The 60,948-nt window shown below is 43.0% G+C and overlaps 2 protein-coding genes and 2 pseudogenes across 4 annotated transcripts; all 4 read left to right on the top strand.

Annotated features, from left to right (window-relative positions):
* The first annotated feature begins 1,682 nt into the window (after positions 1–1,682).
* On the top strand, positions 1,683–5,155 carry LOC134478986 (major urinary protein-like). 2 transcript variants are annotated; one of them, XM_063261288.1, is made up of 7 exons: positions 1,683–1,880; positions 2,189–2,322; positions 2,550–2,623; positions 3,298–3,408; positions 3,755–3,856; positions 4,027–4,072; positions 4,895–5,155. In XM_063261288.1, the coding sequence occupies exons 1-6, from the start codon at positions 1,698–1,700 to the stop codon at positions 4,050–4,052; spliced, it is 630 nt and encodes a 209-aa protein (XP_063117358.1). In that variant the 5' UTR covers positions 1,683–1,697; the 3' UTR covers positions 4,053–4,072; positions 4,895–5,155. The 2 variants fall into 2 exon arrangements, with proteins under 2 accessions (XP_063117358.1, XP_063117359.1); XM_063261289.1 differs by having other exon boundaries at positions 4,820–5,155.
* Positions 5,156–5,286: 131 nt separating this feature from the next.
* LOC134478988 (zinc finger protein 37-like) lies at positions 5,287–14,430 on the top strand (annotated as a pseudogene).
* Positions 14,431–21,485: 7,055 nt separating this feature from the next.
* Positions 21,486–25,356, top strand: Mup5 (major urinary protein 5). Of its 2 annotated transcripts, none has more exons than XM_039109478.2 (7): positions 21,486–21,821; positions 22,130–22,263; positions 22,493–22,566; positions 23,298–23,408; positions 23,756–23,857; positions 24,025–24,070; positions 24,828–25,356. In XM_039109478.2, the coding sequence occupies exons 1-6, from the start codon at positions 21,594–21,596 to the stop codon at positions 24,048–24,050; spliced, it is 675 nt and encodes a 224-aa protein (XP_038965406.1). In that variant the 5' UTR covers positions 21,486–21,593; the 3' UTR covers positions 24,051–24,070; positions 24,828–25,356. The 2 variants fall into 2 exon arrangements, with proteins under 2 accessions (XP_038965406.1, NP_976070.2); NM_203325.2 differs by having other exon boundaries at positions 21,684–21,821; positions 24,903–25,086.
* Positions 25,357–52,196: 26,840 nt separating this feature from the next.
* LOC134478987 (major urinary protein-like) lies at positions 52,197–59,267 on the top strand (annotated as a pseudogene).
* The last annotated feature ends 1,681 nt before the right edge of the window (positions 59,268–60,948 follow it).

The raw sequence follows: 60,948 nt of genomic DNA, 5'->3' as shown, positions 1-60,948 counted from the left end.
GACTTACTGGCCGGACAGCCTATCTGAAACACACTAAGTCCCAGATTCAGAGGGAGACCCTGTCTGAAGGGGATAAAGTAAAAGGAGACAGAGGGAGACAACTGGCACCCTGTTCTGACTCCTGCGTATACTAGCAAAGGGACAGGCGTGTGCACATGTGTGCACATGTGTGCACACACACCGCAATCAACCAAAAAAAGAAGAGGAGGGGAGAGGAGCAGGAGAAAGAGGAGGAGGAGAAAAGAAAAATGATAGTCCCCTAGTCAAGCATTTACCAAGTGCTTATAGACCAAGAGGGGCCAGTAGTCATGTCTCATTGAATCTCAAGCTACATCCACTCCTCCATATTTTAAAGAAACCCACGTGCAGTTTCAGTCCGATGTGTCTGGAGCTCTACAGTGCTGTTTATTCCTCTTTCTCCTATTTAACCATCCTCCCTTCATGTAAAAACATCCCGACCTGTGTAGTGGAGTTAATAAGAACAAAGGCTCCTGAGTCAGATGGACAGACTTGGGTTTAAATCTAAGTTCTCTCGCTGACTTGCTGTATGGCCTTGTATAGTTACTTGATCTTTCTGAGTCTTAGCTAACACTATGGAAAGATGAAAATAAATAGTACATACTATAGACAGTTGATGCAAAGTGGAAATAAACCCTATCGAGGACTTGCCTCCTTCTTGAATTCTTTATTTCCCCACATCAAACACTATTTTATGTTTCTAGTTCCAGGGTAAATACAATTTATACAGATACAAAATATGTTCCTATTATATCTGTGTTTCTTTGTGAGCAGACTCTTGACATCATTTCTACTTGGACCTCCATCAGCAAATATGACTTTGAAAAATACCTTTGTTTTTCTTTAATGATGAGATTATGTCCAGTCATTTAAAGTCCAACATTCTCTGAGGTAAACAGCTGAAGCAGTTCACCTTACTAAGTTAGCAGTTTGCATTCTGAGGTCAATCTTTTGGGGTGGGTTTGGGGTTGGGGGCTGTCAGCTTAGCTTCGGAAGATCCTTCCTGATAATCTTTTTAAATAACGATTTATTATTTTTATGCATATGTGACTGAATGAGTGAGCTCATATGTACCACATGTGTATAGGAGATCACAAGGACCAAAAGAGGGTCATTTCCTGTGACTGGAGCTAGAGTCAGTTTGAGATGCCATGTGAGTGCTAGGAATTGAACCTGGGTCCTCAGCAAGAAAAGGTTTCAAAGAATCTGACTCCTTCTTTTACATCCTTCTGACTTTCTTGGCCCCAGGTGTGTGCATGGTACACATGCAAAACCAATGCTCATACACATGAAATGTGAATGTTTTCAAAGAAAACCCAAGTAATTCAGCTTCTTCCACACTCCACTCAAGTCTTGAAGCAAAGATTCTCTCCATGCTTGACCTTCCAGTTCAGTACCCGCCCACTCCATTACTGGCTTTCTGATTCCAAGTCAGATCCAAAGTTGCATCTGGTTCCAGGTAGCCCTCTTGAACACCCACTGTTTTTCTTGGGAATATGCTTTGTGAAATGTATTAGTGAAAAAAATCAATCCATAGGAGATGAGATTGCCAAGTTGGAAAGGGCAGGAACAATCCTTGGCTTCACATCAGTACATGAGAAAACATTCCAAAAAGCCTGAGGGAAGGAGGCCCATATGAGAAGGAAAAAAAAACACTCGAACCCAAAGAGAGTATAAAGATGAGCAACGTGCTGGAGGTGGAGTGTGGGCACCATCAGCAAAGAGATTGTCCCGACAGAGAGGCAATTCTATTCCCTACCAACATGAAGCTGTTGCTGCTGCTGCTGAGTCTGGGCCTGACCCTGGTCTGTGGCCATGCAGAAGACGCTAGTTCCACAAGAGGGAACCTCGATGTGGACAAGGTAGGCTCAGCGAATAGTAACTTCTGACTCAGAGAGTGTTTTGGGGAACTCTTGAAGCCAAGCGGGTCCGCTGAGGGGATGGGTACAGTGGCCTGTTCTATTAGACAAATGAATGGCCTCAGACATTGAAATAAGACCAGTTGTATGCTATTCAGATCTAACAAGATTTGGGGACCTCTGCTCTCACTGAGAGGCAGGGGCAGAATGTTAGGTATTGTGACAACTCTATCAAGCCAAATTCAAGAAGAAACACGTCCATGTGATATCCCTGCCCCCTTCTCCCTTAAGCATTTTCTTATCCATTACAGCTCAATGGGGATTGGTTTTCTATTGTCGTGGCCTCTAACAAACGAGAAAAGATTGAAGAGAATGGCAGCATGAGAGTTTTTATGCAGCACATCGATGTCTTGGAGAATTCCTTAGGCTTCAAGTTCCGTATTAAGTAAGTGAGGTGTTTGCCCTTAGCTGAGGAAGAATAAATAAGCGCAAATTCCTGATTACTAAAGTATCAGACAGAAACGAAATAACCTTTAAAAAGCCATTTTGCTAATTTTGCAAAAATATTCAAAAGTAAAATGGAATGAGAAACTGGAGATACCTATAGAGTAGAGGGTGAAGAAGCCAGCCAGATCAAAAATCCCCTAAGCATCAGCTTGCTCTGTTTTACAGGGAAAATGGAGAGTGCAGGGAACTATATTTGGTTGCCTACAAAACGCCAGAGGATGGCGAATATTTTGTTGAGTGTAAGTATATAGAATGTCTATATATCTATCCACAAGTAATTTAGTAAACCCTACTACCATTATCTTGTGTGTGTGTGTGTGTGTGTGTGTGTGTGTGTGTGTGTGTGTGTCTATGTGTTTCTGGGAATTGAACTCAGGAACTTGCACCTCCCAGTCAAACTTTCTACTAGGGAACTCACCACAACCCCTTGTAGAATCTCAAGCACTTCCTGACATGGTTGATTTAGCCAGGGACATGGGGGCCATCTAATAGCTAGCACCCTGTGGCAGGCAAGGGAGATAAGTATGGTGAGGTGGAATGTGATACTGCCCAGTAGCTAGCACCGGTGTACATTGCTCAGGATGTAGCCATGTGAGAAGGCAGACTTATGAAAGGCAGACGTGTCGCTTGAAGGTGCTGAGGGAGGTAGGTGAGCCTCAGAGAGGATGAGAGAGAGTGAGTCACTGCAGTGGCTAAGTGTTCTCTAGTGGGCATGGTCCCAGGGCCCCTTCCTTAGAAGTTACTTCATCAAGTCCAGAAGGCTACAGATGGGAAGCAGCAGACATCTCCGCCCCACATCTCTTCCAGGATATGTATTTTAATGATTTTTATGTTTGGGGTAGTACAGGTAAAGGGTTTACATAATTTCATGCAGACCAGAGAATTTCTGAGCTGTGTCCCATTTCCTCCACAGATGACGGAGGGAATACATTTACTATACTGAAGACAGACTATGACAGATATGTCATGTTTCATCTCATTAATTTCAAGAACGGGGAAACCTTCCAGGCGATGGTGCTCTACGGTAAAGTATTTCCACACGGACACTGATTTGGAGTGGGAAAACAGGAAGGAAACTCGAGCTTTAGTATAGTCTTCCCAGCTTGGTCCTGCCTCTTCCTCACTTCCTGAAGGTCGACGATGTTCACCTGCATCCTGCCTCAAGCACAGTGATGGGCACACTCTGAAATCTCTCCGTGTGCCAGAAGGCCATTCCGTGGGTGCCACATTCAGGATAGATTGGACCCACTCCTGTCAACAATGTCACCAGCCATTTTCTCAACCTTATGGGGCTGCCCCTGTCCCCTCACTTAGTTCTGTGGTCAATGCCTAGGACACAGCTGCTACACTCACTGCTGCTCTTTTCACAGGCAGAACAAAGGATCTGAGTTCAGACATCAAGGAAAAGTTTGCAAAACTATGTGAGGCGCATGGAATCACTAGGGACAATATCATTGATCTAACCAAGACTGGTAAGTCAGGACTCACTTATTTTTCTCGTTCTGAATATCATATCATAGAAGAAATGACCCTGGGGGATTGGCTATCAGCTATTTGTTGAAAGCTGTAGAGGTACCTCATTTTCTCTTCGGGGAATAACGTGGACCTGGTACCTGAACACGTTCTTGCTCTCACCCTGCAGATCGCTGTCTCCAGGCCCGAGGATGAAGAAAGGCCTGAGCCTCCAGGTGGGCAATCTCCAGTGAGAGCAAGGGGTGGGTGGGCATGGACCAGGCCTTCCAAAAGCATTAGTATTGTGCCCCCAAATTATTATAAGAATAATTTGATAAGGAGTCTTTGAGGAGAGTTTGAAAAATGACTGAATTATGTGGATTTGTGACTATCTGGTCCTATTTTGAGCTCTAATGTAAAGTGAACGAAGCACTTAGGCAAGAAAACAAGGGAGTGAGTTTTCCATAGTTGCTGCACAGTTGTGTAAAAATGGCTCAGCGATGTGTTAAGTGTCATTAAGAGTTAAAGTTTGAAACAGAGAGTAGCAGGATGTGAGTATGACTGGTCTTCAGAGTCTGTGGTCCTAATCCATCCCACTCTGGAGAATAAGATCTTCATCTGTACTCCATACAACCTTGGCTTCTTACCTGGAAGTGGAGTTGCATGATCTCCACTTCTCTTCCAGTCTGGCGAGCAGACTCCTTTGACCCCTCTTTCCCACTTCCCAAGACTTCACTCAGATAATGTAGGAAAGTCTTTACAAGTGGCCAAGGCTTTCACCATTATTCCTCAAGGCAATGACCATTCTTCAGAGCCAAAGGTTGTGGAACCAAGCCTCAGACCTTTCATTACTTCATTTTTCATAGGCCATCCATAAGGAAAGTGTAATTTATTCTATGTCTTTAATCCCTGTTTTCTGGCAAATAATGTTGATTAGATTGCAGGGCAAGATCTATTTCTTCATCCTTTGTTCTATACAACAGAGTGCCTCTCTGTCCAGAAGTCAATCCAAGAAGTGCTTAATGGGTTCCTGTATCCTTTCTTCCTTGATTACTCAGTGCTGAGTGGAGACTTCTCACCAGGACTCCAGCATCACCATTTCCTGTCCATGGAGCATCCTGAGACAAATTCTGCGATCTGATTTCCATCCTGTCTCACAGAAAAGTGCAATCCCGGTCTCTCCAGCATCTTCCCTAGTTACCCAGGACAACACATCGAGAATTAAAAGCTTTCTTAAATTTCTCTTTGCCCCACCCATGATCATTCCGCACAAATTTCTTGCTCTTGCAGTTCAATAAATGATTACCCTTGCACTTAAATGTATGTCTATGTGTCCAGAGGGCTAACCCATGAGAGAATGAGGGGACCTCCTTAGTCCTGTACCCAAGATCCTTCCTCATGTCCCAGAATCTAAGCTGAGTCTCAGGATCTCACCACCTCTGGAGCAGTCCCAAGACCTGATGAATGCCCTCTAGGGCTCCTGCCTTAGAGGCTTTATAAGGACCTTAGACACATGAGACTTGCTGCACGATTCTTCCATCCATAGACTATCTTTTCTAACAGATCTAGGAGAGACACATCTTTCTAAGGCTATGGCTGCTCAGCATGGTTCAGGACACGCTAGGGGTCGGGGGAGGTCTGGTCATTAGAGGCCCAATGGATAAAGACAAAAGTTTGCCCAGCACCCCATAGCATCTTCTGGCCCCTAGTTCGAGAGATTAAATTTGGATCAAGCTCAGGATCCTGAATCAAGTTCTTGTTGTGGTTTGGTATATTATGGCAAAAAGCTGTTGAGAGAGCCAACCAATTTTGCTGAAATCTCTCTCTGTCTCTCTGTCTCCCCCCCCCTGCTACGGTCCACATCATTCTCTTACTAAAGCCTCCTCAGTGACTTCAGCCTCATCCATGCACCACCGTGCCTGGCTTTTCACTTTTAGTACTGGCAAAAGTTTAGAGACAAAATAACAAAGTGTTCACAAGCTAAGCTATCCTTGAGAATACTTACAAAATTAGGTAACAGTTCCAGTCCAGGAATCTGTGGAAGATAGAAAATGGTCTGACAATGTTGCCATAAGCCAAGGGACCGCAACCCAGAGAAAGGTCCAAACAAACTCGCTAGTCCCAGGTCAACATGGCGGCTGGAGTTCACCTAAAGCCTTCCCCCTTCGATAACAAATACTTTGTGGAAATGAGATGTGAAATAGGAGAAACATTCAAAGCCAAGGAAGAAATTCTAAACACCAGAGACAGAGCCAATCCCTTTGTAAAGAAGAAGAGGGGGAAGCGGTGAGCGTTGTTGTGGTCGAACTGTCTAATTCTCTGTGGACTGAATAAGAATGATAGGAGTCAGTAACATTCATGGATGTGTCTGTGGCTTTTCCTCAGAAGAATGGGAGCAGCTGGAACCTGGGCAGAGAAATGTGTACAAGGATACAAAGCTAGAGAACTGCAACAATCCAGCCTCAATAGGTAAGAACAGTTCACCTCCACCCAGAATATGTTCCCTGCGGTCCCTTCTTCCTCAAGTCCTTCATTTTTCCCCTTGATGTTTTCTTGTTTTGTTTTGTTTTATTTTGGCAGTGGTGGTGGTGGTGGTGGTGGTGGTGGTGGTGGTCGTGGTGGTTGGTTGGTTGGTCAGGGACTTTTGATCCCTTTTTAGTACTGTTAGGGTTTTTTTATCTCAACCCTTGACTGGACAGAAAATACTAAGACACCATGGTTTCACGTGACGAGGTTTAATGAGAGAAGAGTAGGAGAGAGGACAGGTGGCCCAGTCATGGGCACATGGGGGAGGGGGATGGGACAAGAACAGAGAACAAGAAAGAGCAAGAGGGGAAAGAGAGGGTAAGAGGGAATAAGAGGTGGGGGGGGCAAGCAGCTCCTTTTATTGTGTCAGGTACTATACATGCCATTTGCTAGCCAACTGTGGGGCAGAGCATACCTGGCTGCTGACAAGTAGCTGTGGGGGTGGAGCTTAGACAGAATAGCAACAAGTGCTAGGAATGATGCTTGTGTCATTGCCTCCAAAAGGGAAGGTGTGCTTAGTTGAGGTTCATGGGCATCCTTATTTTGAAACATCAGAAGCCATATATGTTCATTAGCCTTGAAAGACCCTGAAGTAAAAAGTTGGGGCTTGATTTCTGAAGTGGTTGGTCCAACCCTCAGTGTCTACCATTTCTTATGAGTAGGAAATCAAGATCCCAGACAAGTCCCAGTCTCTAAGTTGGATGGAGAAGAGGAGCGGTGTTCTTCAGGAAAGGTGAATAAGGACAGCCCAAGTAGTCTGCACAGACTCAAGAAAACGGGAACCAGTGCAATAAGTCTTTAGTTTCTTGGTGGTAAGCTTGGAATTCTTCAAAGAGTAATTTGAAAACTTTCATTAGGGCTGGGGATACAGCTCAGAATAGAGAGTGATTTCTCACAAGGACCTAGATTTGATCCCCAATATGGAAAAAATATTTTTTTCTTAAAATTCCCGGTTTTTGTCTCTTAACCAGGAACTAGTAGAAAAAACACCAGAATCTCTCAGGAGAAAAGGAATTCACAGTACAGGAATTTTCTTACCTTGGAGATTCTAATATCACCTTCTCCTGTAAACCTGTCCACATGAGCAGCTCGCCACAAGCTTTTATTTCATGGAGAAGAAAAGAATGGGTGAATTGAACCACTTAATTACTCCTTAAATCACTGCTTGGATGTGATAGTTACCCACTGTAGCTCACTTTCAAATGGTAAGAGCTAGCCGCCTGGCTCAGGGGTAGGCATGGATAATCTCTTTATAGAGGAGGTGCAGCAATTCCAAATGCCATGCTATAGGGTAGCCGAGAGGCATGGTCTTCCATAAGGAGTAAGAGTATAGTCAGTCACCATTCTGACAGTGGTAGGGACAAAGCTGAAATCCAGTGCTCAGTAGCCTGAAGTCACCTCCCTCACCTAGCCCCTTCCCTACTGTATACTTATTGCTTAGCCTCCAGAAGACTCTTCAACATTCAATCTCATTCCTCTTCACCATATTTAAAAAAGAATCCTCAATTTTTCCTGTCCCCTCCCTGCACAAAAGTTCCCTAATTGTCATATATTCTCGTAATAAATTTAGACATTCTTAGATCAGTCTCTTTTCTGCATCTCTGGAGATGGTGGACACTCCCAATAATTTTGTTTCCTTCCATTGACTACAAAACTCCTCATACCCCTGCTCTGTAAGTGTCCATTGGTCCTTAATCCCTGGGATGATTTGAATGAGATATTCCCCCATAGTCTCAGGCATTTGAGACATCACCCAGTTGGTGGGTGTTTTCATTAGGGCCGGCCCAGCATGTGTGTGCCACACACAGAGGTATGGCCTGTTTCCTACTTACAGGTCAAGATGTGACTTTCAGCTTCCTGCTCTGTGACGGTCCCTGGCTGCCATGCTTCCCTGTCATGAGTGTAGAGAGGGGCGTATCTCTCTGAAACCATCTGCCCCTTGTTGACACAGTCATGGCATTTTATCACAGCAATATGAAAGTAACTTACACAATCACTCTCTAGTCAACCTTCTTGCCCTCTAGTGCCCTTGTTAATGGCTGTCAACCTTAAGTTCTTGCTGTGCCTTTATTTTTTTTATCTTTATTAACTTGAGTATTTCTTATTTACATTTCGATTGTATTCCCCTTCCAGATTTCCTGGCCAACATCCCCCTAATCCCTCCCCCTCCACTTCTATATGGGCTTCCCCTCACCATCCTCCCCCCATTACCACCCTCCTTCAACAATCACGTTCACTGGGCGTTCAGTCTTGGCAGGACCAAGGGCTTCCCCTTCCACTGGTGCTCTTACTAGGCTATTCATTGCTACCTATGAGGTTGGAGCCCAGGGTCAGCCCATGTATGGTCTTTGGGTAGTGGCTTAGTCTCTGGATTGCTGTGTCTTTAAATGGATGAGTTACCAGCTCTCCTTAGTTTGCTGATGGTTCCTTAATGTCATTTGTCCTGGTGTACTAGTCCTCTATTGCATCTTTCCAAAAGATCTCCCAGTATGCAAATACAAGCTAATTTTTCTAGACTGGCAGCTTATGGGTAGACATCTCCGACGTCTTTTTCATACCTTCTTATTGGAGTGGCTTGTAGGAAATTCAGCTATATAGAATTAGAAAAGAATTAGAATTAGAATAGAATTAGAAATAGAAAGTCTCATTCTTATTAGTCAGAGGCTCCCTTAACCCTCCCTGCGTATGACGTGTGTTTTATGATCCTCTTGTCAAGTCCCATTTGTTGGTTTTTCTTAGTTGTCACTGACACTACACGAATCCGGCTTGTCTTATCTCTAAGTCTAGTACTTAGGAGGGTTTAACGAGTCCACATTCCCTGATTCGCAGTACAGATGTGTCACTCATAAGCATTACCTGCACTTGCAGGTCCCAGTGAGCCAATGCTTCAGTTTCTGAAGTGACATTTGGTTTCTCTTAAAATTCAGGTTCCAGTTGCTGTCTCAAATTAAGAAAATTATTTCCTGAGAAGGGGGATACATACACCTCTGATCTTGTCACTTAGGAGTCATAGGCAGACAGATCTATGTGAGTTTGAGGCCAGCCTGGACTACAGAGTGAGTTCAAGGACTGCCAGGGCTATACAAAGAAACCCTGCCTTGAAAAGCAAGAAAAAAACAAGAAAGGAAGAGAAAATTATTTAACCTTCATCAATTATTAGTGCCCTGGTATGATCTTGTCGCGTAGTAGGACTGTGATTCATAAAACCTTCATAGTGAAGTTGTCTTTTCATACTTTCTGTCTTTTAGGGGAGTGGATACTCATTGTGACAGCTCCATCCATCCCTGTAGGAAGTTGGTTATTGGGCTAGAGAGATGGCTCAGTTTGTAAAGTACTGGCCTCATGAGCATGACCCTGAGTTCAGCTCTTCAACCTCCATGTAAGAAGGTGTGCCTGGAGGTGCACACCTGTAATCTGGCACCAAGGCGGTGGAGACCGGAGCTGGGACTTGTTGGCCAGCGTGTCTAGCCAACTGGTGAGCTGTTTGGTGAGAAACCTTGTTGCAAACCTAAGATGAAGAAAACAGTCCAGGAATGGCTTGATGGGAAACTGGCATGCACATGCACGGGCATGTGGGTATGTGCACAAATCCAGATGAACATGTGTACACACGGGCAAAGATTGTTTTAATCTTACATGTCAAGAGAACAGGTATAATTCTTGATCACGTCCTTTAAGATGGAAATTTGTCCCTGTCTTCCCCCATCATCACTGGGTATCAGAAGATGGAGAGTCCTGCTGCCCGGAGAGTCCTGCTCATTTCTCTATCCCAGGGTACAAGTCTTGAGTTCCTGGGTGAAAGAGTGGCTCCAGTTCAGTTCTGGACTCCCTCTTCTATACTATACAGATTTCCACCAAACATTCTCTCTCTCTCTCTCTCTCTCTCTCTCTCTCTCTCTCTCTCTCTCTCTCTCTCTTTCTCTCTCATAAATTTCTATTGTGTAGCCCTGACTGGTCTGGAACTCTGCCCCATGAATGCAGCCACCATAGTTTACCCCAAACCAGGATCTCCTAAATGCCCTCCATAAAAGTGAGAATTCTAGACATCCATTCAGATGCTCTGGTTTTCTCCATAGAAACTGGAGTGGCTATTCACTCTTACCTATGTTTCTCTCTTTAAATGTTTAAAACTCTTACCTCAGATAATTTCTCCGTTCCATTTCTATACAGAGAGCTGGTAAGGGATTGGGCTGAGAGAAGAAGAGCGTTTCTAAATGTACATTTTTCAATTGGGCAATGTGTAGGAAAAAGAACATGAGCAAGTGTTCAGGCCATGAATCAACTTGAAATTGACCATCACCTGTTGGAATGGTGACAGGATCAAAGGCATGCAATCCACAAGTCACTGGGAAAACAGGTGGACACCCACTGTAAACCCATACAGTAAAGCATCTCCCAAGTGAGTTGCTAGGAATTTCATGACTTTGCAAAAGCATCAGGGAACTTAGAGGAATCATGGAGTTGTTGGTAGTTAGTAAGAATGTCCTTGGTACGTTGCTCATGGAAAAGAAGGGAGGAGCAGTGCCCTTGGTAGCACCCCAGTCATCCGCTGGCTCTTCAGTACTCCTTGGAAGATGTGTTCTGTTTTAGTTTATTTTAGGTAGCCTTAGTAAAATTAGAGGGATTTATTGAATAGGCAAAAGTACACCTCTTACAACCCAAGGGTAGAGACTTTAGCCAGACTTCACCAGGAACAAGAACTGTCAACTTAGAGGTCACAGGGAAGTGAAACTATGTACACTATGTTCTTGAGAACAAGTAGTCCTACATTTCTGCTTCCCTCTGTGTGTGGGTAAGTAGGATAAGAATGGCTTTTATAACACTTACATCATGGCATCCTAAATTTAATCACAGTGGGGAGACTAGTAATGCTTTGCTATGTAGCCCTGGCTGACCTCAAACTTATGAAAAGGTATTTCAACCTCCCGTGTACTGGGAATAATAGGCATGTGCCACCATACCTGGCATAACCACAAATCTGTTTTTTAACTTAATGCATTGTTTGTTCCACATTCCTTGTGTGTATTTCATCATCTACCCTAAGGTTACAAGATCCTGTTTCTAAGCAGCGAACTCTTTCAGTTTTCTTTTCCCTGGTTTACTATAGCTTTCTTTCTATTGGGTCCAAGAGGACAGAGACAGTCCTTTCTGATGCTTATTTTATTATTGGGATGTTAGGGTGGTACATATTTAACCCCACCAAGGATGGCATCTCTTTAGGAAATTTATACAGAAGTTCAGTGGGGGTGTAGAAATCACAAGAATCTCTCATCAATTCTATTCTAGAGGTCCAACAAGATGGTGCACAGACGGAGGGGAAGCAGAAATTCCAAAGGAAACTAACTACAGAAGTGACATTCAGGAAGAAATGTTCAAACAGTAAGAAAAGCAGTGAGTGTACTTTGTTGGAGAAGAAAAATGTCCATTCAAAACACGATCCTTCTGAAAAAAGATTGCATAAATCCAATTTGTATGGGAAGAACTTGAATCAGAAGTTAGACTTGCCCAGTCAGATTAAAAACTCTGCGAAAAAGAAACCTGATACAGCTAACGAACATAGGAAATCACTCAGCCATTGTGCATCCGATGTGAACAGAGATGAGATTTCAACTAGAAAGAAATGTGACAAGTCACCCAACAATAAATTGTTTGGTAAAAGTGACAAAAACCAAACAGGCAAGAAATGTGAGAAAGTATGCCATCATAGCGCGTCCCATAACAAGGAAGACAAAATTCAGACCGAGGAGAAACGGAAATCACCCTGCCATAGTCCATCTAATCTCGACAAGGCTCCGGGTTCTGGGAAACCGTATGAATGTAATCAATGTGGGAAGGTCCTCAGCCATAAACAGGGGCTCCTTCACCATCAAAGAACTCATACCAGGGAGAAACCATATGAATGTAACGAATGCTGGATAGCTTTCAGCCAAAAGTCCCACCTCGTCGTACATCAGAGAACTCACACTGGGGAAAAGCCATACAAGTGTGTCCAGTGTGGCAAAGCCCACGGTCACAATCATGCCCTCACTGACCACCTGAGAATCCATACCAGAGAAAAGCCCTACAAATGTAACAAATGTGGCAAAACCTTTAGGCATAGCTCAAACCTTATGCAACACATAAGATCTCACACGGGCGAGAAGCCGTACAAGTGTAAGGAATGTGGCAAATCCTTCAGATATAATTCATCTCTCACCGAACATGTGAGAACACACACGGGCGAAATACCCTATGAATGTAATGAATGTGGCAAAGCTTTTAAGTATGGCTCATCCCTGACTAAACACATGTGAATTCATACAGGCGAGAAGCCATTTGAATGTACTGAATGTGGGAAGACTTTTAGCAAAAAGTCACACCTAGTTATCCATCAGAGAACTCACATGAAGAAGAAACCTTATAAATGTAAGGAGTGCGGCAGCCTTTGGACATAGCTCATCTCTTACCTACCATCTGAGAACTCCCACCGGGGGTTGCCCCTTTGAATATAATCAATGTGATAAGGCCTTTAAGCAAATTGAGGTTCTTACTCAACACCAGAGAGTTCATACAGGAGAGAAACCCTATGAGTGTGTAGAATATGGAAAAGCCTTTAGTCAGAAGTCACACCTCATTGTACATCAGAGAACTCATACAGGGGAGAAGCCCTTTGAATGTTATGAGTGTGGAAAAGCCTTCAATGCAAAATCACCACTTGTTATTCATCAGAGATCCCACACTGGAGAGAAACCCTATGAGTGTGTTGAATGTGGTAAAGCCTTCAAACAAAATGCTTCTCTTACCAAACATATGAAAATTCACTCGGAAGAGCAATCTCTGGAGGAAGATTAATGTGGGAACTCTGACAGCTGAGTGGTTTGGTATTGTTTAACCTTCAAGATGTATTTAGTTTAAAATAGGAAACCCTTAAAATTGTGAACAAGGAGATGAGGAGATAACGTAATCAGTAAAAGCTTGTTAAGCGGTACAGAGATCTGAATCCCATCCCTAGGACCCACATCAAAATCTAAATGTGCTGCTGTGCTCTTATAACCTCATAATTGGGAAAGTTGAGATTAGAGAATCCCTGAGACTACCTGGCCAACCAGACTTGTTTAATTTACAAGCCATAGGTCAGAGGGAAAAACTTTTAAAGACAGGGTACAGTGCTCCTGAGAAATGGTACTCGTGTTCACACACACACACACACACACACACACACACACACACACACACACTCATTTGTGAAAATGTTAATTAGAGCAAGAAACAGTAAAATACAGTAATTCATGTACTTTTTATGCGTGTGCTTAGTCACCACAATTAGTATTTATTTTGCATTTATGTTTACTGAATACTAGGACCTGTGTAAAATATAGGCGAGGGTATCCTCTGGTATCGCCTAGCTTCCTTTGTTAATGTCTTCGTTAGGTTCCGAACTAATAGAAAACTTTAGGGAGTTCTTTTGTTTTGTTTTGTTTGAGACAGAATCTTACCATATAGTGCTGGCTAGCCAAGAACTTGTTATGTAGACCAGGCTGACCTTGAACTTTTTATGTAGAACGGGCTGGCCTTGAACTCACAGAGATGTACCTGTCTCTGCCTCCCAAGTGCTAGAATTAAAGACTTCAAAGAAAACTTTGAGGGATTTTGTCTAGATATTGTTAATAAGAATTGAATAAAAATGTGGAAAACAGCTGGCAATGTGTTGTAGTGAATGGTACTTGTTATATCGTTTAAGTACAGAAATCAGATTGTTGAACGGTGTATATAGTATGTTCTCACTGTGGACAAAGACTGTGTATGTGTGTCTGTCTTTTTATGCCTCTGTGTACATATATATGCATTCATACGATATATTTGTATATGAATATGTTGTAAAAATATAAAAATAAAAAAGTATGGATGTCTTTTACCCAGCTATGTCTGCACCGCAGTGCTCCAAGATGTCTGCTAGGTATCTTGGCGGAAACACATCCTAGCCGCACACTTTCTTACACTCAAACCCTCACATAAAAGAATACACAACAACAATCTTTGACCCAATTGGTAAGATATAATTGTCCACTTAAACGTACAAAGCCCGGTACCATCCATCCCTTGAGAGCATTAATAACAACCTGTAAATACACAGAGCAGAATCTTAACATCACCTGCCATCTTGTCCTGCCATGGCTTCTCTCCATCTCTCCCTTCTGTCTCTTCCTATCTCCCTCAGTCTCAGCCTCTTCTTTCAAACTTCTCTCCCGCCCATCCTTCCTTCTCCTCCAATGACAGGCCTCCTTCTATCCTGTACCTGCCCCTCACCAGTACTTTACAAATTCAATGCTTTAGCAGAATATCATCTCTCCTGTGTCTGCTTCAGTCAAACATTCCTTCATATTTTGCCTTAGCAAAACACCATCCAACTGTGTTGTTGTAAAATTATAAAAAAAGCTTTCTTTTACCCTGTACTAGATCCGGCACAATAGTGCCCCAAGAAATCTGGTAGATATCTTTATCTCAGTCAGCAAAGCTTCTCACCTGCTCTGCTCCATCCCATACCACACTGCCTATGACTATGCTCTGATCCTGGCAACAATCTCTCTACCCATCCAGTTCTCAAGGCAGGTTGCCACCAGTCCAGAAATATACATCCCAAGTCCGTGGCGGCTTAGGGTCTCCAACTGCCACATAACTCGCTTTAATTTAAATCTCCACATGAAAGAACACACAACACAATAACCTCTGATCCAATTGATAAGATATAATTGCCCACCTAAACATACAAAGCCCTGTCCACATCCATCTCTTAAGAATATTCATAACTTGTAAATGTGCAGAGAGGAATCTTCACATCAGCCTCCATATTCTCTGTGCTGCTTCCTCTGCCTCACTCCAGTCTCCTCCTCTCTCTAAAACTTTTCTCCCCTCATCCCTCCTTCTCATCCAATGGCAGGCCTCATTCTATCTTGTACCTGCCTTCACCTGTGTGACATCCCACACAACAGACTTTCCAAAGAGCCTCTAAGTTTCCACTTCAACCCACAACCTACCATTCTCTGAAAAAGAGTTTAAAACACAAAACCAAAAATCACCCCTGGACTAGATATGGGCAATGACACAAGACAATACAGCCTGTAAAAACCAGATTCTCCCTCTATCCAACACTGAGCGAGCAAACTTTAAGCAATTTTCACTAAGTTCAGATGCTAAAAAGATTCCCTTTGTTACCGACTCATATTTATCCAGAATCTGAGCACATCTTGGTGGCCACGGTGTCTTTATTGATACTCATAAGATCAACGCAGACAGTGTTTGTCTTCTGAGCATCCGTTGATGGTTTAGGACTCATAAGGGTGTCTGTGTGACAGAGTCTGGCCCTCGGGGTCATGGATTAATATTGCTTAAAAGCCAACAGTAGAGGCTTTGAAGAAGTCATCCAGGGTTAAGAACTTGGGGTAGTGGGCAGAGTTTATTTGAGCAATACATGGAAATTAAATGAAGCAAATATAGATAACTATCAGTTCAAAGGATAAATTCAAAAGTAAGTTAGAAAATGTTGCAAGACAATGGGATGAGAACAGGACATTACAATTCACTGGGTGAAAAAGCAATGTCAGAGTTTAGAACAGTAGATTCTCCCTGTGTAACTACCTCAAGTGGCAACCAAATTCTACACCTCCAGAAACTACCGAAAAAGGACAAACTCAACTGATAATGATGTAATATAATTTACATTACAGAAGGAGGAAGCAAAGATTAGAGCCCCTCTCTTTCATTCTATAAGTTCTGTCCCTTTGGAGAACTCTGACTAATAAAGATTTTAGTAACAGAAGAGGTTCTAGCACAACAGTAGGTCTGCAAGTGCTGTCCTTGACCTGTCCAGCTCAGCGCTCTGTCCTATCCCCAGCTCTTCTACAAGAGTCCCCGAGCTCGGCCTGATGTTTCACTGTGTGTGTCTGCATCTGTTTCCATTCAGTGCTGGATGAAGCCTCTCAGGGGACAGCTATGCCAGGCTCCTGTCTCCAGGCATAGCAGAGTATCAGTAAGACTGTCAGGGGTTGACTCTCAATTGGAATGGATCTCAAGGTGGGCAGTCATTGGTCGGGCATTCCCTCAAACTCTGTTCCATATTTGTCCCTGAACATCATGGAGGCAGGACAAATTTTGGATTTTAGGTTTTGTAGGTGGATTAATGTCTGCCTCCCTCCACTGGAAGTACTGCCTGGCTGTAGGAGATGGCCACTTCAATCTCCATATTCCCTGCTAGTAGGAGTCTAAGGTAGGTCATCCCTATAGCCTCCCCAGAGCATCCCTTATCCTAGATCTCCAGCTAGTTCCAGAATTGCCCCCCACCAGTTTCTGTTCTCACACCCAGACCTCTCCAGCACCCTCTCCCCACACCTGATCCCTGTCACATTCCCCTCCTCACCCCCTCTCCCACCAATCTCCCTTTGATGACTATTTTGTTTCCTTCTGAGTGAGATTCATGAATCCTCCCTTGGGCCCTCCTAATTACCTTTGAGTCTGTGGATTGTAGTATGGTTATCCTGTACTTTATGTCTAATGTCTACTTATAAGTGACTAGATACCATGCGTATCTTTCTGGATCTGAATCACCTCACTCAGGACGATATTTTCTAGTTCCATACATTGGCCCGCAAATTTCACGATGTCTTTGTTTTTAATAGCTGAATAGTATCTCATTGTCTACATGTACCACAATTTCATTTCTCCATTCAGCAGTTGAGGAACATCTGGGCTATTCCCAATTCCTGGCTACTACAAATAAAGCTGCTATGACCACAGCTGAGCGAGTGTCTTTGTGGTAGAGCGGGGTATGTTTGGGGCATATAGCTGAGACTTCAGGTTCATTTCCAATTTTCTGAGAAACTGCCAAATTGATTTCCAAAGTGGTTGTTCAAGTTTGCACTCCCACCAGCAATGGGTGAATATTCCCTTTCCCCACATCTTCACCAGCATGTTCTGTTACCTCAGGTTTTGATTATAGCCATTCTCATTGGTGTATGATGGAATGTCGGAGCCATTTGATTTGCATTTCCTGAGGACTGAGGACTCTCAAAATTCCATTAAGTGCTCTCAGCTATTCCAGATTCCTCTGTTGAGAATTCTCTGTTTAGCTTTGTAGCCCAGAGTTATTGGTGTTCTTTGGGAATTCGTCTCCTGTTCCAATGTGTTCAAGGAAGTTCCCCCACTTTCTCTTCTATTAGGTTCAATATGTCCGGTTTCATGTTGAGGTCCTTGATCGACTTGGACTTGGTTTTGTTCAGGGTGATAGATATGGCTCTATTTGCATTTTTCTACATGCAGACATTCAGTTAAACCAGCACCATTTGATTGAAGAGGCTTCTTTTTTCCATTGTATGATTTCGGCTTCTTTATCAAAACTCAAGTGTTCATAGGTGTGTGTGTGTGTGTGTGTGTGTGTGTGTGTGTGTGTGTGTTTGTGTATGTATGATTTGCAGACCTTTGATTTTATTCCATTCATCAACTTGTCTGTCTCTGTAACAACACGATGTAGTTTTTAGTATTATTGGCTCTGTACTGCAGCTTGAAATCAGGATGGTGATTCCTCCAGACATTCTTTTATTGTTCAGGATTGTTTTGGTTATCCTGGGTTTTTGGTTTTCTATTTGAGGTTGATAACTGCTCTGTAAAGGTCTGTAATGAATTGCGTTGGAATTATGGTGGCTGTTGCCCTGAACTCAGAGATTGCTTCGGGCATTAGGGCCATTTTGGCTGTGTCAATCCTACTGACCCATGAGCATGGGAGTTATTTCGATCATCTGATAACTCCCTTGATTTCTTTATTCAGGGACTTGAAGTTCTTGTCATACAGGTCTTTCACTTGCTTGGTTAGAGTTACACCACCATAGTTTGCATTATTCATGGCTAATGTAAAGGTTGCTGCTTCCCTAATTTCTTTCTCGGCCTGTTTATTGTTGTATAAAGGAGGGCTACTCATTTATTCTGAGTTCATTTTTTCTCTGGCCACTTTGCTGAAGGTGTTTATCAGCTGGTAGAATTTTGGGAGTCACATACGTGTACTATCACATCATCTGTGAATAGTGATACCTTGACTTCTTCCTTTCCAATTTGTTCCCCTTTGATATCCTTTAGTTGTCTTAGTGCTCGAGGTAGAACTTCTTCCAAGCACTATGTTAAATTGATAGAGAGAAAATGGGCAGCCTTGTCTTATCCCTGATTTTAGTGGAACTGCTTTATATTTTTCTTTATTTTTTTTTTGATGTTGGCTTTTGGCTTGCTGTATATTGTTTTTATTTTGTTTAGAAATGCACCTTATATATCGGATCTCTCCAAGACATTTAATATGAAGGAGTGTTGTATTATGTCAAAGACTTTTTCTGCATCTAGTGAATTAATCATGTGATATTTTTCTTTTAGTTTGTATGTACAGTGGATTGCATTGATGGATTTCTGTACATTGAACCATCCCTCTATCCCTGTGGTGAAGTCTACATGATCATGGTGAATAATGTTTTTGATGTGTTCCTGGATTCATTTTGCAAGCATTTTATCGAGAACATTTGCAACAATGTTCATAGTGGAAATTGGTCTGAAGTTCTCTTTATTTATTGAGTCTTTGTGCGGTTTAGGTATCATTGAATTCTAGAAAGTGCTTAATTTATTTCTTTATTTCCAGCGGCTCGACCATGGAACTGAGGGTCCGGGGGAGGGCAGCACGCACTCAGGGCAGTATTTTGTTAAGAATGTGTTTGTACAGATTTTCATGTTTTATTTCTTTGTCATGGAGTATCAGAACGATTAAGAGACTATCAGTGGTTGACATATTTAACTTTTGAGATATCAAAGGAATGTCCCTTGAAGGAACATCATAAAATGTATAATGCGTTTATGCTTGTAAGAGGGATGCTTACTTCACGCTGTGTACAATTATGACTCTGTTAAACACATAACACCTTTGAGGCTGTACATGGGGTAGTTACACAGGCATAGTTATGACCTGGCTATTAATTCCATCTGAAAATGAAGCATGACAAAGAGATGTGATTGTGTGTCACATTGATCAGGGGTGGGCTTGTAATGGTTGTTCTTGGTTGTCAATGACATCCAGAATTAACTAAACCTTAACAGCCAATGCACATGTGAGAGAGTGGTTCAGTCAATTGAAGATGGAAAGACCTACTTTTCATCCAGGTGTTTTTGGGGAGGGAAGGTCCACCTTGAAACTAGGTCACCCCCTCTGCTGACGGCTTACATATAAGATGGGGAAGAAGGAAGATCCCTCCCTAGAACCTCCTCTTACTCTGGCCATCAGGTCCATTCCTTTATGAGTGTTAGGGCCTACTTTGGAATTCTGACATACACTGAAAAACAGCTATGACATCCAACTTTGTGGATTAAACAACTCCTGAATTCTTGGACTTTATGTTAATAGATTACCTGAACTACAGTCTGTAGACCGTTCTCATAAACTAATCACACACACACACACACACACACACACACACACACACACACACACACACACACACATTGTAAGTTTTATTCCTCTAGGGAACCCCACTTAATACAATACCACAAAGACACTTACATTTGATTTGTATTGGGTAAGAAGTAATGAAAGCATTCGCAAAAGGTCGGGAACAGAGAAAAAGTGCTAAGACAAACTCACAAGAAAGGACCAAGAACAGTTTCCTATGGAGAAAGACCTCCGACTATCTAACAAACTCCGGTAAAAGGAATGAACTTTATAAACAGGGGTATAGGCCACTGCTGGTGAATGGTGACTTTGTCACCATGACACCCTCATTCAATCCTCAGCACCCAAAAAACAAAAGAACAGAATGTAACTCAGAGGTTACAAGACCAGTAACCAAGGCTTATAGTTGAAACATTAGCCTGAAACATTTGTAATGAAAGATGAGATTAATATTTTAATGTAGATTAAAAATGGATCCTTTGGAGCTGGAGTTACAGATGGTTGTGAACCACCATGTGGGTGCCATGTACCAAACCTAAGTCCTCTGAAAGAACAGCCCTATGCTTTTAACCGGTGACAAAGCTCTCCAGTCCTGACTTGTCTAGTTAGACGGTTTTTAGTTTTATTTTATGTGTATAAGTATTTTGGCTGCATGTATGTCTATTCACCACATATACAACTCGTGCCTGAAGAGGTCAGAATAAGGTGTCCTATCTATTGAAACTGGAGGTATAGATGGTTGCGAGCTATCCTGTGTATGCCGGAAACTGAACTCAGGTCCCCTGTGAGGGCATCGATCGCTCTTACCCACTGAGCTATCTCTCCAGGATCGACTTTTCTATTTTTAAAAAGGACGATAATGAGTACAAGTTTTGTGCTCCAACTCTCCAGCTACTGGCTGGAAATTATAAGCACAAACCTAAGAGAGACCTAACATGCATAAAGGAAGCCCCAGCAATGAGGCTGTAGGATACAGCGCAACACTGAGGTTGGCCAGTAGGGGGCAACCCTACACATTGCTGCACTGGCTCTGTGAACCCCCTGCATAGATTTCTTGGTGTGGTTAAGATTCCTACTCTTGGGGCTGGGGATTTAGCTCAGTGGTAGAGCGCTTACCTAGGAAGCACAAGGCCCTGGGTTCGGTCCTTCCTGATAATCTTTTTAAATAACGATTTATTATTTTTATGCATATGTGACTGAATGAGTGAGCTCATATGTACCACATGTGTATAGGAGATCACAAGGACCAAAAGAGGGTCATTTCCTGTGACTGGAGCTAGAGTCAGTTTGAGATGCCATGTGAGTGCTAGGAATTGAACCTGGGTCCTCAGCAAGAAAAGGTTTCAAAGAATCTGACTCCTTCTTTTACATCCTTCTGACTTTCTTGGCCCCAGGTGTGTGCATGGTACACATGCAAAACCAATGCTCATACACATGAAATGTGAATGTTTTCAAAGAAAACCCAAGTAATTCAGCTTCTTCCACACTCCACTCACGTCTTGAAGCAAAGATTCTCTCCATGCTTGACCTTCCAGTTCAGTACCCGCCCATTCCATAACTGGCTTTCTGATTCCAAGTCAGATCCAAAGGTGCATCTGGTTCCGGATGGCAGCCCTCTAGAACACCCACTGTTTCTCTTGGGAATATGTTTTGCGAAATGTATGAGTGATAGAATCAATCCATAGGAGATGACGTTGCCAAGTTTGAAAAGGGCAGGAACAATCCTTGGCTTCACATCAGTACATGAGAAAACATTCCACAAAGCCTGAGGGAAGGAGGCCCATATGAGAAGAAAAAAAAAAACACTCGAACCCAGAGAGAATATAAAGACGAGCAAAGTGCTGGAGGTGGAGTGTGGGTACCATCAGCAGAGAGATTGTCCCGACAGAGAGGCAATTCTATTCCCTACCAACATGAAGCTGTTGCTGCTGCTGCTGTGTCTGGGCCTGACCCTGGTCTGTGGCCATGAAGAAGAAGCTAGTTTCGAGAGAGGGAACCTCGATGTGGACAAGGTATGCTCAGGGAATAGTAACTTCTGTCTCAGAAAGTGTTTTGGAGAACTCTTGAAGCCAAGCGGGTCCTCTGAGGGGATGGGTACAGTGGCCTGTTCTATTAGACAAAGGAATGGCTTCAGACCTTGAAGTAAGACCAGTTGTATGCTATTCAGATCTAACAAGATTTGGGGACCTCTGCTCTCACTGAGAGGCAGGGACAGAATGTTAGGTACTGTGACAACTCTATCAAGCCAAATTCAAGAAGAAACACGTCCATGCGGTATTCCTACCCACTTCTCCCTTAAGCATTTTCTTATCCATTACAGCTCAATGGGGATTGGTTTTCTATTGTCATGGCCTCTGACAAAAGAGAAAAGATAGAAGAGAATGGCAGCATGAGAGTTTTTGTGCAGCACATCGATGTCTTGGAGAATTCCTTAGGCTTCAAGTTTCATATTAAGTAAGTGAGCTGTCTGCCCTTAGCTGAGGGAGAAGAAATAAGAGCAAATTCGTAATTACTAAAGTATCAGACAGAAACAAAATAACCTTTAAAAAAAGCCATTTTGCTAATTTTGCAAAAATATTCAAAAGGTAAATGGAATCAGAAACTGGAGATACCTATAGAGTAGAGGGTGAAGAAGCCAGCCAGATCAAAAATCCCCTAAGCATCAGCTTTCTCTGTTTTACAGGGTAAATGGAAAGTGCAGGGAACTCTATTTGGTTGCCTACAAAACGCCAAAGGATGGCAAATATTTTGTTGAATGTAAGTACATACAAGGTCTATACGTCTATCCACAAGGATTTAGTAAACCCTACCAACTTTATCGTGTGTATATGTGTGTGTGTGTGTGTGTGTGTGTGTGTGTGTTTGTGTGTGTGTGCGTGTGTCTGTCTGTGTGTGTGTGTGTGTGTGTGTGTGTGTGTGTGTGTGTGTGTGTTGCTGGGGATTCAACTCAGGAACTTGCACCTCCCAGTCAAACTTTCTACTAGGGAACTCACCACAACCCCTTGTAGAATCTCAAGCACTTCCTGACATGGTTGATTTAGCCAGGGACATGGGGGCCATCTAGTAGTTAGAACCCTGTGGCAGGCAAGGGGGATAAGTATGGTGAGGTGGAATCTGATACTGTGCGGTAGCTAGCACCGGTGCACATTGATCAGGATGTAGCCATGTGAGAAAGCAGACTTATGAAAGATAGACGTGTGGCTTGAAGGTGCTGAGAGAGGCAGGTGAGCCTCAGAGAGGATGAGAGAAAGTGAGTCGCTGCTGTGGCTAAGTGTTGTCTAGTGGGTGTCGTCCCAGGACCCCTTCCTTAGAAGTTACTTCATCAAGTCCAGAAAGCTACAGATGGGAAGCAGCAGACATCCCTGCCCCCCATCTCTTCCAGGATATATACTCTAATGATTTTCATCTTTGGAGTAGAACAGGTAAAGGGTTTACATAATTACTTGCAGACCAGAGAATTTCTGAGCTGTGTCCCATGTCCTCCACAGATGACGGAGGGAATACATTTAATATACTTAAGACAGACTATGACAGATATGTCATGTTTCATCTCGTTAATTTCAAGGACGGGGAAACCTTCCAGCTGATGAATCTCTTAGGTAAAGTATTTCCACAAGGACACGGATCTTGGGGTGGGAAAACAGGAAGGAAACTCTAGCTTTAATATGGTCTTCCCAGCTTGGTCCTGCCTCTCCCTCACTTCCTGAAGGTCGACGATGTTCACCTGTACGCTGCCTCAAGCACAGTGATGGGCACACTCTGAAATCTCTCCGTGTGCCAGAAGGCCATTCCGTGGGTGCCACATTCAGGATAGATTGGACCCACACCTGTCAACCATGTCACCAGCCATTTTCTCAACCTTATGGGGGAGCCCCTGTCCCCTCACTTAGTTTTGTGGTCAATGCCTAGGACACAGCTCCTACACTCACTGCTGCTCTTTTCACAGGCAGAACAAAGGATCTGAGTTCAGATATCAAGGAAAAGTTTGCAAAACTATGTGTGGCGCATGGAATCACTAGGGAGAATATCATTGACGTAACCAAGACTGGTAGGTCAGGATTCACTTATTTTTCTCGTCCTGAATATTATATCATAGAAGAAATAAACCTGGGGGATTGGCTATCAGCCGTTTGTTGAAAGCTGGAGAGGCACCTCATTTCTTCGGGGAATAACGTGGACCTGGTACCTGAACACGTTCTTGTTCTCACCCTGCAGATCGCTGTCTCCAGGCCCGAGGTTGAAGAAAGGCCTGAGCCTCCAGGTGGGCAATCTCCAGTGAGAGCAAGGAGGGGTGGGCATGGACCAGGCCTTCCAAAACCGTTAGTATTGTGCACACAAATTATTATAAGAAGAATTTGATAAGGAGTCTTTGAGGAGAGCTTGAAAAATGACTTTGAATTATGTGGATTTGTGACTATCTGGTCCTATTTTGAGCTCTAAAGTAAAGTGACACAAGCACTTAGGCAAGAAAACAAGTGAGTGAGTTTTCCATAGTTGCTGGATGGTTGTGTAAAAAGGGCTCAGCAATGTGTTAATTGTCATTAAGAGTTAAAGTTTGAAACAGAAAGTAGCAGGATGCGAGTATGACTGCTCTTCAGAGTCTGTGGTCCCACTGCTTCCCACTCTGGAAAATAAGATCTTCATCTGAACTCCGTACAACCTTGGCTTCTTACCTGGAATTGGAGTTGCATGATCTCCACTTCTCTTCCAGTTTGGAGAGCAGACTCCTTTGACCCGTCTTTCCCATTTCCCAAGACTTCACTCAGATAATGTAGGAAAGTCTTTAAAAGTGGCCAAGGCTTTCACCATTATTCCTCGAGGCAATGACCATTCTTCAGAGCTTCTTATGTGGAAGGTTGTGGAACCAAGCCTCAGACCTTTCGTTACTTCATTTTTCATATGCCATCCATAAGGAAAGAGTAATTTATTCTATGCCTTTAATCCCTGTTTTCTGGCAAATAATGTTGATTAGATTGCAGGGCAAGATCTATTTCTTCATACTTTGTTCTACATCATAGAGTGCCTCTCTGTCCAGAAGTCAATCCAAGAAGTGCTTAATGGGTTCCTGTATTCTTTCTTCCTGGATTACTCAGTGCTGAGTGGAGACTTCTCACCAGGACTCCAGCATCACCATTTCCTGTCTATGGAGCATCCTGAGCCAAATTCTGCGATTTGATTTCCATCTTGTGTCACAGAAAAGTGCAATCCTGGTCTCTCCAGCGTCTTCCCTAGTTACCCAGGACAACACATCGAGAATTAAAAGCTTTCTTAAATTTCTCTTTGCCCCACCCATGATCATTCCGCACAAATTTCTTGCTCTTGCAGTTCAATAAATGATTACCCTTGCACTTAAATGTATGTCTATGTGTCCAGAGGGCTAACCCATGAGAGAAAGAGGGGACCTCCTTAGTCCTGTACCCAAGATCCTTCCTCATGTCCCAGAATCTAATCTGAGTCTCAGGATTTCACCACCTCTGGAGCCGTCCCAAGACCTGATGAATGCTCTCTAGGGCTCCTGCCTTAGAGGCTTTATAAGGACCATAGACGCATGAGACTTCCTGCACGATTATTCCATCCATAGACTATCTTTTCCAACAGATCGAGGAGAGACACATCTTTCTAAGGTTATGGCTGCTCAACATGGTTCAGATATGCCAGGGGTTGGGGGATGTCTGGTCATTAGAGGCCCAATGGATAAAGACAAAAGTTTGCCCAGCACCCCATAGCATCCTCTGGCCCCTAGATCAAGAGATTAATTTGGTTCAAGCTCAGGATCCTGAATCAAGTTCTTGCTGTGGTTTGCTATAATATGGTAAAACGCTGTTCAGAGAGCCAACCAATTTTGCTGAAATCTCTCTCTGTCTCTCTGTCTCCCCCACCCCTGCCACACTCCACATCATTTTCTGACCAAAGCCTCCTCAGTGGCTTCAGCCGCATCCATGCAATACTGTGCCTGGCTTTTCACTTTTAGTCTTGGCAAAAATTTAAGAGAAAAAAAAAACAAAACAAAAAAAAACAAAAACAAAAAACAAAAAACAAACCAAACAAACAAAAAAATCAAATTGTTCACAAGCTAAGCTATCCTTGAAAATACTTACAAAATTAGGTAAGAGTTCCAGTCCAGGACTCTGTGGAAGATAGAAAGTGGCCTGACAATGGTGCCATAAGTCTAAGGACCACAACCCAGAGAAGGTACAGACAAACTCGCTAGTCCCAGATCAACATGGCAGCTGGAGTTCACCCTAAAGCCTTCCCCCTTGGATACCAAACACTTTGTGGAAATGAAATGTGAAATAGTAGAAACATTCAAAGCCAAGGAAGAAAGAAACACCAGAGACAGAGCCAATCCCTTTGTAAAGAAGAAGAGAGGGAAGAGGTGAGGGTTGATACGGTAGAACTGGACAAGTCTCTGTGGACTGAATAAGAATGATAGGAGTCAGTAACGTTCATGGATGTGTCTGTGGCGTTTCCTCAGAAGGAATGGGAGCAGCTGGAACCTGGGCAGAGAAACGAGTACAAGGGTACAAGCTAGAGAACTGCAGCAATCCAGCCTCAATAGGTAAGGACAGTTCCCCACCACCCAGAACATGTTCCCTGCGGTCCCTTCTTCTTCAAGCCCTTCATGTTTCTCCTTGATGTTTTCTTGTTTTGTTTTGTTTTATTTTGGTAGTGGTGGTGATGGTGGTGGTTGTAGGTCAGGGAGTTTTGTTCTCTTTTTAGTACTGTTAGGGTTTTCAATCTCAGCCCATGCCTGGACAGAAAATACTAAGACACCATGGGTTCACGGGGCGAGGTTTAATGAGAGAAGAGTAGAAGAGAGGAAAGGTGGCCAAGTCATGGGCACATGGGGGGAAGGGGTGAGAAAAGAACAGAGAACAATAAAGTGCAAGAGGAGAAAGAGAGGGTAAGACGGAATAAGAGGTGGGGGGGGGCAAGCAGCTCCTTTTATAGTGTCAGGTATATATATGGCTGTTGCTAGGAAACTGTGGGGCAGAGCATACCTGGCTTCTGCCAAGTAGCTGTGGGGGTGGAACTTAGACAGAGTAGCAACAAGTGCTAGGAGTGATGCTTGTGCCATTGCCTCCAAAAGGGAAGGTGTATTTAAAAGGGTGGTTCATCGCATCCTTATTTTGAAACATAAGAAGTACATTAGCCTTGAAAGACCCTGGAGTAAAAAAGTTGGTGCTTGATTTCTGAAATGGTTGGTCCAACCCTCAGTGTCTAACATTTCTTATGAGCAGGAAATCATGATCCCAGACAAGGCCCAGTCTCTAAGTTGGATGGAGAAGAGGAGCGATGTTCTTCAGGAAAGGTGAATAAGGACAGCCCAAGTAGTCTGCACAGACTCAAGAAAACGGGAACCGGTGCAATAAGTCTTTAGTTTCTTGGTGGTAAGCTTGGAATTCTTCAAAGAGTAATTTGAAAACTTTCATTAGGGCTGGGGATACAGCTCAGAATAGAGAGTGATTTCTCACAAGGACCTAGATTGATCCCCAATATGTAAAAAAAATTTTTTTCTTAAAAGTGCCGGGTTTTTGTCTCTTAACCAGGAACTAGTAGAAACAATACCAGAATCTCCCACGAGAAAAGGAATTCACAGTACAGATGTTTTCTTACCTTGGAGATTCTAATTATCACCTTCTCCTGTAAACCTGTCCACATGAGCAGCTCGCCACAAGCTTTTATTTCATGGAGAAGAAAAGAATGGGTGAATGGAACCACTTAATTACTCCTTAAATCACTGCTTGGATGTGGTAGTTACCCGCTGTAGCGCACTTTCAAATGGTCAGAGAGAGTTGCCTGGCTCAGGGGTAGGCATGCATAAACTCTTTATAGAAGAGGTGCAGCAATTCCAAATGCCATGCTACAGGGTAGACTGAGATTCATGGTCTTCCATAAGGAGCAAGAGTATAGTCAGTCACCATTCTGACAGTGGTAGGGAGAAAGCTGAAATCCAGGGCTCAGTAGCCTGAGGTCACCTCCCTCACCTAGCCCTTTCCCTACTGTATACTTATTGCTTAGCCTCCAGAAGACTCTTCAATGTTCAATCTCGTTCCTCTTCACCATATTTAAAAAAGAATCCTCAATTTTCCCTGTCCTCTCCCTGCACACCAGTTCCCTAATTGTCATATTTTCTCATAATAAATTTAGACATTCTTAGATCAGTCTCTTTTCTGCATCTCTGGAGATGGTGGACACTCCTAATAATTTTGTTTCCTTCCATTGCCTACAAAACTCCTCATACCCCTGCTCTGTAAGTGTCCATCCGTCCTTAGTCCCTGGGATGATTTCAATGAGATATCCCCCCATAGTCTCAGGCATTTGAGACATCACCCAGTTGGTGGGTGTTTTCATTAGGGCTGGCCCAACTGCGTTTGTGCCACACACAAAGGTATGGCCTGTTTCCTACTTACAGTTCAAGATGTGACTTTCAGCTTCCTGCTCTGTGACGGGCCCTTGCTGCCATGCCTCCCTGTCATGACTGTAGAGAGAGAGATATCTCTCTGTAACCATCTGCCCCCTGTTGTCACTGTCATGGCATTTTATCACAGCAATATGAAAGTAACTAATGCAATCACTCTATAGTTAACCTTCTTGCCCTCTAGTGCCCTTGTTAATGGCTGTCAACTTTAAGTTCTTGCTGTGTCTTTATTTTTTTCATCTTTATTAACTTGAGTATTTCTAATTTACATTTCGATTGTATTCCCCTTCCCGGTTTCTGGTCCAACATCCCCCTAGTCCCTCCCCCTCCTCTTCTATATGGACTTCCCCTCCCCATCCTCCCCTCATTACCACCCTCCCCCCAACAATCTCGTTCACTGTGGGTTCAGTCTTGACAGGAACAAGGGCTTCCCCTTCCACTGGTGCTCTTACTAGGCTATTCATTGCTACCTATGAGGTTGGAGCCCAGGGTCAGCCCATGCATGGTCTTTGGGTAGTGGCTTAGTCCCTGGATTTCTGTGTCTTTAAATGGATGAGTTATCAGCTCCCCTTACTTTGCTGATGGTTCCTTAATGTCATGTGTCCTGGTGTTCTAGTCCTCTATTGCATCTTTCCAAAAGATCTCCCAGTATGTAAATACAAGCTAATTTTTCTAGACTGGCAGCTTCTAGGTGGACATCTCCGACGTCTTTGTCATACCTTCTTATTGGAGTGTCTTGTAGGAAATTCAGCTATAGAAAGTCTCATATTTATTAGTCAGAGGCTCCCTTAACCCTCTCTGCTTTTGACCTGTGTTCCCTGATCCTATTGTCAAGTCCCATTTGTTGGTTTTTCTTAGTTGTCACTGACACTACACGAATCAGGCCTGTCTTATCTCTAAGACTAGTACTTAGGAGGGTTTAACGAGTCCACGTTCCCAGATTCTCGCAGTACAGATGTGTCACTCATAAGCATTACCTGCACTTGCAGGTCCCAGTGAGCCCATGCTTCAGTTTCTGAAGTGACATTTCGTTTCTCTTAAAATTCAGGTTCCAGTTGCTGTCTCAAATTAAGAAAATTATTTTTCTGAGAAGGGGGATACACACACCTCTGATCTTGGCACTTTGGAGGCTTAGGCAGAGAGATCTATGTGAGTTTGAGGCCAGCCTGGACTACAGAGTGAGTTTCAGGACAGCCAGGGCTATACAAAGAAATCCTGCCTTGAAAAACAAGAAAAAAGCAAGAAAGGAAGAGAAAATGATTTCAAAGTTAAGCAATTATTAGTGCCGTGGTATGATCTTGTCGAGTAGTAGGACTGTGATTCACAAAACCTTCATAGTGAAGTTGTCTTTTCATACTTTCTGTCTTTTGGGGGAGTGGATACCCATTGTGACAGCTCCATCCATCCCTGTAGGAAGTTGGTTATGGGGCTAGAGAGATGGCTCAGTTTGTAAAGTACTGGCCTCATGAGCATGACCCTGAGTTCAGCCCTTCAACCTCCATGTAAGAAGCTGTGTCTAGAGGTGCACACCTGTAATCTGGCACCAAGGCGGTGGAGACCGGAGCTGGGACTTGTTGGCCAGTGTGTCTAGCCAACTGGTGAGCTGTTTGGTGAGAAACCTTGTTGCAAACCTAAGATGAAGAAAACAGTCAGGAGTGGCTTGATGACAAACTGGCATGCACATGCATGGGCATGTGGATATGTGCACACATCCAGATGAACATGTGTACACACGGGCAAAGTTTGTTTTAATCTTACATGTCAAGAGAACGGTGTAAGTCTTGATTACTTCCTTTTAAGAAGGAAATTTGTCCCTGTCTTCCCCATCATCACTGGGTATCAGAAGATGGAGAGTCCTGCTGCCCAGAGAGTCCTGCTCATCTCTCTATCCCAGGGTGTGAGTCTTGAGTCACTGGGTGAAAGAGTGGCTCCAGTTCAGCTTTTCTGGACTCCCCCTTCTATGATATACAGATTTCCACCAAACACACACTCTCTCTCTCTCTCTCGCTCTCTCTCTATCTCTCTCTCACACACACACACACACACACACACATCACAAAGACACACATATGTATTTCTATTATGTAGCCCTGACTGGTCTGGAACTCTGCCTCATGAATGCTGGGATTAAAGATGTGTGATACTATAGTTTACCCCAAACCAGCATCTCCTAAATGCCCTCCATAAAAGCGAGAATTCCAGTCATCCATTCAGATGCTCCGATTTTCTGCATAGAAACTGGAGTGGCTATTCACTCTTACTATGTTACTCTCTTTAAATGTTTAAAACTCTTACCTCAGATGATTTCTCCATTCCATTTCTATGCAGAGAGCTGGTAAGGGAGTAGGCTGAGAGAAGTAGAGCGTTCCTAAATGTACATTTTTGAATTGGGCAATGTGTAGGAAAAAGAACATGAGCAAGTGTTCGGGCCATGAATCAACTTGAAACTGGCCATCACCTGTTGGAATGGTGACAGGATCAAAGGCATGCATTCCACAAGTCACTGGGAAAACAGGTGGACACCCCTTGTAAACCCAGATGGTAAAGCATCTCCCAAGTGAGTTGCTAGGCATTTCATGACTTTGCAAAAGCATCAGGGAACTTAGAAGAACCATGGAGTTGTTGGTTGTTAGTAAGAATGTCCTTGGTATGTTGCTCATGGAAGAGAAGGGAGGAGCAGTGCCCTTCGTAGCGCCCCAGTCATCTGCTGACTCTTCAGTTCTCCTTGGAAGATGTGTTCTGTTTTAGTTTATTTTAGGTAGCCTTAGTAAAATTAGAGGGATTTATTGAAGAGGCAAAAGTACACCTCTTACAACCCAAGGGTAGAGACTTTAGCCAGACTCCACGAGGAACAAGAACTGTCAACTTAGAGGTCACAGGGAAGTGAAATTATGCACACTATGTTCTTGAGAACAAGTAGTCCTACATTTCTGCTTCCCTCTGTGTGTGGGTAAGTAGGATAAGTATGGCTTTTATAACACTTACATCATGGCATCCTAAATTTAATCACAGTGGGGAGACTAGTAATGCTTTGCTATGTAGTCCCGGCTGACCTCAAATTTATGAAAAGTTATTTCAGCCTCCCGTGTACTGGGAATAATAGGCATGTGCCACCATACCTGGCATAACCACAAATCTGTTTTTTAACTTAATGCATTGTTTGTTCAATATTCCTTGTGTGTATTTCATCTTCTACCCTAAGGTTACAAGATCATGTTTCTAAGCAGCCAACTCTTTCAGTTGTCTTTTCCCTGGTTTACTGTAGCTTTCTTTCCATTTGGTCCAAGAGGACAGAGACAGTCCTTCCTGACACTTATTTTATTATTGGGATGTTAGGGTGGTACATATTCAACCCCACCAAGGAGGGCATCTCTTTAGGAAACTTATAACGAAGTTCATTGGGGGTGCAGAAACTCACAAGAATCTCTCATCAATTCTCTTCTAGAGGTCCAACAAGATGGTGCACAGACGGAGGGGAAGCAGAAATTCCAAAGGAAACTCACTACAGAAATGATATTCAGGAAGAAAACTTCAAATAGTAAGAAAAGCAGTGAGTGTACTTTGTTGGAGTAGAAAAATGACCATTCAAAACATGATCCTTCTGAAAAAAGATTGCATAAATCCAATTTGTATGGGAAGAACTTGAATCAGAATTTAGACTTACCCAGTCGGATTATAATCTCTGCGAAAAAGAAACCCGATACAACTTACGAATATAGGAAATCACTCAGCCATTCTGCATCCGATGTGAACAGAGATGAGATTTCAACTAGAAAGAAATGTGACAAGTCACCCAACAATAAATTGTTTGGTAAAGGTGACAAAAACCAAACAGGCAAGAAATGTGAGAAAGTATGCTGTCATAGCGCGTCCCATACCAAGGAAGACAAAATTCATACCGGGGAGAAACGGAAATCGCCCCGCCGTAGTCCATCTAAACCCAACAAGGCTCCAGGCTCTGGGAAACCTTATGAATGTAATCAATGTGGGAAGGTCCTCAGCCATAAACAGGGGCTCCTTGACCATCAAAAACTTTTAAAGACAGGGTACAGTGCTCCTGAAAAACAGTACTTGTGTTAACACACACACACACACACACACACACACACACACACACACCCATTTGGGAAAATGGTAATTAGAGCAACAAACAGTAAATTACAATAATTCATGAACTTTTTAGGCATGTGCTTAGCCACCACAATTAGTATTTAATTTGCATTTATGCTTACTGCATACTACCGCCTGTGTAAAATACAGGTGAGGGTATCCTCTGGTATCGTGTAGCTTTCTTTGTTAGTGTCTTTGTTAGCTTCTGAATTAATAGAAAACTCTGGGGAGTTGCTTTGTTTTGTTTTGTTTTGTTTGAGACAGAACAAACGGCCTGGAATTTTTTATGTAACCAGGCTGACCTGGAACATGTTATGTAGACCGGGATTGCCTTGAACTCACAGAGATGTGCCTGTCTCTGCCTCCCAAGTGCTAGAATTAAAGACTTCAATAGAAAGTCCTTGAGATCAGGAATCCAAGTAGGCACACTCTGTAAAATACAACTCTCAAGACAAAAGTTTAGAATCGAGATATCTTTTGGTTTGATTCTCCTGAATAAATTTTTCAGGCAGTCTACCTCTATCAAATCTGATCAGTATGACTCTGTGAGGTTTCCAGAGCCTAATCACACTTTTAAAAAAACACAAAGACAAAATATTTCTCCCAAAATACTGTGTTCCTTAGTCTGAAACCAGAAAAGCTTGTATCTTGCACTCTCTCCCAGAGTAATAATATAACCATAAAACTCAAAGTCACACCCATCATGAAGACTAAACAATTTTTTAAAAAGGAAGTAAGCTAAACAATGAGCCTGATAGGCTTTTGTACTCTGGGATATCAGGAAATTAACCCAAAATTCCCGTGGAGCCCACGTTAAGAGAAGCTGAGCTTCCTGTGGTGGTAGATATCAAAAGTAACCACAAACCCTTGCTAGCCGGCATCAATGAGCCATATGGCCTTTAGCGGGGTAATTCATAAAACAAACCAAATACGTTTTATCAATTCCAGTATCAATAAGCAACCCATCAAACCAGGAATTTAGCCCAAAATATCTCAATCTGTCAAACTCTCTACCCGGAGCCACAGATTTTTATTTTACCTTAATAACTTCTATAATATATGCCTGCATTCACTCTCCCTGGTGTTACAAACCTTAATCACAACTCTCTACTTCGAGGTAGTGACTAATTTTCCCCTATCTAAGTTCCGAACCATAGATGAAAATCACCACATGATTCGAGTAATCTCTTTCCTCTCCTTAAAACAAACTTAAACAGCTTCTATCAATTCTAATACCAATAAATAACTTAAAACTCAGGAATTCAACCCAAAATATATCCATCTGTTAAGCTCTCTACCTGGAGCCACAGATTTTTCCTTAACCTTAATAACTTCTAAAATATATGCCTGAATACACTCTCCCTGGTGTTACAGACATTAATCACAACTATCTACTTGGTTGTAGTGACTAATTTTTCCCTAAGTTCTGAACAGCTGGCAATGTGTTGTAGTGAAGGCTACTTGTTATATCGTTTAAGTACAGAAATCAGATTGTTGAACAGTGTACATAGTATGTTCTCACTGTGGACAAAGACTGTGTATGTGTGTCTGTCTTTTTATGCCTCTGTGTACATGTATATGCACTTATACCGATATATTTGTATATGAATAGACTTGGTTTGTTAACCTCGAAGAAAATAGTGGCTACCACTGAACACAGGAGTGCAGCATGGATGTCTGACATTTTTATCATGTACATGAGACTTATTCAAATATATATCACATTAAAATACTTTTATATGTACAAATTAACACAGTTTAAAAATACAGCCGAGTCTATTCCACAGTGCTATTTGACAAAGTGACCTGAGATTTATATACTCATTTATGAGCAACAAGTTTGAAGTATGGCATTAAACCTTGATATTCATGAAGACTTTCTTGTAGAACACAGATTTTGTTAATATGACTCATAATTGTAACTACTTTATTTCTCTTGTTTGCTATTAAAAACTAAGAATGGATTCTTGTTGAAGATGAGTTTCTATTTCATATTCAGAATGCTAATTCACAAGTGTCTTAGCCGAGGATTTCAGCTGTATTGCGACAAATGCCTCCACACCCTGTTCTTACCCAGAAGCAGATACCTCTGCTCACTCAGCTTCTCACAGAGTCTGCTTCAGAATGCTTGGCGGGGAAGCATTCCAGAAGGTTCTGTACAGCAGCATGATTCTGTTTTCAAGAGACCTGTCTGCCATTGCAAACCATTAGCTAGGTTCTATTGCTGATAAGACACCATGACTAAAAGCAAAGGGTTCATTTCATCTGGTAGCTTAGAGCTCACCATCCAGGGAATTCAGGGCAGGAACCAAGAGGTAAGAGGTCATAGAGGAGTACTGCTTACTGGCTTGCTTCTCATAGCATGCTCCACCTGCTTTCTTGTACATTAGGACTGTCAGCCCAGAGTGACCTCTCCAATAGTGAGCTAGGAAGCGTTCTCAAGCCAACTGTCAAATAAGAAAGTGCACCACAGGCTTTCCCACGTACCCTTCTAGCAGGAGCATTTTCTCAGTTGACATCTCCTCACACATCATAATCCCAACTCGGGAAACTGGTTTAAGATTATGTCTCTGAAGCAAGCTTACAAAATACACTCTTGGGCTGGAGATGGCTTGGTCATTAAAGGATAATCTCACAACCAGAGGAAGAAACATTCAGTTCCCAGCACCCACAGCAGTCTCTCCAGTCAAAACAAAGTGAAACAAAACAAGACAAAAACCGGCCCATCTCACCCCCTTCCCTGAAAAGAAAATATTCGATTGTCTGTAACCTTTTATATTCTCACAGCATATTCATTAAATCCCATCTCAAAACACCATGGCCCAGTCGTTAGAACTTGTCTAGTCCTGTTCCGTCCCCCTCAGTATTTTATCTACAAGCAGTGTAGCACAATAGTAGGCCCCAAACATAGGTGATTAAATACTTCATTCTGGTTCTTCCCAATGTGCTCATTTCAGAGAACAATGAGCATAAATATGGGCAAAGTCTGTGTGTTCACATGTGCATGCTTGTAATGGGGGATTATTGATTACCCTAGGAATATTGTGCTTTCATATCCAAATAATTGCTCTTCAGTGAAGAAAGTGGAATATGAGATCCATTGGCATTGGTAATTTCTCTCCAAGTGGAAGTCCGGCACTGTACACAGAGCTGCAGAAAGCCTGCATCTTTTTTTTTTATGTATGTGAGTACACTGTAGCTGTCTTCAGACACCAGAAGACGGCATCAGATCTCATTACAGATTGTTGTGAGCCACCATGTGGTTGCTGGGAATTGAACTCAGGATCTCTGGAATAGCAGTCAGTGTTTTTAACCGCTGAACCATCTCTCATCCCCAAGCCTGCATCTTTTTAGAAGGGTATCCTGAATGGTAGACATTAGTGTTTCGAGTCATTTTGTGTAGTAAAAATAAATTCTCTCTTTGGTGAATGAGAAGAAAAAGTAAGAGAACTAGATGTCAGGACTGAGGGTGGTTCAGTAGACACTGAAGTGTAAGGATACGGACCAGCAACTACATGGAAGGAAGGCCAGGCATGAACGCGTTGCACCAAATCCAGGTCAAGCATCAGAGAACTCCAGATTTCTCCCCACTATATCTAATTTTCAGAATTTAAGTGACTACTTCAATGAGCTAGAAAGAGGCTCTGCTTGGCCACAAATGTGCACTGTACTTGTGTCTGTCATATAGCAGTTTTCTTCAAACCAAAACTTCTGTTCTTCAGGGTTCTAAAGCATGTGCTCAGAGAGTCCTAAAGAAGAGCTCTTTAAGACTTAGGATGTAGGGCCTGGAGAGATGGTTCCAGTGAGCACTGGATTCTCTCCCACAGGATCTGGCTTTGATTCCCACACAGCAGGTCCTGGGGCCTACTAAGTCTGGGGACCTGTTCACTGGGAGCACATTATGATGTATTTGTGATTGATAAGCTGGACTCCAAGGTGCTTCTCACTAGAAGGGAGATACTCTTATCAGCCTGTATTGGCCCAAATGACCTTTATACTTTACAAATAGGAGGTCGGGTCAAGGAAGGAATGTGGTTGATGTGAGCCCACAGAGCAAGTTTAAGATATATTTGAAAAGAGAACCCAGAGGTTCTGAATTAGCCTTCATTTTATCTCCAAACACTTATGTCTGTAGTGGGAGTGTAAGAGGGCCCCAGATCCTATAACTCCATCCGTGATGGAGGTACCATTCAGGCTGTAAGCAGTGTGTAGACAGCACCGCCTGCCAGAACTCAGGGCCTAATCCATCTGAGTGTCTGTGTGTCTTTCTATGTGTCTCTGTCAGTTCTGTTTACCTGTAATGACCAGTGGATTCCTCTGCTATGAGAGCCCCTAGCTTAAGACCTATGCCCAATCCTGTTGGGGACCCAAATGCTTTGGGCTTTGCAAGGCCACCTAAACAAAGAAACATACACACACTCACACACACACACGCACTCGCAAGCACATGCACACACACACACACACACACACACACACATGCACACACATGCACACACGCACACACACCCTCCACGTGCCCCACTCAGGGAGCAGGAGCACTTGCTTCTTTTGTTGCTTGACTCTCAGTCTCAATCAATGTTGCTCCCTGTGTGGCGTGGGGAGAGGCCAGGCCTCTCATCCAGGGTACCTTTACTCTAAGCAGCATGAACACAGGGAGGAGGAAATAGCTACCTAAGGTGAGTCTCCCTCTGTTCCACCCATATCTGCTCTAAGCAGCTCCAGAGAAGCAGAAAAGTTCCCCTCAGCTGAGACTGAAGGAGAAGAGAAAGTTCTACTTTATGATTTATGTCGCCTTTTCAATCAATGATCTGTGTCTAAGAGTTTCATTGCTGTGAGGAGACATCATGACCAAGGTAACTCTAATACAGGAAAACAAGTAATTGGGGTAGCTTACAGTTTTAGAGATTTAGTTCATTATCATCACTGTCGGAAGCGAGGCAGCTTCCAGGCATGCATGGAAGAGTTGAGAGTTCCATATCTTGATCCAAAGGCAGCTAGGAAGAGACTGTATAACGTGGGCTGCCAGGAGGGGAGCTTGAGGATAGTAGCTCAAAGCCCACCCCCACAGTGATGAACTTCTGCCAACAAGGCCACACCTATTCTGACAAGGCCACACACCCTAATGTCACTTCCCAGGAGCCGAGCATATTTAAGCCAACACAATCCACTGTAACCTTAATTTTTTTCAAATCCTATTTTTAATGATGGTTCTTAAACGCTTTAACCTTCCTTATAACCCACCACCCACCAGAGGCAGTAAAAAGGAAAGGATATAAGGGAAGTAGACTTGTTTAGAAAAGTTCTTTGGAGCAACTCCAATCTGTGTTGTCCGGAAATTGGCATTTTAGTTCATGCATCATCAGCAGCAGCTCAATCCACGGGCAAACACTTAACAGATACACCAGTAGTCCATTTTGGTAGAATCCAGTTAGCAACAATGGGAACAACCTAGTGGAGACAGCCAGTCTTCAGCTTAGGATCCAGTCAGCAGGGGCCTACAGTAACACCAGAAGTTCTTGGCTGTGTGTGTCTCAGGGATGTGAAGATCAACAAAGCCTTGAGACCCACAAGCTTTGCACAGCTGTAACAATAAGTGAGGCTCTGTCTGTCACTCTGTGGTGTCCTATTTACACCCTCCAAGCATCATGTGTCCACCATGTGTCGTGCCTCAGCATGGGTCGTGACACTCAGCATGTGCATCCAATCAGCCTGAGTCCGCCAAGAAACTGCAGCACACCACTATTCTACCAGAAGGTTTTTGTGGATTTCTCTCTATGTAGTCCTAACAACTGCACCTCAACTATGCCATGTAAGGTGGACCAAAACATGCATGTTGTTAGAAAAGAATCCTTCATGGTGTGTCCTTTCCTGTGCTTGCTTTAGCAGAATATTGTCTCTCCTGGGTCTGCTTTGGCCAAATTACCTTCACGTGTTTGCCTTAGCAAAACACCATCCAACTGTGTTGCTGTAAAATTAGAAAAAAAGCTTTCTTTTACCCCATACTAGATACAGCACCAAACTGCCCCAAGATATCTGGTAGATATCTTCATCTCAGTCAGCAAAGCTTCTCACCTGCTCTGCTCCATCCCATACCACACTGCCTATGACTACTCTCTGAGCCTGGCAACAATCTCTCTACCCATCCAGTTCCCAAGGCAGGATGAACCAGGCCAGAAATATACATCCCAAGTCTGTGGCAGCTTAGTGTCTCCGGCTGCCACATAACTGTCTTCGATTTAAATATCCACATGAAAGAACACACAACACAATAACCTCTGATCCAATTGATAAGATACAATTGCCCACCTATACATACAAAGCCCTGTACACATCCATCCATTAAGAATATTCATAACCCGTAAATGTGCACAGAGGAATCTTCACATCAGCCTCCATATTCTCTCCGCTGCTTCCTCTGCCTCACTCCAGTCTCCTCCTCTCTCTAAAACTTTTCTCCACTCATCCATCCTTCTCATCCAATGGCAGGCCTCATTCTACCTTTTACCTGCCTTCACCTGTGTGACATCCTACACAACAGACATTCCAACAGCCTTTAAGTTTCCACTTCAACCCACAACCTACCATTCTCTGAAAAAGAGTTTAAAACACAAAACCAAAAATCACTCCTGGACTAGATATGGGGAATGACACAAGACAATACGGCCCGTCAAAACCAGATTCTCCCTTCTATCCAACACTGACCGAGCAAACCTTAAGCAATTTTACTAGGTTCACATGCTAAAAAGATTCCCTTTGTTACCAACTCATATTTATCCAGAATCTGAGCACATCTTGGTGGCCACGGTGTCTTTATTGATACTCATAATATCAACGCAGACAGTGTTTGTTTTCTGAGAATCCGTGAATGGTTTAGGACTCATAAGTGTGTCTGTGTGACAGAGTCTGGCCCTCAGGGTCATGGATTAATATTGCTTAAAAACCAACAGTAGAGGCTTTGAAGAAGTCATCCAGGGTTAAGAACTTGGGGTAGTGGGCAGAGTTTATTTGAGCAATTCGTGGAAATCAAATGAAGCAAATATAGATAACTATCGGTTCAAAGGATAAATTCAAAGTAAGTTAGAAAATGTTGCAAGACAATGGGATGAGAACAGGACGTTACAGTTCACTGGGTGAAAAAGCAATGTCAAAGGTTATAACAGTAGATTCCCTCTATATAACTACCTCAAGTGGCAACCAAATTCTACACCTCCAGAATCTACCAAAAAAGGACAAACTCAACTCTAAATGATGTAATATAATTTACATCACAGAATGGAGGAAGTAAAGTTTAGAGCCTATAAGTTCTGTCCCTTTGGAGAACCCTGACTAATAAAGATTTTAGTACCAGAAGAGGTTCTAGCACAACAGTAGGTGTGCAAGTGGTGTCCTTGCCCTGTGCAGCTTAGCGCTCAGTCCTATCTCCTGCTCTTTTACAAGACTCCCCGAGCTCGGCCTGATGTTTCACTGTGGGTGTCTGCATCTGTTTCCATTCAGTGCTGGATGAAGCCTCTCAGGGGACAGGTATGCCAGGCTTCTGTCTCCAGGCATAGCAGAGTATCACTAAGACCGTCAGGGTTGACACTCAAATGGAATGGATCTCAAGGTGGGCAGTCATTGGTCGGCCATTCCCTCAAACTCTGCTCCATCTTTGTCCCTGAACATCATGAAGGCAGGACAAATTTTGGGTTGAAGGTTTTGCAGCTGGATTAATGTCTCTCTCCCTCCACTGGAAGTCCTGCCTGGCTATAGGAGATGGCCACTTCAATCTCCATATTACTGCTAGTAGGCGTCTAGGGTAGGTCATCCCTATAGACTCCCCAGAGCCTCCCTTATCCTAGATCTCCTAGTTTCAGTATTACCTCCCACCAGTTTCTGTTCTCACATCCAGACCTCCCCAGCACCCTCTCCCCACACCTGATCCCTATCGCAGTTCCCCTCCTCACCCCCTCTCCCACCTATCTACCTTTGAAGACTATATTGTTTCCTTCTGAGTGAGATTCTTGAAGCCTCCCTTGGGCCCTCCTAATTACCTTTGAGTCTGTGGATTGTAGTATGGTTATCCTGCACTATGGCTAATGTCTACTTATAAGTGACTAGATACCATGCCTATCTTTCTGGATCTGAACCACCTCACTCAGGACGATATTTTCTAGTTCCATCCATTTGCCTGCAAATTTCACGAATTCTTTGATTTTAATAGCTGAATAGTATTTCATTGTGTAGATGTACCACATTTTCTTTTTTCCATTCATCAGTTGAGGAACATCTGAGCTATTCCCAATTCCTGGCTACTACAAATAAAGCTGCTATGAACACAGTTGAGCGAGTGTCTTTGTGGTAGAGTGAGGTATGTTTGTGGCATATAGCTGAGACTTCAGGTTCATTTCCAATTTTCTGAGAAACTGCCAAATTGATTTCCAAAGTGGTTGTCCAAGTTTGCACTCCCACCAGCAATGGGTGAATATTTCCTTTCCCCACATCTTAACCATCATGTGCTGCCATCTCAGTTTTTTATTATAGCCATTCTGATTGGTATAAGAAGGAATCTCAGAGTCATTTGATTTGCATTTCCTGAGGACCGAGGACTCTGAAAATTCCCTAAGTGCTTCTCAGCCTTTCAAGATTCCTCTGTTGAGAATTCTCTGTTTAGCTCTGTAGCTCAGAGTTATTGGCGTTTTTTGGGGTTTTGTCTCCTGTTCCAATGTGTTCAAGGAAGTTCCCCACTTTCTCTTCTATTAGGTTCAGTATGTCCGGTTTCATGTTGAGGTCCTTGATCCTCTTGGAGTTTGGTTTTGTGCAGGGTGATAGATATGGCTCTATTTGCATTCTTTTACATGCAGACATTCAATTACACCAACACCATTTGATTTAAGATGCTCCTTTTTTCCATTGTATGATTTTGGCTTCTTTATCAAAAATCAGGTGTCCATAGGTGTGTGTGTGTGTGTGTGTGTGTGTGTGTGTGTGTGTGTGTTTGTGTGTGTATGTGTGTGTGATTTCCAGTCCTTTGATTTTATTCCATTCATCAACCTGTCTGTCTCTGTAACAACACGGTGTAGTTTTTACTATTATTGGATCTGTAGTGCAGCTTGAAATCAGGATGGTGATTCCTCCAGGGGTTCTTTTATTGTTCAGGATTGTTTAGTTTATCCTGGGTTTTTGGTTTTCTATTTGAGGTTGAGAACGGCTCTGTAAAGGTTTGTAATGAATTGCGTTGGAATTATGGTGGTTGTTGCCCTGAACTCATAGATTGCTTCGGGCATTAGGGCCATTTTCGCTGTGTCAGTCCTACTGACCTATGAGCATGGGAGTTATTTCGATCTCCTGATAACTCCCTTGATTTCTTTATTCAGGGACTTGAAGTTCTTGTCATACAGGTCTTTCACTTGCTTGGTTAGAGTTACACCACCATAGTTTGCATTATTCATGGCTAATGTAAAGATTGCTGCTTCCGTAATTTCTTTCTCAGCCTGTTTATTGCTTTATAAAGGAGGGCTACTGATTTATTCTGAGTTCATTTTTTCTCTGGCCACTTTGCTGAAGGTGTTTATCAGCTGGTAGAATTTTGGGAGTCATATACATGTACTATCACATCATCTGTGAATAGTGATACCTTGACTTCTTCCTTTCCAATTTGTTCCCCTTTGATATCCTTTAGTTGTCTTAGTGCTCTAGCTAGAACTTCCTCCAAGCACTATGTTAAATTTATAGAGAGAAAATGGGCAGCCTTGTCTTATCCCTGATTTTAGTGGAACTGCTTTATATTTTTCTTTATTTTTTTTATGTTGGCTTTTGGATTGCTGTATATTGTTTTTATTGTGTTTAGAAATGCACCTTATATATCGGATCTCTCCAAGACATTTAATATGAAGGAGTGTTGGATTATGTCAAAGGCTTTTTCTGCATCTAGTGAAATGATCATGTGATATTTTTATTTTAGTTTGTATGTACAGTGAATTGCATTGATGGATTTCTGCACATTGAACCATCCCTATATTCCTGGGATGAAGCCTACATGATCATGGCGAATAATGTTTTTGATGTGTTCCTGGATTCAGTTTGCAAGCATTTTATCAAGAATATAGACATCAATATTCATAGTGTAAATTGGTCTGAAGTTCTCTTTATTTATGGAGTCTTTGTGTGGTTTAGGTATCATTGAATTCTAGAAAATGCTTAATTCATTTCTTTATTTCCAGTGGGTGGACAATGGAGCTGGGAGTCCAGGAACAGCAGCACGCAGCTCAGGGAAGTATTTTGTTAACAATGTGTTTGTACAGATTTTCATGTTTTATTTAAGAACTATTAAGAGAATATCAGGGGTTGTCATATTTAAATTTTGAGATATCAAAGAATGTCTCTTGTGCTTGAAACAATAGATTATTTTATGTGTATGAATGTTTTGCTTGCATGTATGTCTGTGCAGTACATGCACGCAGTGCCCACATAGTGGGTTGGGTCCCTGGAACTAGACTTATGCATTCCTGTGGGTGCTGGGAATTTAACCGGGAGTCATCTCTCCTGTCTCTCCCTCTTCTGGTGTCATCCTGCCTTCCCTCCATCATCCATTGGTGACTGAATGCTAACACTGTGCCTGCCAAGTCGCTGACCCGTCTGAGCATGCAGTAGTGTGGATGCATCGTTCCTGGCCTCGGTGGCTTGCAGATTCCCCTGAGTTAATATCTTTGTATTGCAATGTTCCTGTGACAGATACCTAGTTGGGGAAAGGACTTGAGACCTGTGAAGAAAGACTACTCATGGATAGCAGAATGAAATCCCAGACATCATGGTACAGTATAGCTTAGAGTCCACCCCCAACCTTGAAAAAAAGACTGCTTGGTTGTGAGGAGCGTGAATAGCTAGCCGTCCCAACTGTTAACTGCTTCAGACTCCCTTGTCTTTGAGCTGAGATGCTGGTCTCTTTGGGGTGCACATCCCCCAGCCTATGATCGAGCAAAACTGGGCATAGCATTTCTGCCGGACACAGGATAACTTCCCTTCCTTGTTTCTGCTGTCTCCTAGCTCCCTTCGTCCTTCATGAGTTCCTGGCCAATAATCTCTTTGTCCCCTAAAGTTTGTTTCTGCCTGTTTTCTGGGGACCGCTCTAGGTTTTGGGAGTTAAGCAGGTGGATTACAGTGGCTCCAAGCATCCTTTGATGCTGACAGAAGCAGGTGCTTTAGAACTGATGTTGAGCTGGGGTCAGGAGTCCTAGCTGTCACTCTGCTGGAGGGACTACAGAATATTTCCTCTCTGGGACATGAATCAAATAAGCCCGTGTTTATTGATGTTCTTCTTGGCCCCAAACACATCCTGACACCATGTAAGTGACTCGAATGTTTCCGCAGGCTTTCTGAATGGGGTATTTATTCAATTAGTTGAGGGTAAGACTCAGGTAAAGGTCATTAAATCATTTTCCTATTAGTCAGTTTCAGAAATGCTAGCTAGTTATAAATGGGCCATTAGCTGTTACACGTACACTCCTTAAACCCCTTACCCACGTGCTTTGTCTAGTCATTTCTTAACAGTGCGTCAGTCACTCGAGCAGCCCACATGTACTGAGGAGTGTTAAGTGGAAGGGACTTTCTGTTGTCTTCTGCTGCGGAAGCATCTTCTCTCATTACTAGAAAAGCAATAATCTATAGCCAGACGTGGTGCTACAACCTGTAATCTTAGCATTCAGGAGGCTGGAGCTGGGGGACTGCCACAGATCCAAGACCATTCAGAAACTCAGGAAGCTCAAGGCCAGTCTCTATGTGAGTTGCTGGGAAGACAGATCAGTGGAGAAGTACTGGCTGTGAGGGCTGTGTGGGCTCCCAGCAAGGTCAGAGCAGATGCTCAGAACTCACATTAAAAAGCTGGTCATGGCTGCCTTTAACCCCAACACTAGTTAGATGTTGGAGACTGGAGGATTGCTGGGACTTACTGGCCAGCCTGCCTATCTGAAACACACTAAGTCCCAGATTCAGAGGGAGACCCTGTCTGAAGGGGATAAAGTAAAAGAGACAGAGGGAGAAAACTGGCACCCTGTTCTGACTCCTGTGTATACTAGCAAAGGGACAGGCGTGTGCACATGTGTGCACATGTGTGCACACACACCGCAATCAACCAAGAAAAGAAGAGGAGGGGAGAGGAGCAGGAGAAAGAGGAAGAGGAGAAAAGAAAAATGATAATCCCCTAGTCAAGCATTTACCAAATACTTGTAGACCAAGAGGGGCCAGTAGTCATGTCTCATTCAATCTCAAGCTACACCCACTCCTCTACATTTTAAAGAAACCCATGTGCAGTTTCAGTCTGATGTGTCTGGAGCTCTACAGTGCTGTTCATTCCTCTTTCTCCTATTTAACAATCCTCCCTTCCTGTAAAAACATCCCGACCTGTGTAGTGGAGTTAATAAGAACAAAGGCTCCTGAGTCAGATGGACAGGCTTGGGTTTAAGTCTAAGTTCTCTCGCTGACTTGCTGTATGGCCTTGTATAGTTACTTAATTGTAGGGAGCGCCACATATAGAAAAGATGGCGCTGACATCTGGTGGTCGTTTGTGGTTAACACCCACAAAGCACATGTCCTGGCATTTCTCTGGCAAGCTATCAGGCTGGTGGGATATTCATGCTAATGAGGTATTTCATGATCCACCAATCCCTAGAGGACAAGTATATAGCCATAGCCTGTTTTTGTATTTAAGGCTGGTGCCTTTGTTGCTCGGGGTCCCCGTATCAAGAATGAGGTCTTCCTGCAATAAAGGGTGTTGAGAAGAATCCAACGGTGTTGCGTCTTCCATGCTGGACGAGGTGGTGTTGCAACTGGTGGCCTTTACTGGGATCCGAGGACATCCTTCTGGATTCACAACTCTTCAACCTCAGGATGGCGACGTCGGTAAGTTTCCAGATGGGACAATAAAGCTCCTGGATAAGTGACAATAAAGCTCCTGGCTAAGGGACAATAAAGCTCCCGGGTGAGGGACTATAAAGCTCCCGGACAAGGGACTATAAAGTTCCCTTTTAGGGACAATAAAGTTCTCTGGACTAAGCAGAGTCGATGAAAGCCTTTGTTTAGAGGCAAAAAGGTTTGTGGAACACAGCAATGTTGTTTTCCCCAATGGATCCTCTGTGGGTTGGACTAGCACTTTTGCCTTTTACCCTTTTTGTGTGGTGGTGTTGTACTGTTTGAATTGCCACCATCCCGGGCATGAGTGCATTTGCTGGGAAGAGCCCACTAATGATGAGCTACAAGATCGTGTGTAAATAAACACGTCAGCCTGCCCTGCTCGTAAATGGATTGTAAATAAGCTCGTAAAACATGGAAAACTCACACTCCACCCCGCTCCTGTTAGCTCCTCAGGAGCTTCTTGGTGAGCGTAAGCTTAAAATCAAAAGGAAATTTAATTTTATGGACCCCGATCTAGTGGCAGTGTGTTGGTTGATAGCCAACATTATTTTTTGAAACATAGTGTTTTATCTGTGCTTCTGCTCGCAGCCCACACAGTAGGGGGGAGCGAAACTAGCTGTGGAGCTGCTTTAGTGAGCATGGGGACTTCTCAGTCTCACCCAATATTTCTGGCTCTTCAAGAGCTGTTTGAAAGAAAAAGGCTTAGGATGAAAAGAAGCACTCTAGAGAGATTTCTTAGTGAATGTGATGCCATTGCACCTTGGTTCACTGTCTCTGGGAATCTCACAGTGGGCAGCTGAGATCAGAAATGCTGTCAGCACGCTATAAAAAGGGGACAGGCTGCGTTAGAAATGCTACAGGAGGAATGATCTGAAAAGGCTGAGAGTGAGGCGAGGGAGGACTCTAAGGAAAACAAGAACAAGAAAAGAATTTATCCATCCCTCAAATAACAGGGTAAGAGAAAAAAAAATTCCAGTTGCTGCCTTTAGTGGCCTGACCTTCAACGCTTGCTCACAGAAGGAGAGTGTTCATTAAGAGAAGTTCTTTAAGGGAGCATGCCTTATCTGCTGGCCTTATTCCAAGAGAGGAGTTGATCTCCAACATTAAGTTACTTTTCCTGTTGGTCATCATTAACATGGAGAGTGCCTTTGGTCCTATCCCTTCAACAGCCAGTTCCTGTCCCTATGGTCAAAATGCCCCAGGTTTGGGGACAGGGGTGCCCCTGAAATAGTTTCAGAAAAAGTCCGCAGAAGACTGTGAGTAACTTTGTTTTCCCAGACAGAACAGGCTTTACTCTATGATGATAAGAGGAGAAAGTCTTGGCACCAGCTCTTCAACTTAATCCAACTGGAGGCTGTGGCCAAGGTCAAGATTAATGTTTTCTTTTCCATGGGCCTTTAGCCCACTGAGACAGTTTGTTAAAGGGCTGCTACTGATGTCCTGAAAGTCCCAGGTGAACTGGTTACAATTCTTTTGTCAGCCACTTGATGAAAAGATCATTTAGAAACTTTAAATGACTTTCAGAAATTACTAGGAAGCATAAATTGGATTCGACCCTATATTAAAATGCCCAATGTAGAGTTACAACCACTCTATGAGATCCTAAAAGGGGATTCTCAGCTTACTTCACCCCGTGCTTTAACCAATGAAGCACAATTATCCTTAAGGAAAGTAGAAGAAAGACTGGATAAAGCAATGATAAGAAGGTGCAAGGAAAAGGAAGATCTCCTTTAGTGTATACTGAGAATCTTTCATCAGCCTACAGGAGTGCTATGGCAACAAGGACCGCTTCTTTGGATTTATCACCATATTTCTCCTAATAAGACCCTTGAATATTACCCTTCTGCTGTTGCACAGCTTGCTATGTTAGGTGCAAAATCTTGATTTCAGAATTTTGGTATTGTACCAAAGAAAATTATTATACCTATACTACAGCTCAGATGGAAACATTGTGTGCCGTGATAGATGATTGGGCCATATTACGCTGTAGTTTTGATGGAGAGTTTGACAATCATTATCCTAAGGATCCTTTGTTACAATTTTTTACTGAACATCCAGTGATTTTTTCCTAAGGTCACTGCCTCAGAGCCTTTGTCTGGAGCATTAGATATTTATACAGATGGCTCCAAAACAGGTGTAGATGCCTATATGGTTGATTCTCAAGAAGGAGTATTAATTCAATACAGTCCAGGCACCTGCCAAATTACAGAATGTAATATTGTATTGGAAGTTGTTAAAAGATTTCATGATTCCTTTAATTTAATTTCTGATTCTGCTTATGTAGTTAATGCTGTGTGCTCATTTGAAATTGCAGGGCCAATTAGGTCGACTAGTACTGTACGTCAAATTCTTTCAGAATTACAAAAATTGATTGGTGCCAGAAAAATACATTTTTCAGACAACATATTCGAGCTCATACTAATTTGCCTGGTCCCATGGCCAGCAATAACGCCCTGGTGGATGCCAGTACTCGTAGAGAGTTTATTTTTCATGCAGCTCCGGTTGATCTCGCTAGAGATTTGCATCAAAAGTTTCATGTTCCTGCCTTCACTCTTCAACAAAAATTTAAAACCTCTAGAGCTGCAGCTCGTGCTGTGGTATTTCGTTGCCAGAATTTTATTCAATTTCACCACCCTCCTCAGGTGGGAATTAACCCTCATGGTCCGATTCTGCTAAAAATTTGGTAGATGGATGTCACACACATATCTCAATTTGGAATTTTAAAATATGCTCATGTTTCTTTTGATACCTGTTCCGCGGTATTATACATGCCACTTTGATGACTGGTGAAAAAGCTCGTAATGCCATTAGTCATTGCTTAGAGGCGTCGGCAGCCTGGGGAAAGCCTGATAGTCTCAAGACAGACAATGAGCCTGCCTACACTGCAAAGTCCTTTCAGGCATTTTGCCAGACAATGCAGGTCAAGCATACTACTGGATTACGGTAAAATCCCCAGGGTCAAGGAATTGTGGAAAGAGCACATCGTCCCTTAAAAGAGCTTATACAAAAACAAAAAGGGATAATTGTTTACGGCAAAACACCAAGAGAACAGTTGTCATTAGCGCTTTTTAATTTGAACATTTTAGTCTTGGATGCACATGGCCGCACTACAACTATGACTAATGCAGAAGTCAAGTGGAAGGATGTCTTAACTGATGAATGGCGTGGCCCAGATACCGTGATTTTGAGATCTAGGGGAGCTGTTTGTGTTTTTCCACAGAATCAAGACAACCCAATTTGGGTGCCTGAGCATTTCACTTGCCAACTGCCTCCTGCCACTCCAGACAATGGAACTGTGCACTCTATTATTGCTGGAAATGGTAATCCAGGTTGATTCACTCACTCTGTGGCCTATTGCCAGACCCTGGCCATTACTTATGCCAGTTCATAGCAATTCTACTGTTTTGCCAACCTTCTTCTCCACCTCCTGTTTGCGTGATGTTCCCTGTATAGTGCCTAATGGAGAATTGTCCCAACGGTATACTGCCACTAATCTTTCTTTGTTGCATACATTATGTTTCACTCTTAAAAATTCCTCCCTGCCTTGTATATGGCTGCGAAGGACAACATTGGCTAATTTGTTGGATCCTATGAGCAATAGTGCTATGGGCACTGACCATCCTGGCTGCTTTGAGTCAAGTTACCCAAGGAGCCTCTTCAGGCAGTGGAGACACATCAATCAATAATTCTGCTGAGTTGAACATTACAACTTTGATTATGATGCATAATTGTAGTTTTCCATCACGCCTGGGGCAAGGCAATCACACACTAGATAACTCTACCTGTCGTAAAGTCCTACGTACTTGCCCCCATATCAAGCGTTTCCACCTAATTTTACCCCATGTCAGAGTCCATTCCATAGAGCAAAACAATTCCTACGGCGATTTGAATTTTCCACTCCTCTTGGGAATGTACAGTATGATCAGGGGGAAAATAAGTCTGGCAAAAATAATTTTTGGCCTTGGTATCAATGGGTATTATCAAATGAGCAGGGAGCATACACATCTCTAATTCCTTTTGCCTGATTATTAGGTGAAGACTTTACAGTGTATAATATTTCAGCCACTAGAACAAATAACAAAACCAGTTTAGTAAATGTAAAGATTAATGGCCTTTTAGCAAATGATACTGCCGTTGGGGCTTCAGTATGTGTTAGACCACCTTTCTTCTTTCTGATAAGCACTAATGTAAACGATGATGCTTTAAATTTTAACAACTCTGATGTAGTCTGCTATTTAGCTGAATACTTGGATGGCACCAATGATACTGCAGTGATGGTCAAGATTCCCTCCTTTGTGCCAATCCCAGTAGAGGCCAACCCAGATAGTTTTCCCATACTTCATTTACTAAGAACCAAAGGGGATATTGGTATTATGGCAGCTATAACTTCAGACATTTTACTATCAGCCGCTGCAGCAACACCAGCCAAGATTGCTATGACTAATCAAGTACAGACGGCTGAGACTATCAACCAGAATGTGGAAAGAACCGCAGTGGCATTAGAGATACAAGAAGAATTTAATGCCCACTTGACTGGCTTTCTATTAACTAATCAACGAATGGATTTAATTCAAGAACAAATTGAAGCACTATATCATATGACACAGCTGTCCTGCATTTCCTCCCTTAGAGGTTTATGCATTACTCCTTTGCAAGCTAATATTTCTCAGTATTCTCAAGAGAGCAAAGAAATCTCGAATTATCTGAAAGTAAACTGCTCCATGAAAGTGGAGTAACTATCAAGATTATTACTGATGCAGATTGCTGTCCTTAAAAACACTAGATTGGAACGTATCACATTTGGAGATTTCACCTCATGGATTATCAATGCTTCCTCCTTTTTGAAAGAATGGGTTGGCATGGTTGCCTGGGGGGCCATTGTCCTTTTGGGATGTGGAGTATGTCTATGGCTCTTCTGCAATTTACAACGAGAACATGCCAGACACAAAGCGATTGTTTACCAGGCTATGGTTGCCATTGAAAGTCGTGCTTCTCCCAACATATGGCTGGCCTCTTTGAAAAATTAAGAGTTTGCCCTAGATCCTATTTTGTCACTGTCATGTGAACTCATTGTCTCCAGAGACGGGCAAGTGTCCTCAGGCTAGGACCAACCTAAGACAGGGGCCCGGTGTCGATAGGGTAACCCAGTAATGGGAATGGCCGAGCTGCCAGGAGGAACGACCTAAGACAGGAGCAATGACAATATTGACGTGACACCCTGATCTAGACCAGTCACAGACAGAGGTGGCTACACCCCATTTGAACATACGGACTGGTGAAATGCTCCTCTGCCCAGTTTCTCCCCAATAAAAACGCACGTATAGCCCAGAATGGTGTGTTACAGCATAAGTTCATTTATTGCCATCGGGGTGCAGTACTAATTGCAAGAGTAGCCCGCCATAACCGAGTTGGGCACTCTGTGAGACATGTCTGATCTCTCTCAGACCACTACCTCCATCTATTGGCTTCTTTTTTTTTTCATGATACAAAAAAGGAGGAGTTGTAGGGAGCGGCACATATAGATAAAAGATGGCGCTGACATCTGGTGGTCATTTGTGGTTAACATCCACAAAGCACATGTCCTGGCATTTCTCTGGCAAGCTATCAGGCTGGAGTGATATTCATGCTAATGAGGTATTTCATGTTCCACCAATCCCTAGAGGACAAGTATATAGCCATAGCCTGTTTTGTATATAAGGCTGGTGCCTTTGTTGCTCGGGGTCCCCGTATCAAGAATGAGGTGTTACTTCAATAAAGGCTGTTGAGAAGAATCCAACGGTGTTGCATCTTCCTTGCTGGACGAGGTGGGCATTGCACTTGATCTTTCTGAGTCTTAGCTAACAGTATGGAAAGTTGAAAATAAATAGTACAAACTATAGAGAGTTGATACAAAGTGGAAATAAAACCTATCGAGGACTTGCCTCCTTCTTGATTTCTTTATTTCCCCACATCAAACACTATTATATGTTTCTAGTTCCAGGGTAAATAAAATTTATAAGGATACAAAATATGTTCCCGTTATAACTGTGCTTCTTTGTAAGCAGACTCTTGACATCATTTCCACTTGGACTTCCATGAGCAAATATGACTTTGAACATGAGATTATGTCCAGTCAGTTAAAGTCCAACGTTTTCTGTGGTAAACAGCTGAAGCAGTTTACGTTACTAAGTTAGCAGTTTGCATTCTGTGGTCAAGCTTTTGGGGTGGGTTTGGGGGTGGGGCTGTCAGCTTAGCTTCGGAAGACCATTCCTGATAATCTTTTTAAGTTAAGATTTATTATTTTTATGCATATGTGACTGAATGAGTGAGTTCATATGTACCACATGTGTACAGGGGATCACAGGGGCCAAAAGAGGGTCATTTCCTGTGACTGAAGTTAGAGTCAGTTGTGAGATGCCATGTGAGTGCTGGGAATTGAACCTGGGTCCTCAGCAAGAACAGGTTTCAAAGAATCAGATTCCTTCTTTTGCACTCCTTCTGACTTCCTTGGGCCCAGGTGTGTGCATGGTACACATGCAAAACCAATACTCATATGAATGAAATGTGAATGAACCTTTTCAAAGAAAACCCAAGTAATTCAGCTTCTTCCACACTCCACTCAAGTCTTGAAGCAAAGATTCTCTCCATGCTTGACCTTCCAGTTCAGTACCCACCTACTCCATAACTGGCTTTCTGATTCCAAGTCAGATCCAAACTTGCATCTGGTTCTTGATGGCAGCCCTCTAGAACTTCCACTGTTTTTCTTGGGAATATGTTTTGCAAAATGAATGAGTGATAGAATCAATCCATAAGATATGACATTGCCAAGTTTTAAAAGGACAGGAACAATCCTTGGCTTCACATCAATACATGAGAAAACATTCCCCAAAGCCTGAGGGAAGGAGGCCCACATGAGAAGGAAAAAAAAACTGGAACCCAGAGAGCATATAAAGACGAGCAAAGTGCCGGAGGTGGAGTGTGGGCACCAACAGCAGAGAGATTGACCCGACAGAGAGGCAATTCTATTCCCTACCAACATGAAGCTGTTGCTGCTGCTGCTGTGTCTGGGCCTGACCCTGGTCTGTGGCCATGCAGAAGAAGCTAGTTCCGTGATAGGGAACCTCGATGTGGACAAGGTAGGCTCAGCGAATAGTAACTTCTGACTCAGAGAGTGCTTTGGAGAACTCTTGAGTCCTCTGAGGACTCCCTCTGAGCAGGTCCTCTGAGGGGATGGGTATAGTGGCTTGTTCTATTAGACAAAGGAATGGCTTCAGACCTTGAAATAAGATCAGTTGTATGCTATTCAGATCTAACAACGTTTGGGGACCTCTGCACTCAATGAGAGGCAGGGGCAGAATGTTAGGTATTGTGACAACTCTATCAAGCCAAATTCAAGAAGAAACACATCCATGCGGTATCCCTAACCCCTTATCCCTTAAGCATTTTCTTATCCATTACAGCTCAATGGGGATTGGTTTTTCGATTGTCGTGGCCTCTGACAAAAGAGAAAAGATAGAAGAGAATGGCAGCATGAGAGTTTTTATGCAGCACATCAATGTCTTGGAGAATTCCTTAGGCTTCAAGTTCCGTATTAAGTAAGTGAGCTATCTGCCCTTAGCTGAGGAGGAAGAAATAAGAGCAAATTCATGATTACTAAAGTATCAGACAGAAACGAAATAACATTTAAAAAACAGCCATTTTGCTAATTTTGCAAAAATATTCAAAAGTTAAATGGAATCAGAAACTGGATATATATACAGAGTAGAGGGTGAAAAAGCCAGCCAGATCAACAATCCCCTAAGCACCAGCTTGCTCTGTTTTACAGGGAAAATGGAGTGTGCACAGAATTTTCTTTGGTTGCCTACAAAATGGAAAATGATGGAGAATATTTTGTTGAGTGTAAGTATATAGAATGCCTATATATCTATCCACAAGGAATTCAGTAAACCCTACTACCTTTGTCGTGTGTGTGTGTGTGTGTGTGTGTGTGTGTGTGTGTGTGTGTGTGTTGCTGGGAATTGTACTCAGGAACTTGCACTTCCCAGTCAAACTTTCTACTAGCGAACTCACCACAACCCCTTGTAGAATCTCAAGAACTTCCTGACATGGTTGATTTAGCCAGGGACATGGGTCCATCTAATAGCTAGCGCCCAGTGGCAGGCAAGGGGGATGAGTATGGTGTGGTGGAATATGATACTGCCCGGTAGCTAGCACTGATGCACATTGCTCAGGATGTAGCCATGTGAGACGGCAGACTTATGAAAGACAGACGTGTCATTTGAAGGTGCTGAGGGAGGCAGGTGAGCCTCAGAGAGGATGAGAGAGAGAGTGAGTCACTGCTGTGGCTAAGTGTTCTCTAGTGGGCATCGTCCCAGGGCCCCCTTCCTTAGAAGTTACTTCATCGAGTCCAGAAAGCTACAGATGGGTAGCAGCAGACATCCCCGCCCCATGTCTCTTCCAGGATATGTATTTTAATGATTTTTTATGTTTGGTGTAGAACAGGTAAAGGGTTTAAATGATTTCTTGCAGACCAGAGAATTTCTGAGCTGTATCAAATTTCCTCCACAGATGACGGAGAGAATACATTTACTATACTTAAGACAGACTATAACAATTATGTCATGTTTCATCTCGTTAGTGTCAAGAACGGGGAAACCTTCCAGCTGATGGAGCTTTATGGTAAAGTATTTCCACACGGACACTGATCTTGGGGTGGGAAAAGAGTAAAGGAACTCTAGCTTTAGCATGGTCTTCCCGGCTTGGTCCACCTCTTTCTCAGTTCCCGAAGATCGACAATGTTCACCTGCACCCTGTCTCAAGCACAGTGATGGGCACACTCTGAAATCTCTCTGTGTGCCAGAAGGCCATTCCATGGGTGCCACATTCAGGATAGATTGGATCCACACTTGTCAACCATGTCACCAGTCATTTTCTCATCCTATTGGGGGAGCCCCTGTTCCCTCACTTAGTCCTGTGGTCAATGCCTAGGACACAGCTGCTATAAGCACTGCTGCTCTTTTCACAGGCAGAACAAAGGATCTGAGTTCAGACACCAAGGTAAAGTTTGCAAAGCTATGCAAGGCGCATGGAATCACTAGGGACAATATCATTGACCTAACCAAGACTGGTAAGTCAGGATTCACTTATTTTTCTTGTCCTGAATATTATATCTTAGAAGAAATAAACCTGGGGGATTGGCTATCAGCCGTTTGTTGAAAGGTGGAGAGGCACCTCATTTCTTCGGGGAATAACGTGGACCTGGTACCTGAACACGTTCTTGTTCTCACCCTGCAGATCGCTGTCTCCAGGCCCGAGGTTGAAGAAAGGCCTGAGCCTCCAGGTGGGCAATCTCCAGTGAGAGCAAGGAGGGGGTGGGCATGGAGCAGGCCCTTCCAAAAGCGTTAGTATTGTGCCCCCAATTTATTATAAGAAGAATTTGATAAGGAGTCTTTGAGGAGAGCTTGGAAAATGGCTTTCAATTATGTAGATTTGTGACTATTTGGTCCTATTTTGAGCTCTAAAGTAAAGTGACCCAAGCACTTAGGCAAGAAAACAAGGGAGTGAGTTTTCGATAGTTGCTGCATGGTTGTGTAAAAAGGGCTCAGCTATGTGTTAAGTGACATTAAGAGTTAAAGTTTCAAACAGAGATTAGCAGGATGTGAGTATGACTGCTCTTCAGAGTCTGTGGCCCACTCCATCCCACTCTGGACAATAAGATCTTCATCTGAACTCCATACAACCTTGGCTTATTACCTGGAAGTGGAGTTGCATGATCTCCACTTCTCCTCCAGTCTGGAGAGCAGACTCCTTTGACCCCTCTTTCCCATTTCCCAAGACATCACTCAGATAATGTAGGAAACTCTTTAAAAGTGGCCAAGGCTTTCATCATTATTCCTCAAGGCAATGTCCATTCTTCAGAGCTTCTTATGCCAAATGTTGTGGAAACAAGCCTCAGACCTTTCTTTACTTCATTTTCATATGCCATCTGTAAGGAAAGAGTCATTTATTCTATGCTTTAATCCCCGTTTTCCAGGAAAGAGCATATGTCAGCAGCTTGACAGCACACCTAAGAGCTCTAGAACAAAAAGAAGCAAATACACCCAGGAGGAGTAGAAGGCAGGAAATAATCAAACTCAGAGCAGAAATCAACCAAGTAGAAACAAAAAGGACCATAGAAAGAATCAACAAAACCAAAAGTTGGTTCTTTGAGAAAATCAACAAGATAGATAAACCCTTAGCCAGATTAACGAGAGGACACAGAGAGTGCGGCCAAATTAACAAAATCAGAAATGAAAAGGGAGACATAACAACAGATTCAGAGGAAATACAAAAAATCATCAGATCTTACTATAAAAACCTATATTCAACAAAACTTGAAAATCTTCAGGAAATGGACAATTTCCTAGACAGATACCAGGTACCGAAGTTAAATCAGGAACAGATAAACCAGTTAAACAACCCCATAACTCCTAAGGAAATAGAAGCAGTCATTAAAGGTCTCCCAACCAAAAAGAGCCCAGGTCCAGATGGGTTTAGTGCAGAATTCAATCACACATTCATAGAAGACCTCATACCAATATTATCCAAACTATTCCACAAAATTGAAACAGATGGAACACTACCGAATTCCTTCTATGAAGCCACAATTACTCTTATACCTAAACCACACAAAGACCCAACAAAGAAAGAGAACTTCAGACCAATTTCCCTTATGAATATCGACGCAAAAATACTCAACAAAATCCTGGCAAACCGAATCCAAGTGCACATCAAAACAATCATCCACCATGACCAAGTAGGCTTCATCCCAGACATGCAGGGATGGTTTAATATACGGAAAACCATCAACGTGATCCATTATATAAACAAACTGAAAGAACAAAACCACATGATCATTTCATTAGATGCTGAGAAAGCATTTGACAAAATTCAACACCCCTTCATGATAAAAGTCCTGGAAAGAAAAGGAATTCCAGGCCCATACATGAACATAGTAAAAGCCATATACAGCAAACCAGTTGCTAACATTAAACTAAATGGAGAGAAACTTGAAGCAATCCCACTAAAATCATGGACTAGACATGGCTGCCCACTCTCTCCCTACTTATTCAATATAGTTCTTGATGTTCTAGCCAGAGCAATCAGACAACAAAAGGAGGTCAAGGGGATACAGATCGGAAAAGAAGAAGTCAAAATATCACTATTTGCAGATGATATGATAGTATACTTACGTGATCCCAAAAGTTCCACCAGAGAACTACAGAAGCTGATACACAACTTCTGCAAAGTGGCTGGGTATAAAATTAACTCAAATAAATCGGTTGCCTTCCTCTATACAAAAGAGAATCGAGCCGAGAAAGTAATTAGGGAAACGACACCCTTCATAATAGACCCAAATAATATAAAGTACCTCGGTGTGACTTTAACAAAGCAAGTAAAAGATCTGTATAATAAGAAAAAGATCTGTATAATAAGACACTGAAGAAGGAAATTGAAGAAGACCTCAGAAGATGGAAAGATCTCCCATGCTCATGGATTGGCAGGATTAATATAGTAAAAATGGCCATTTTACCAAAAGCAATCTACAGATTCAATGCAATCCCCATCAAAATACCAATCCAATTCTTCAAAGAGTTAGACAGAACAATTTGCAAATTCATCTGGAATAACAAAAAACCCAGGATAGCTAAAGCTATCCTCAACAATAAAAGGAATTCAGGGGGAATCACTATTCCTGAACTCAAGCTGTATTACAGAGCAATAGTGATGAAAACTGCATGGTATTGGTACATAGACAGACAGATAGACCAATGGAATAGAATTGAAGACCCAGAAATGAACCCACACATATGGTCACCTGATTTTTGAAAAAGGAGCCAAAACCATCAAATGGAAAAAAGAGAATTTTCAGCAAATGGTGCTGGTTCAACTGGAGGTCAACATGTAGAAGAATGCAGATTGATCCATGCTTATCACATTGTACAAAGCCTAAGTCCAACTGGATCAAGGACCTCCACATCAAACTAGACACACTCAAACTAATAGAAGAAAAACTAGGGAAGCATCTGGAACACATGGGCACTGGAAAAAATTTCCTAAACAAAACACCAATGGCTTATGCTCTAAGATCAAGAATCGACAAATGGGATCTCATAAAACTGCAAAGCTTCTGTAAGGCCAAGGACACTGTGGTTAGGACAAAACGGCAACCAACAGATTGGGAAAAGATCTTTACCAATCCTACAACAGATAGAGGCCTTATATCCAAAATATACAAAGAAATCAAGAAGTTAGACCGCAGGGAAACAAATAACCCTATTAAAAAATGGGGTTCAGAACTAAACAAAGAATTCACAGCTGAGGAATGCCGAATGGCTGAGAAACACCTAAGGAAATGTTCAACATCTTTAGTCATAAGGGAAATGCAAATCAAAACAACCCTGAGATTTCACCTCACACCAGTGAGAATGGCTAAGATCAAAAACACAGGGGACAACAGATGCTGGCGAGGATGTGGAGAAAGAGGAACACTCCTCCATTGTTGGTGGGATTGCAGACTGGTACAACCATTCTGGAAATCAGTCTGGAGGATCCTCAGAAAATTGGACATTGAACTGCCTGAGGATCCAGCTATACCTCTCTTGGGCATATACCCAAAAGATGCCTCAACATATAAAAGAGACACGTGCTCCACTATGTTCATCGCAGCCTTATTTATAATAGCCAGAAAATGGAAAGAACCCAGATGCCCTTCAACAGAAGAATGGATACAGAAAATGTGGTACATCTACACAATGGAATATTACTCAGCTATCAAAAACAACGAGTTTATGAAATTCGTAGGCAAATGGTTGGAACTGGAAAATATCATCCTGAGTGAGCTAACCCAATCACAGAAAGACATACATGGTATGCACTCATTGATAAGTGGCTATCAGCCCAATTAGCTTGAATTACCCTAGATGCCTAGAACAAATGAAACGCAAGACGGATGATCAAAATGTGAATGCTTCACTCCTTCTTTAAAAGGGGAACAAGAATACCCTTGGCAGGGAAGAGAGAGGCAAAGATTAAAACAGAGACTGAAGGAACACCCATTCAGAGCCTGCCCCACATGTGGCCCATACATATACAGCCACCCAATTAGACAGGATGGATGAAGCAAAGAAGTGCAGACCGACAGGAGCCGGATGTAGATCGCTCCTGAGAGACACAGCCAGAATACAGCAAATACAGAGGCGAATGTCAGCAGCAAACCACTGAACTGAGAATAGGACCCCCGTTGAAGGAATCAGAGAAAGAGCTTGAAGGGGCTCGAGACCCCATATGTACAACAATGCCAAGCAACCAGAGCTTCCAGGGACTAAGCCACTACCTAAAGACTATACATGGACTGACCCTGGACTCTGACCTCATAGGTAGCAATGAATATCCTAGTAAGAGCACCAGTGGAAGGGGAAGCCCTGGGTCCTGCTAAGACTGAACCCCCAGTGAAATAGACTGGTGGGGGGAGGGTGGCAATGGGGGGAGGGTTGGGAGGGGAACACCCATTAGGAAGGGGAGGGGGGAGGGGAATGTTTGCCCGGATACCGGGAAAGGGAATAACACTCGAAATGTATATAAGAAATACTCAAGTTAATAAAAAAAATCCCCGTTATCTGGCAAATAATGTTGATTAGATTGCAGGGCAAGATCTATTTCTTCATCCTTTGTTCTATACAAGAGTGCCTCTCTGTCCAGAAGTCAATCCAAGAAGTGCTTAATGGGTTCCTGTATTCTTTCTTCCTGGATTACTCAGTGCTGAGTGGAGACTTCTCACCAGGACTCCAGTATCACCATTTCCTGTCCATGGAGCATCCTGAGACAAATTCTGCGATCTGATTTCCATCCTGTGTCACAGAAAAGTGCAATCCCGGTCTCTCCAGCATCTTCCCTAGTTACCCAGGACAGCACATCGAGAATTAAAAGCTTTCTTATATTTCTCTTTGCCCCACCCATGATCATTCCACACAAATTTCTTGCTCTTGCAGTTCAATAAATGATTACCCTTGCACTTAAATGTATGTCTATGTGTCCAGAGGGCTAACATTTGAGAGAATGAGGGGACCTCCTGCGTCCTGTACCCATGATCTTTCCTCATGTCCCAGAATATAAGCTGAGTCTCAGGATTTCACCACCTCTGGAGCAGTCCCAAGACCTGATGAATGCTCTCTAGGGCTCCTTCCTTAGAGGCTTTATAAGTACCATAGACGCATAAGACTTGCTGCACGATTCTTCCATCCATAGACGATCTTTTCCAATACATCGAAGAGAGACACATCTCTCTAAGGCTATGGCTGCTCAACATGGTTCGGGACATGCCAGGGGTCGGGGGAGGTCTGGTCATTAGAGACCCAATGGATAAAGACAAAAGTTTGCCCAGCACCCCATAGCATCCTCTGGCCCCTAGATCAAGAGATAAATTTGGTTCAAGCTCAGGATCCTGGAACAAGTTCTTGCTGTGGTTTGCTACAATATGGCAAAACGCTGTTGAGAGAGCCAACCAATTATGCTGAAATCTCTCTGTGTCTCTCTGTCTCCCCCACCCCTGCCACCTTCCATATCATTCTCTTACCAAAGCCTCCTCAGTTGCTTCAGCCGCATCCATGCACCACCATGCCTGGCTTTTCACTTTTAGACTTGGCAAAAATTTAAGAGACAAAAAACCAAATTGTTCTCAAGCTAAGCTATCCTTGAGAATACTTACCAAATTAGGTAACAGTTCCAGTCCAGGACTCTGTGGAAGATAGAAAATGTCCTGATATGGTGCCATAAGCCAAGTGACCGCAACCCAGAGAAAGGTCCAGACAAACTCGCTAGTCCCAGGTCAACATGGCAGCTGGAGTTCACCTAAAGCCTTCCCCCTTCGATACCAAACACTTTGTGGAAATGAGATGTGAAATAGTAGAAACATTCAAAGCCAAGGATGAAATTCTAAACACCAAAGACAGAGCCAATCCCTTTGTAAAGAAGAAGAGAGGGAAGAGGTGAGGGTTGATATGGTCAAACTGTCCAATTCCCTGTGGACTGAATAAGAATGATAGGAATCAGTAACGTTCATGGCTGTCTGTGGCTTTTCCTCAGAAGGAATGGGAGCAGCTGGAACCTGGGCAGAGAAACGTGTACAAAGATACAAAGCTAGAGACCTGCAGCAATCCAGCCTCGATGGGTAAGGACAGTTCCCCACCACCCAGAACATGTTCCCTGCTGTCCCTTCCTCCTCAAGTCCTTCATGTTTCCCTTTGATGTTTTCTTGTTTTGTTTTGTTTTATTTTGGCAGTGGTTGTGTTGGTGGTGGTGGTGGTGGTGGTGGTGGTGGTGGTGGTGGTGGTGGTGGTGGTTGGTCAGGGAGTTTTGATCCCTTTTTAGTACTGTTAGGGTTTTGAATCTCAGCCCATGCCTGGATAGAAAATAGTAAGATACCATGGTTTCACGTGGCATGGTTTAATGAGACAAGAATCAAGAAAGGAAAGGTGGCCCAGTCATGGGCACCTGGAGGAGGAGGGTGGGACAAGAACAGAGAACAAAGAGCAAGAGAGGAAAGAGAGGATAAGAGGGAATAAGAGGTGTGCGGGGGGGAAGCAGCTCCTTTTATAGTGTCAGGTACTATATATGGCTGTTGCTAGGCAACTCTGGGGCAGAACATACCTGGCTGCTGCTAAGTAGCTGTGGGTGGAGCTTAGACAGAATAGCAACAAGTG

Source organism: Rattus norvegicus, chromosome 5, assembly GCF_036323735.1.
Source record: "Rattus norvegicus strain BN/NHsdMcwi chromosome 5, GRCr8, whole genome shotgun sequence".
Classification (NCBI taxonomy): domain Eukaryota; kingdom Metazoa; phylum Chordata; class Mammalia; order Rodentia; family Muridae; genus Rattus; species Rattus norvegicus.
Note: the sequence above shows the minus strand (reverse complement) of the source record. Positions and strands in the feature narration are given on the sequence as shown.

Bases quoted from the DNA above. Each gene is read 5' to 3' on its own strand.
- LOC134478986 (XM_063261288.1), top strand. From the start codon at position 1,698: ATGAGCAACGTGCTGGAGGTGGAGTGTGGGCACCATCAGCAAAGAGAT. The intron at 1,881-2,188 runs GTAGGCTCAGCG...TATCCATTACAG, and splicing joins GGAACCTCGATGTGGACAAG to CTCAATGGGGATTGGTTTTC. The intron at 3,857-4,026 runs GTAAGTCAGGAC...CTCACCCTGCAG, and splicing joins CATTGATCTAACCAAGACTG to ATCGCTGTCTCCAGGCCCGA.
- Mup5 (XM_039109478.2), top strand. From the start codon at position 21,594: ATGAGAAGAAAAAAAAAAACACTCGAACCCAGAGAGAATATAAAGACG. The intron at 22,264-22,492 runs GTAAGTGAGCTG...TCTGTTTTACAG, and splicing joins GGCTTCAAGTTTCATATTAA to GGTAAATGGAAAGTGCAGGG. The intron at 22,567-23,297 runs GTAAGTACATAC...TGTCCTCCACAG, and splicing joins TGGCAAATATTTTGTTGAAT to ATGACGGAGGGAATACATTT.